The following is a 72,089-nucleotide window of genomic DNA, read 5'->3' as shown; positions in this document are numbered from 1 at the left end:
ATACTTTCTTGTAACGAGAGCATTGCACGCCACACGTTATAAACCGCCAGACCAATACCTTGATGAACATGCCCCTATTTGTGACGTGTTTGATGTCTCGAGTGTTTTCTTGGAAAACATGTAGCACTTCGCTACGTGCGGCAAGTCAAAGTCAAGGGACTTACCGCAGGAAAATAGCATGTAATGATATTAGGATCGTTTTGGCTGGTCGCCTAAAACTTGCCACAGGGTTGTCAGTTCGGTGGCGAACTTCGATGGCTGAGATCGTATCTCATGATGGAGGGTAGTCGTTGATTATAGTTATCTTGTGTTGGTGCCTGATGATGGCGCGGTGGAGTTTTGGTATACGCCAGTGGAAATGTGGCATGGATGGAATGACTCGTGCATGCCAGTGGCACGGTGGTGCAAGTGGCGCCTAGCGTAGCCATGGCCACTAGATTTAGGCAGCTGGTTTCCTGAAATTTTCCACAAGTCTGTCAGTTCGGTGGCGAACTTGGATGGCAGGGATTGCATCTCATGAGGAAGGATGACCATTGATTATGGAGGCATCTTGTTGTATAGCGGAGTGGCGACATTGGAATAGTGGCATGCTAGTAGTCGTGGCATAGCGGCATGCCAGTGGCGTTGCGTCATGGCCACGCCTGTGGCGTTGTAGCATGGCCAAGGCTAGGGTTTGGCGCCGTGGTGTTGGACCCACATGTGGCAACATTTTACCTGTTGCCACATCAATCCCACTGCTCTGGGAAACGTTATTTGGCTTTGGTTGGCGTAACAAATTTTCCCAAATTAGGTTTTGGCATGTCGAAACCCTAATTAGAGCGTGTGGCATGCAACATGGCGATACTTTTGTGTAAATGGCGCCATGGATATGCCAAAGGAACTATGGCAAGGCCATAGTATGGAAACGGCCATAGGAGTAGGGAGTGTCGTGGGTGGCTATGACGTGGCGCCAACCATAGGGCTTCCTGGGTCCCACATGGCTCGTGCCATAATGTGGGGTCGAAGTGGCATAATTTTTGCCATGACTGGAAATTAAGGATTTGGTTAATGCATGGCGTTCTTTTGACCAGAAAACCCTAATCTTAAGCTTTACATGGCGTTCGCCACGAACAGGAGCTCAGTTAGCATATAGGCCGCTATTTATGGCAGGTTGCCACGAAGTGCATGACAAGAAGTGGCATGTTGGCATGTTACCGCGGCAAAGTGGCATGTTGGCATGTTACCGCGGCAGAGTGGCATGTTGGCATGCTGATCAATATGTTGTTGTGGCAGGGTGCGTCTTGCCAGTTAGTATGGTGGCGCGGCAGGGTGCGTCTTGCCAGTTAGTATGGTGGCGCGGCAGGGTGCGTTTGTCCTTTAATGTATGGTGGCAAGTTTGGAGCGACTTGATTGGACAAGAAAAGGGGGTCGGCCAAGCATAAGGCGCGGCTACACTTCTGGTGAGAGTGTGACGGCTTTAGAGCGACCTGATTGGTCGATTAAAAGAGGGTCGGCCAAGCATGGGCGTGGCTAGACTTATGGAGAGAGTGTGGCGGCTTTAGAGCGACCTGATTGGTCGATGGGAAGTGGAGCCGGCAAGTATGGGACCAGCCACAACTTATGTGCGCGTGGCAAATTTAAAGCGACCTGATTGGTCGAAGGAAATAGGGTTGGTTTAGGATGGGGCGTGGCCAACGGCAAGTGGCGCCAACTCGCATAAGGCATGTACACACCTCCCTTTGATGATGTGGCTCCCTATTTTTCTGATACTGGGTAGGGTTTTGCACCTACTAATCCATGACGGATTAATTTCCTAGTTTTCCTAGGCTTTCTTTCGTCAAGCAAGGTCTTGTATACTGCACGAGGCGCAAAACCCTAACTTCTGCAAGTTAGTTAAGGAAATTGGTTGAATTCTATGTGTTGACACATAGTTCTTTTAAGTTCATTGCTAGAGAGGACCATGCTTTTCTGATTGAATACCTTATGCGAATACCTTATCCTTGATATTTGGAAATTCGTGTTACTCTGCTGCGAGTGAACACAAATCGTCATGCCATATAAACATTAAGGGTTCATCCGGGGAACATAGCATAGAAGGCATTCAAAGGAACTTATATTAAGTGAATATAGGCAAGGCGTCGAAATTTACAGAACATCTGGGATGGTTGCTACATTCGCCAGTCTGGATAAATTTCATGTAGATATACTAAACGGATCAATAGATATGCCAGCGGAGAGGTTAGCACTCACGGATTTGTTTTCTTACAGAGTGACGTCACATCAGATGCAAGGTTTTACGATTTTAACCCTAAGCTAAAAACCACCATCAACACCAGGCGATTTTCACATGATCATCTTTTGACTTTCATCAAGAATAAAGATGAACTTGTTTAAAGCGAAATCTTACCAACACATATTTCGAGAAATATGGAAGCGAGTTAAACTCAGCTCGAAATGAGTCGTTGTTGGTGTATTATTCAACTTCTAACTTGAAGGCATAAATGAGTCGATCCCCCGTAGGTGTTTTATCCCAACTCATATGCCTGCGTCTTCTCTGTTTGATGATCCATCTACGAATATTTCCCACCTTCGTAGGTTCTGAGGTTCCAGCAAGTCCTCCGGGTCCTCCTTGTCTTCTTTCATTCCTGGGATATCATCCACCTCTGCTTCATCGCTGAGGGGAATTCTGCCAGAAAGTCTGATAGTACCTGCGATTTTTCAGCCTTCTTAGTTTCGAAAATTATCTGGAACTACTTGATCAACGCATTCCAGTTTGCTACTCTTCCTATCTTTTCCGTACTGTCGAGGATTTGACCTATCTGGGCCTTTGTTAAGACTCAGATGGTATGTGCGCCAAAATAGATCCTTAGCTTATGTGTTGCAATTACTAAGACGCATTTCATTTGCTCCACCTTGGTGTAGTTGCGCTACGCTGAATTAAGTGCATTGCTGATGTAATATATGGGATTTTCTTCTTGTCCTTGGAACCGTACTAGTATTGCGCTCAGAGCTAGTTGGTCGCTTCTAAGTAGAGAGTGAGCACCTCGCCTGTCTCCGGTTTTTGTAAGATAGGTACTAAGGCTAATTACTCCTTAACCTTATGGAAGGCGTGTTCGCATTCCGTAGTCCATATGAACCGACTTCCTTTCTTCAGTATATCGAAGAATGCTTTGCATTTTTTCTGATGATCTTTATATGAATATTCCCATTGAGGGTAAGATTCTATTTAGCTTTTGGACTCCTTTCAACATATTCGGAGATGGCATCTCCATTATTGCTCTGTCTCTTTCGGGATCTACTTTTATCCCCCTTTTAGTCACCAAGTATCCTAGGAATTTTCCTGAGATTACTCCAAACGTACATTTCTCTGGATTGACCTTCATGTGACAGCTTATCTTGGCTTCGAATATCTCCTTTAGGTCTAACAGATGATTTTTTGATTCCTTTCTTTTAACAAGCATGTCGTATATGTAACTTCCAATATCTTACCTATTCATTTCCTGAAAATTTTGTCTACTAATCGTTGGTATGTTGCCTCTGTGTTCTACAGTCCAAAAGGCATCCTCGTATAACAATACAAGCCGTGTGGAGTGAAAAACACACTATGATCCTGATCTTCCTCCGCGAGTACAATTTGGTTGTATCCGGAGTAACCATCCATGAAGGATAGCCTCTGGTGTCCTTCGATTGCATTGACTAATTGGTCAATGTTGGGAACCGGGTAGCTGTCCTTGGGGCATGCTTTGTTGAGGTTGTTGAAGTCGATGCAGATGCGCACACCTCCGTTCTTCTTAGGTACGATCACCATGTTGGATATCCATGTGGGATATTTGACTTCTCGTATGAATCCTGTTGCTAGGAGCTTCTGCAACTCCTTTTCTACCGCCTCCTGGTAGATGTCTGCTACTTTGCGGATGACGCTGTTTGAATGGTGCTGCTTCTAATTTGATTCGGATCTGGTATGAGACTAAGTCTGGATCAATTCCTGGCATATCTTTCATAGACCATGCGAAGATATCTGCGTATATTTTTAGTAACTTCTACAACTGCACCTCCTCGTCTTCCTCTAATAAAGTTCCGATGATGATCATCTTCGGGTCCTTCTCCGTTCCGATGTTGATGAAAAGATGAGGGTACCCAAATATACCACAATCTTTAGATTATCCACATATAAGTCCTCTTACCGAAAGTGATTGTCTATGGAAAAAGTCGAGAAAATACTACAAATCGGTATTCACACTTTGTGTAATCGTCTATGGATACGAGATCGATACAATACAACAATCAAAGTGTGATTACTTGATAATAGATTCGGACTTAAAAAACTCTATAGGATCACTATCAAGTAATACATAGTTAAAGTTTGTGTATTTTACTTTTAATTATAATTGCGGAAATATAAAAGTAAAAGACACAACAAGATTTTGTTAACGAGGAAACCGTTAATGCAGAATAACCCCGGGACCTAGTCCAGAATTCAATACTCTCATAATTAAGCCGCTATACAAAATCTAACAAACTTCGTATAGTTGGGACAAGAAACTAAACCTATAGTTTACCTAGTTTCTTCAGTATCCATGTGCTTCCGACATTCAATAAGTGCACACATGATGTGATTTGTAGATAGTGGTAAAAGTAGTTCGATTCTCAGACTTGTGAAGGATATTAATTAGACTTACATTCTAATATTAAAATAGAAAACTCACTAAAAATTATAGCAACCTCAATGAAAGATGATATCAATATTAAAAGAAACACTGAAGCTAAGATTCCACTATTTTCCAAGTTCAAAGTGATTAAACCAATACTTATATTTATGCAATTTTCTCGTTTAATTTGATTCTAAAATATTGCAACAAGTAGATTTTAGAAAGTAGTAATTGTAAATACCAAGTATGAAGCATCAAAAATCTTAAAACTAAGCATACTCCATCAAAATAGATCACAATTACTCAAATAAAAATCATATTCAATAATAGTTCAAGGAAAATAATCATATAATTATTGCAAATAAAAAGATAAAAATAGAATATACCACTTTTTGTTGGAAAGATAGCTTCCTCTATCGCCTCAGCAATGGGGTTTAGCTCCTCATATTAATCACTTGCTTAAAATATTGGTTTATGGTTCAAAAGTTGATTAAAAGGAAGGAAGACAATAAAACAGACAGTTTGCAACGCTGTATTGGCGCTACAAAGAAGCTGTTACAAACGACGAACTGTTACAGAGACCTGTTGGTTACTTTAGCAGTGTTACAAATTGATACGCCTAAGTGTTGAGATATTAAGACTGAAAAAGCGACTGTTTTGAATAGTGTTTGTTCTTCAGCTTCTTCTTCTTCTCCTACTGGTGTAACTCTCTCTGCAACTCGACTGATTCTTCTCTGTTGGGTTCTAATCTTCTCCTAAGGTTGTGTACCCTCTTCTGTGACTCCCTAGCCTCATATATATACACGTAAGGTCCCGTATAAAGCAAGTGAAGTTCCAAAAATAACTCTTTTCTTCGGCAGTAATACTCGGAATTTTCTTCTCTTCCAAATCTTCTTTACGTGGTTTGTGAGTTATAAAACTTCCTAAAACTGAAAGATACGAATCCCAGAGAGTAAATCCTTCGTTCACAGCACCAAACTTCCACAAATCTAACCAATGAAACTTCCACGAATAACCAGTGCCCTGTTTTATCCAAACCGAATATTGATGCCTATTTTTCGAATCTGTGCCACCTACAATCTCTGTTCTGACTCATCATGTACATCCAAACTCATCTCCACGTAATAAACCTCTCCAATACTTCACGGAATTTCAAAAAATCCGATAATATTTCCATCTCCTCTGTTCAGCCCTAACTCCACATAACGCCCTATATTTTCGAATTTAGAAGACCTACCAACCCTGTTTAGTCGTAACAGGGTGGTACCAATCCATTCCAGTGTCAAACACCGAGAAAAACTCAACAGAATTTAACCCAGCTCTTCCTAGGAAAATACGCAGCTTGTACACCAGATTCCCGCCAATCCTGATATTTGAACGATAAAGAACGATAGCCTCTAACCAGAGTGGGGGTGCCGATAGCACCTGCCTTGGGGTGTCCTGAGGGTGCCCCTTAGTAATTTGGGTACCACTTACCCATAGTGAGAGTCCGAATAGCAAGTGTCCTCCGGGCGCTTTTACCACTTTTTCGAGCCAATTTTTTCCAAAAATGTTTATTAGCCAAAAATACCTACAAATAAATAAAACACCATAATAAGTATAAAAATGAGCCCTAAAAATATATAGAATCGAGATAAATCGGACACAAAAATGTGTCTATCTTGCTAGTCCTCGAGCAAAAATAAAATAGAAATAAAATCCCAACTCACTGTCGCAGGCATCGTCGATTGCATTTAGCGTATGCAATAAGCCTTTAAACCCCTAGGTGTCCCTAGTGGTGGAGTGTTGTATCCGGAGGGCTTACCGGAGGTATACCCACAAAAACTTTATACTCCAGACCCTAGCTATCTACACAGAATCTTGGAAGGCACTAAAGAATCTCCTTGGTTGGCATACTTATTGACTACAGGAGGAAGTACCCTGATGCGAAATTCCAATTGTTGTACACGAGTTTGCACTCTAGCATACTAAAATTCATATATAAGTGACAGAGCTCTACTCAGATATTCGCACTATGGACATCAATATCCGGAGTCAAAACTAATCACATGGATAGATCAAGAAGATGGATATAGAGAAAAACATAGATGGTTTTGATGTTTACTAGGTGAACGGTTTTCATCTGTCTGAAGGCCTCCGCCAAAATGAACCTATCCTAATGGACTGAGATACTAGTCTGACTAATATCAACACACTGGCATATACAAGGGAACCAGTGATTGATAATCCTAACTCTAGGTCAACACAACTGGCATATACAAGGGTTCCAGTGGTCGACTTTATTGAATTTATTCCAGTTTCTGATGGTCTGGTCTCAATTTCTCTTTTTTTTTTTCTTTTTTTTTATATCTCAATCACTCTAATTCACCCTAGCATTGGTAACAACTTGAATCGTGAGCCCCACCTAATCACTTAGAGAAACATAGTTTAAAACAAAACAAAATAAAAACAGAAGTGAAAAGGACTCAACGAGATATGGTGAAACTATCATGTTATTTCTAACACCTGAGCTCTGTGCTTTTATGAATAGACTCTTTAGATGTTTCCATCTAGTCAGATTGGTTCCTCAACTCCTACAACCAAAATGCTTCCATCCACTTAGATTGGTTAGTGCCATCCTTAATAGGTAAATTTCTAGGCTCTGGAGTTTATTATTGCAACGAAAAGGTAACAAAAAGTTCTACCCCACCCCCAAACTTAAATCTAACATTGTCCTCAATGTTTCTAATTAAAGAACAGTACCAAAAATATAAGTAACATGAGGAAATAGTAAAGAGAGAAGTCGGAAAGATAGTACCTGGGTGAAGTGTAACCAAAAACCTACAAAAATATATACAACATACAAAATCGCCTCGATGGTCAATCAAGGTAAACAGGGTCCTCCAGAGGGACCTCCTCAACATCACCTGTAGGAAAAGGCTCTAAAAAGGGCTTCAATCGCTGACCGTTAACCTTCGAAGAACTACTACCATCTGGTGTCTCAATCTCAACAGCGCCATGAGGAAAAACAGTACGGACCACAAAAGGACCGGTCCACCGAGAGCGCAACTTCCCGGGGAATAGATGCAAACGAGTGTCATACAGAAGAACTTTTTGACCTGGAGAAAATGACTTTCGTAAAATATTCCTATCATGCACAAGTTTCATTTTGTTCTTATACTCCTTAGCACTATCGTATGCATCTCTACGAATCTCGTCCAACTCATTGAGCTGGAGCTTTCTTTGAGCTCCTGCCTTGTCAAGTGAAAAGTTTAAGTTCTTAATAGCCCAATAGGCTCGATGCTCTAACTCAACAGGCAGGTGACATGCCTTTCCAAACACTAAACGATAAGGTGACATTCCAATGGGTGTCTTAAACGCAGTACGGTAAGCCCATAAGGCATCAGTAAGCCTCGACGACCAGTCTTTCCTATTTGGATTAACTGTTTTCTCTAGAATACGTTTAATTTCCCTATTGGAAACCTCTACCTGACCACTAGTCTGAGGGTGATATGGGGTTGCTACTTTGTGGGTAATACCATATTGTTTCATTAAAAGAGCAAACGGTCTATTACAAAAGTGTGAACCTCCATCACTAATTATAGCTCGCGGCGTACCAAAACGTGTAAGTATATTCTCTTTCAAAAATGGACTACGACCCTGTGGTCATTCGTTTTACACGGAACCGCCTCAACCCACTTAGACACATAGTCTACAACGACAAGTATGTAAAGATAACCAAACGAAATAGGAAATGGACCCATAAAATCAATGCCCCACACATCAAAGACCTCAATCACTAAAATAGGGTTCAAAGGCATCATATTTCTACGGGAAATGGTTCCTAACTTCTGGCAACGCTCACAAGAAACACAATGACTATGGGAATCTTTAAACAACGAAGGCCAGTAAAATCCACACTGCAAAATCTTAGCAGCAGTCTTCTTAGCACTAAAATGACCCCCACATGCATGTTCATGACAAAAGGAGATAATACTAGACTGGTCACTCTCAGATACACATCTCCTAATAATCTGGTCCGGACAATACTTAAACAGATAAGGATCGTCCCAAAAGAAATGCTTAACCTCGGCTAAAAACCTAGAACGATCTTGCTTACCCCAATGTTGAGGCATTCGACCAGTAACAAGATAATTCACTATATTTGCATACCAAGGTGATTGGGAAACAGAGAACAATTGTTCATCAGGAAAACTATCCCTTATAGGAAGGGAATTATTAGGGGAACTAACAACTAGCCTAGACAAGTGGTCTGCTACTACATTTCTGCACCCTTTTTGTCTCTAATGTCTGGACAAAATTCTTGTAACAAAAGGATCCATCTAATCAATCTAGGTTTGGTATCCTTCTTAGACAAAAGGTATTTCAAAGCAGCATGATCTATAGATTACGATCTTAGAACCTAATAGGTAGGACTAAACTTATCCAAGGCAAACACGATGGCTAAATTCCTTCTCGGTAGTTGTGTAGTTCATTTGGGCATCATTCAGAGTTTTGCTAGCATAGTAAATCACATGAGTAATTTGTTTTCTCGTGACCTAGCACAACGCCTATAGCATAATCTGAAGCATCACACATAATTCAAAGGGTAGGTTCCAGTTAGGTGCCTGGACTATCGGGCAGTAGTGAGTAAAGTTTTAAGCTTCAAAAGCCTTAAACAAGCATCATCAAAGACAAACTTAACATCTTTTGCAAGCAAATTGCAAAGAGGTCTAGAAATCAAGCTAAAATCCTTAATGAATCGACGGTAAAAACCTGCATGCCCTAGGAATGACCTAATATCTTTTACGGTTTTTGGGACCTGTAAAGTCTTAATAAGGTCAACTTTGGCTTTGTCTACCTCTATACCCTTTGAAGAGACGATGTGCCCTAACAATTCCTGATTTAACCATGAAATGACATTTTTCCCAATTAAGCACTAAATTCTTTTCCTTACACCTAGTCAACACTAATGTCAAATGATGCAAGCACTCATCAAAAGATGAACCAAACACTGAAAAATCATCCATAAAGACCTCTAAAAACCGTTCTACCATGTCAGAAAATATGCTCATCATGCAACGCTGAAAAGTCGCAGGGGCATTACAAAGCCCGAAAGGCATGCGTCTATACGCAAAGGTACCAAAGGGACAGGTAAAAGTGGTTTTCTCTTGGTCTTCTGGGGCAATAACGATCTGATTATAACCGGAGTAGCCATCTAAAAAGCAAGTGACTATGTCCAGCTAATCTCTCTAGCATTTGGTCGATGAAGGGAAGGGGAAAGTGATCCTTCCTTGTGACCTTGTTCAATTTCCTATAGTCAATACACACACGCCATCCCGTGGTCACTCGGGTTGGGATTAATTCATTATTATCATTCTGGACTACAGTGATACCTGATTTCTTGGGGACAACCTGAACAGGGCTGACCCACTTACTGTCTGAAATTGGGTAAATAATACCCGCATCTAACAACTTAAGCACCTCTTTTCGAACTACCTCTTTCATGTTAGGGTTCAGTCGACGTTGCATCTCCCTAGAAGGTTTGGAGTCTTCCTCTAAATGAATCTGATGCATACACACAGTAGGACTTATACCCTTAATGTCTGTATAGTCCACCCTAAAGCTTCCTTATTGTCTTGAAGTACTTTACTACCTACTTTCCTGATCACTATCCAAATCGGAAGCTACAATCACAGGTAAAGTCTCAGATGGGCCTAAAAACACATACTTTAGAGTATCGGGTAGTGGTTTAAGGTCCAACTTTGGGGGCTCTTCTAAAGAAGGAATTAGGGTAGTCTCAGAAACTGGTAACGGTTCGAACCTAGCTTTCCATCTATCAGTGTCTAACACAGGGGTAGAATCTAATAGAGCATTCACTGTTCAATAGTGCTATCGTCGTCAAAATCTAAACCAAAATGGGATAGACAACTTTCTAATGGGTCTTCAGACAAAATGTTTGGTAATGACTCCTGAACTAAGGCTTCTATCATGTTCACCTCTTCAACACATGTGTCATCTAGCTCATAGGTAGCTTACTGACATTAAAAATGTTCATCTCCATAGTCATATTACCAAAAGATAAACTCATCACACCATTTCGACAGTTAATGATCGCATTAGACGTAGCTAAAAATGGGCGACCTAAAATCACAGGTATCTGGTTCTCTGGGTCAGGGACAGGTTGGGTATCTAGGACCACGAAATCCACTGGATAAATAAACTTGTCGACCTCAATAAGACATCCTCATAACACCTCGAGGAATTTTAACAGACCTATCAGCTAACTGCAGTGTTATCTGAGTAGGTTTCATTTCACCAAGTCCTAGCTGTAAGTATACATGGACGGAAGTAGTTCACACTGGCTCCTAAGTCAAGTAAAGCTTTTTCTACCCGGGTTACCTATTGTACAAGCAATGGTAGGGAACCTGGGTCTTTGTACTTTGGAGTTGTGTGTTTGAATGATTGAACTTACGTGACTAGCTAAAAAGGCTTTCTTATGGACGCTAAGTTTTCGCTTTCGCGTACACATATCCTTAAGGAACTTGGCATAAGCAGGAATTTGCCTAATTGCATCTAATAAAGGAAGGTTTATGGTAACTTGCTTAAAAACCTCCACTATGTCATTAAAGTTCGATTCCTTCTTTGTTGGTATTAATAGCTGAGGAAATGGGGCTCTAGGCATAAAATCAGATCTTTCAGGGACTGAGTTGGCATCATCAGAAATTTTATCAGTTTCCTTAGCTATTGGTCCTGAGGGGTGAACTACAGTATGTCCACTATCGGGCATGGTTACCTGATTGTCTACTATTCTACCACTCCTAAGGGTTCTAATAGCATTCAATTGATTCGATGGTTTTGTACATACTTCATGAACTCCTCTAGGATTGGGATTAGTCTGACTAGGGAACCTACCATTATCTCTCTCACTTAAGGTCTTAGCTATTTGGCCGACTTGAAGTTCTAACTTAGCAAGGCTCTGAGCATTAATTTGAAAATTCTACTTGGTTTCCTGTTGAAAACTAACATGGCTCTGTGCTAACATTTCCTGAGTTTTTGCTAACATCTTAAGAGATTCCTCTAAGCTAGTCGTTTTTTTTTCTGGGCCTGATGTATTCCTAGTGTGGCCAAAACCTGGGGGGGCATTAGAAATATTAGACTGACCCTGACTCTGGCCCTTAGACCATGAAAAGTTCGGATGGTTCCTCCAACCAGGATTATAGGTTTCTCAATATGGGTCAAACTTCTGACGATTATCAAACCTAGTGTTATTATATAGAGCATTGGCTTTCTCTTCATTATTCTGACCTTCCCAAAGAGGCTCTAATCTACCACTAGTGTTACCCACTTATAAAGCTTCTAACCTTTTCGCTATAGCAGCAATTTTGGCATCTGATTCATAGCTTCCTTCTACCCTATTAACGTTTCCTCTGCTAAGAAGAATTTTTTTCTGGGGTCCCCTACTACTTTCCCATTGTTGGGTCTTTTCGGCGACTTCATGCAAATATGTCATCGCGTCATCAACTGTTTGGTCTCAAATCCACCAGTACACATGGATTCTACTGTGGTTGTGGTGGGATAATTTAAACCCTCATAAAGGATCTGAACTAACCTAACCTTCTCTAAACCATGATGAGGACATTGGGATAATAAATCATTGAACCTTTCCAAATACCTATATAAAGTTTCTCCCTCATGTTGAGAAAACGTGCAGATTTGCGTCCTAATAGACGATGTTTTGTGCCTAGGGAAAACCTTGTTCAAAAAGGCAGATGTAAGTTGTTCATACCTTTTGATTGCCCCGGAAGCCAAACTATATAGCCACGATTTAGCTTTATCTTTCAGGAAAAAGGGGAATAACCTAAGTTTCAAAGCATCATCATCTAGGTTTCTAATCCTGAGGGTACTACAAATTTCCTCAAAGTCCCTAACATGGAAATAGGGGTTTTCATTTTCTTTCCCTAAAAAGATTGGGAGCAGCTGTAAGGTCGCAGGTTTAAGTTCATAAGTTGCTTCCGTCTCAGCTAACTTGATACATGAGGGACGAGTAGTCCTAGTTGGATTCAAGGAAGCTTTCAAAGTTGCCATTTCTGGTGCTATTAGAGCAACATGGATTCTCTCCTCAGTCAAAGGACGTTCAAAAACAGACTCTTCAAAAGTCGGACTCTCTAGATTAAGGTAATCGAGACGCTTCGAACTACTAGGTTTCTCTTTAACAAATATACACAGTGCGTCTCTTTTACGTTCAGGCATACAATAGAATTTTCTAAATTGGAAGGCTAGGCAAACACAGATCAAGACCGACTCAACCAAATCAAACCTATTGATTTTTAGCAAACAAAAAGCATGATGGCTCCACTTAGATTGTTTCTAGACCAACTTCTAATCCTTCGAACGGGAATTCGTTACAATTTAAGCAAACCCCTCTGGAATCAATCCGAGTTAACGTAAGTTGAATAGAGGCGAGGGAAGCTCGGTGGAGCTTTGATACCCAAGGCCTCACCGGTATTACAAGACGGCGCAGTCACGCATTCAATTTACAGAAACCGTCAAGAACTTCGAAGTATGCTTAAAAGAGTAACCAATATTTTTCGAATGACTTTCCTGTTAAGCTCGTTACCCTATCGGTCTCGTTCTAGTCAAAATTTAGGCTTAGGTTCGCGTAGGTTACGTGTTCCTAAAGCGGGCAAGAAGAGAACGGTGATGAAATCCGAACCCTTATCTTGTATGGACAGGCCTTGCCCTTTACTAGAAAAATAAATGTCTGTATTCAGTCCTCAACATATATGCATACGAAGGAGTCCAGTAACTCGCTGACAGGGGATTCGCAAGTGTTTAGAATATTACCTCCCGTTCCAGACGGGGGATGAATCAGTTTTAGTCGACTCGGGCCACTGACTCGGATGTCTAGTGTACGAACCCAAGGTGCAGAGACAATATCGTAATTGTCCTCCTTCTCTGCAAACATTTTATATTTAAAGTACCCTTCCGTAGGGTAATAAAAAAAATAATGTCCAAAAGTCCAAAAAGTAAAGAAAAATTACAAAAATAATAAACCCTAATACAAATTTTTTTTTCCTAAAAAAAAATAAACAAACCCTAAACTAAAATTGTCTTCTTTTCTGTTCTTTTTGCTTTAATCTTTAGCTCCAAGTCTTTATGAAATCACCAAACTCTTTGGCTCAATTTTCTTTATGATCCATAACCTGTAGACATAAGATAAATACCCAAAAACATAAAAAAAAAAATAAAAAAAAAATAATCTAAAACCCCTAAAAACAAGTCCGTGTCGGCGGCGCCAAAAATTGATGTGATTTGTAGATAGTGGTAAAAGTGGTTCGATTCTCAGACTTGTGAAGGATATTAATTAGACTTAAATTCTAATATTAAAATAAAAACTCACTAAAAATTATAGCAACCTCAATCAAAGATGATATCAATATTAAAAGAAACACTGAAGCTAAGACTCCACTATTTTCCAAGTTCAAAGTGATTAAACCAATACTTATATTTATGCAATTTTCTCGTTTAATTTGATTCTAAAATATTGCAACAAGTAGATTTTAGAAAGTAGTAATTGTAAATACCAAGTATGAAGCATCAAAAATCTTAAAACTAAGCATACTCCATCAAAATAGATCACAATTACTCAAATAAAAATCATATTCAATAATAGTTCAAGGAAAATAATCATATAATTATTGCAAATAAAAAGATAAAAATAGAATATACCACTTTTTGTTGGAAAGATAGCTTCCTCTATCGCCTCAGCAATGGAGTTTAGCTCCTCATATTAATCACTTGCTTAAAATATTGGTTTATGGTTCAAAAGTTGATTAAAAGGAAGGAAGACAATAAAACAGACAGTTTGCAACGCTGTATTGGCGCTACAAAGAAGCTGTTACAAACGACGAACTGTTACAGAGACCTGTTGGTTACTTTAGCAGTGTTACAAATTGATACGCCTAAGTGTTGAGATATTAAGACTGAAAAAATGACTGTTTTGAATGATGTTTGTTCTTCAACTTCTTCTTCTTCTCCTGCTGGTGTAACTCGCTCTGCAACTCGACTGATTCTTCTCTTTTGGGTTCTAAACTTCTCCTAAGGTTGCGTACCCTCTGCTGTGACTCCCTAGCCTCATATATATACACGGAAGGTCCCGTATAAAGCAAGTGAAGTCCCAAAAATAACTCTTTTCTTCGGCAGTAATACTCAGAATTTTCTTCTCTTCCAAATCTTCTTTACGCGGTTTGTGAGTTATAAAACTTCCTAAAACTGAAAGATACGAATCCCAGAGAGTAAATCCTTCGTTCACATCACCAAACTTCCACAAATATAACCAATGAAACTTCCACGAATAACCAGTGCCTTGTTTTATCCAAACCGAAGATTGATGCCTATTTTTCGAATCTGTGCCACCTACAATCTCTGTTCTGACTGATCATGTACATCCCAACTTATCTCCACGTAAGAAACCTCTCCAATACTTCACGGAATTTCAAAAAATCCGATAATATTTCCATCTCCTTTGTTCAGACCTAACTCCACATAACGCCCTATATTTTCGAATTTAGAAGACCTACCAACCCTGTTTAGTCGTAATAGGGTGGTACCAATCCATTCCAGGGTCAAACACTGAGAAAAACTCAACAAAATTTAATCCAGCTCTTCCCAGGAAAATACGCAGCTTGTACACCAGATTCCCGCCAATGCTGAGATTTGAACGATAAAGAAGGATAGCCCCTAACCAGAGTGGGGGTGCCGATAGCACCTGCCTTGGGGTGTCCTGAGGGTGCCCCTTAGTAATTTGGGTACCACTTATCCATAGTGAGAGTTCGAATAACAAGTGTCCTCTGGGCGCTTTTACCACTTTTTTGAGCCAATTTTTTTCAAAAATGTTTATTAGCCAAAAATACCTACAAATAAATAAAACACCATAATAAGTACAAAAATGATCCCTAACAATATATAGAATCGAGAAAAATCGGACACAAAAATGTGTCTATCAACGCACTGGAACAATTCTTTGGGATCGTATTCCAAACAGTAAAGGAACAACAAATCTGTTTGGTAACAACTCTCTTGATTCTTTCAGATGAAGATATCTCAAGTCATCTGCAAAGGCTCTCCCGTTTAACCAATAAACTCCTTTGCCTGGTCAAATCAATCTATCCAACAACTACCGAAGTAGCAGAGTTTAGATTTGCAATCAATCAATATAGAATCAAACAAGAAACTATAAGGTGATGCCGATCTTACACAACTAATCAATCGAATAAATCCGATTCTAGTTGGATCCCAGCCGATCAAGGTTTGTTCACACCCAAAGATATAGAAACCAAATCAGAAATCTTTTTTGTCTTCAAATCTTCTTTAATCTTCAATAAACACCTGCACAACACCACTTGAATCTCTTGTGATCAATCACGCATAGAACGGAGTCTGTTAACAATGGGATTATCATAAAACGTCTTTAGATCTACAAACATTTCTAAAGATCCCGTCGAAACATCGATCTAGTTTTGAGTGAATCTTATATCAGAATAGAAGATTCTCAAGAATAAACAAACTAGGTGCAATCAAAGTTCAACAACCGTTAGTCAATCAAATCAATCAAAAACTAAAATAAACTGCAATTATCTAGTTTCCCACCAATGGTACTCGTAGACCTTATTGATCCCACAGAAGTCTTTAAACGAGCGGTCGTAAGAGATGTCGCCTAATTAGGGTACTTTCCTCTTTGGATAGACGGCTCCACCAGAAACAACAAGAAGATGAAGTTTGCCTTGCTCTTAGGATAGCTTTCTCTAAATGAAAACTTGGGTATTTATAGACCAAGGATGTTTGGACACTAAGGAATTTCCAAACCGAATATTCTCAAGATATGCAATAAATGTCCAAATCGGTTTTCATAATTCCTGGAAATGCTTTTTCCAATATTTCCGAAATCTCACTAGAAAATCTCCAATTAGTAAATGCACATTACCGATTTTTATTTTCCAGAGATATGTATTTAATTTCTGGTAATGAAAAGCATATAAAATTAATAACCTTAATTAAAAGATTCTTAATTTATTTCGGTGCGGGATCTCCTTGAGTTATTAAGGAATATCTTTGAACAATAAAAAATAAGAGTTACTGATCATGTTCAAAGTATGTCGATGTCTTTTCTTTGTACATCCTCTTTCATATTTACAATCTTGGAATCAATTATACCACACTTCCAAACAAGTTTAGAATTGGTTCATCTGTATTCCAAGACAACTATGTGATTGATCAAATATCAAATCACCAATCATGGGTTTACAATTTTATCAAACACAAGGATCGGTTCTTCCTTAATATGGTTACTGGGACCGGTTACATCAGTTACCATGATCGGTTACATCAATCACCAGGACCGGTTACCATATTCTCATGGTATTACATGTGATCGGTTACACAAGTCACTAGGATCGGTTACACCAATTACTAGGACCGGTTGCGCCAATTACAAGGATCGATTACACAACTCTTTTGTAATCGGTCACACCAATTACTAGGATCGGTCACACCAATCACAAATATCGATCATACCATCTCAGGTGATTACTTAGGATAGGTTACACTAATAAAAGTCATACCAATACATAAGTCACGCACTGTGATTAGTTTTACCAAGGTACATAAAAAATTATGATCGTCTCTACTAACTCACACATATTGGTAATCCAAAGATATGCAATGAATAACAATACCAATAAGCCTAGCGATTTCCCTTTAGATTCATAAAACAAGTTCATGAATGTATTTCCTTTAAACAAATGTAAATATTGTTTCGTAGGACGAAATCTCCACCTTTACCAATACACATAATCACAATAGCATTCATACAATTATGTCGATGTCTTATATACTGAAAAAGCGGGGGTCTAACAACCTCACACAATATTTCGTTTAGCAATATGTATGGACTAACTCCAATATACTTTCAAGAGAATCAACTAGACAGTCAGACTCAATCTTAATAAAAAGTATATCAAAGAGTTATATCTCAATCTCTCAATTCAATACGCAATCAAACAAATAAGAATTTGCGAGCCTGATTGAATATAAGAGAAATAACTTGAACGGTACCAAAGACCAATGCTCAAGGATCAATCAATTTCAATCAACAACCAAAGGTTGGATTTACCAATTGATCGATTCAACGCACAACCTGTGATATTTCAATTATATAACAAAATATAATACGGAAAAGAAATAACACAGACACCAAAAGTTTTGTTAACGAGGAAACCGCAAATGCAGAAAAATCCTGGGACCTAGTCCAGATTTGAACACCACACTGTATTAAGCCGCTACAGATACTAGCCTACTACAAAGCTAACTTAGGTCTGGAATGTAGCTGAGCCCTAATGAATCTCACACTGATCAAGGTACAGTCGCGTTCCTTACGTCTCTGATCCCAGCAGAATACTACACACTTGATTCCCTTAGATGATCTCACCCACAACTAAGAGTTGCTACGACCCAAAGTCGAAGACTTGATAAACAAATCTGTATCACACAGAAAAGTCTATTGAATAGATTAATCTGTCTCCCACAGATATACCTACGAGTTTTTTTTCTTCGTGTTTTGATAAATCAAGGTGAACAGGAACCAATTGATAAGCCGGACTTATGTTCCCGGAGAAGAGCCTAGTATTATCAATCACCTCACAATAATCTTAATCGATTAACGAAACAAGATATTGTGGAATCACAAATGATGAGACGAAGGTGTTTGTGACTAATTTTCTATCTTGCATATCGGAGATATAAATCTCAAGCCAATATTACGATTGCACTCAATCACGATAGAAAACAACAAGATCAGATCACGCAACTACAGAGAAAATAGTTGGGTCTGGCTTCACAATCCCAATGAAGTCTTCAAGTCGTTAACCTACAGGGTTTCGTGAAAAACCTAAGGTTAAAGGAGAATCGACTCTAGATTATGCAACTAGTATCACATATGAGGTGTGGGGATTAGGTTTCCCAGTTGCTAGAGTTCTCCTTTATATAGATATCAAATCAGGGTTTGCAATCTAAGTTACCTTGGTAACAAAGCATTCAATATTCACCGATAGATGAAAACCTGATTAGATTCAAGCTAATATCTTGGAACCGTTAGATCGAACTTAGCTTGTTATACACAAATGAAATGCGCCTTCATTTAGGTTTGAGTAACCGTACCTAAACGTTTACACCTAGTCGGTTCAACAATAGTTAACCAATGGTTAGCCATATGAGAACTTTCATATCAACCTTATTCATCTTCACCATAATAAGTTCAAATGACTCAAATGAACTAGTTAGAGAGTTGTTCAATTGCTTAGATCTCATAGTAGTATACAAGACACAATCGAAGCAAAATCGATTTTGATTCACTCGACATGAACATTATAGCCACAATTTGCAAAGATTGCATTCCATATTATATAAATGTTTTAGTTCATGAACAAACCGATTTTTAGAAAGTAACCTGCTTAGGTATGCAAACGGGTATGCATACTTAAGTGACCGTATTGAGTTTGTTTTTACTTCAAAACTCCAGCATAAATTCACGGACGTGAAATATCCCCCAGTATGCGTACGGGTACGCATACTCACCCGGATTTACAACAACCGCCGGTATGCGTACGGGTACGCATACTTTAGGTTCTCGGTTTTGGACTTTTACACAAATGTGAGAACAAACTATGTTTATATCCAAACATGGTTACTTTCTCTAAACTCTCATTTCAATCATTGAAAATTTCTTAGAGGATGTTAAAATAGTTGTTGTTCACAAACTATTTTCATCAAAATGATTTTCAAGTTATTGAAATAACCAACATGACTTTCATCACGAGTAAAGATGAACTTGTCCAAAGAGAAATCTTACCAACACATATTTAAATAAATAGATAAGTGAGACAAACTCGGCTCGGAACAGCAAATCTATATAATTGAAGCCTATACAGCAATACGACTTTTGTCTCAAAATATGAGATAGAATAGATAGACTTTTGAGTGATAGATAAGTTCAAGTCTCCACATACCTTTTGTTGATGAAGTTCCACAAGTTCCCTTGAGTAGTTCTTCGTCTTCATTCGATGAACGTCGTGGAGTCTAAAGCTCAACTAGACTTGTTATCCTAATCCGAGACTTAGCTATAAGTAGACTAGAAATCAAAACTTATAGTTTTGGCAACTAAACTTGACAAACAAGCTTGAGATAGCAACGCTTGCGAGTTATACTGAGCAATGCTCTAACGATCTCCCCCTTTGTCAATTTTAATGACAAAACTATCAATACATATGGAATACAAAATAAATAAACTTTGTAGCTTCTCATACAAATGCTTGATCTCCTTGGTTCTTCAACATTACTCGTAATCTTCATAACTTCCAAGTACTCCAAGGATTCTAAATTTGTTCAACTCAGCATCATCGTTGTTGAAGATCCGTAGATATAACAATGAGAAAACAATAGCTCTCAATCATTGTTATACAATGTCATAGTATTATTACACAGCATCAAAGTTCAATTGTATCACAACTCCGACAACAATACTATGGTGATATGTATCACTCCCCCTTAGTCAATACTTCATCTCACATGAAAACCACTCCCCCTTAAATAATGATTCGAAAACTATATGTATTTGTAGTGTGAACTACACATTAATTCTCCCCCTTTTTGTCAATAAAATTGGCAAAGGTACGAAAATTAGTGGGATCCTAATGAAATTTCCATAGAAACACTTCATGACCAAAAGAAAAGCACATATCAACTTTTTTAGATGCAATCATATTTCCGAAACTAGATGCATTCATCAAGAAGTTTATAAAGATACAAGATAACCCCTATAATATTCCACAGTCGCACTCCCCACAAAGATTTGGCAATTAAGCTCAAGTTCAAATAAGAACTCTCCCCCGTAAAATGTCATTCCCGAAAGAACAACAAGAACGACCTTACTTTCACAAGAAAATAAGGATTTCTTTGGACATTAACAAATCACATGAAACATGAATTTGTGATTAACCACAAAAGAACCCGTGATTAATTAAATTAATCAATTAAATTAACCACAAAAGAACCCGTGATTAATTTAATCGGAAATGCTCACATAAGAGAACTTGCGGAGCCGCACAGTATTTACATAAAGATATGGATCAGGGAAGATCAATAATGCGGAATAAACAAAGATTTATTTTATTTTTTTATCACTATTTTCACAATGACATACAATAGACTTAATCTTTGTAACCAAGAGTTCATCCTTTCTTCCATCAATATTTGCATAATGACATAAAAGATTTAACTTTTGTTTGTCAAAAGTTCACTCAATGTTTTATCAATACTTGCATACTGACATATGAAAGACTTAACTTTTGACCATGTATGGGACAATCATAGTTCGCGGATGCAAACACACATATCCCATAACAAGTTGCAATATATAAAACAATAAAGATTAATACTGCAAAATCATCTTCTAAATAAACTTTGGAATTTAAATAAATAAATCTAAAAACATTGCAAGATGAAAATCGTTGGAAATAGCTATGTGTACTCACAATAATTGCTATTCTAAACCCTAGTTATACTTCTTAAAACACAATAATAAATTCTCATAAGAAGTTTCCTAGACATAAGAAAATCGACAAGCTAAGAAACAAAGAAAGACTCCTAAACCACCAAAACCGAAAACGAACTGAAATCAAATAACCTTTTTGGAATCCTCACGAGCCTTGAGATCTTTGAGCTTGTGATTGACAACATCCACTGCCTCTTCAGAGAAGATATCCTCATTGAGAAGTTCTTTAACATGTGTCTTCATGAGAACAAGGTCAGAATTAACCTTTTTCAACTCAGTTCTTAACACATCAAGACTCTTCATAGTATCAACGAGTTACATTTTTGCTTCCTCAAAGTATTTAAGAAAATCATGAACCACTTCAGCAGAGACCATATCCTCATTCTCAATATCCTGATGTGTATAGGAATTGTAGCATGAGGCATTAGGAGAATCATCTTCTACTAGGGTTCTGTTCTTCCTCCCTTTAGACTCGAAACCAAGACCTTTATCTAGAAAACCTCTTGCAAAATCACCAGAGCTAGAAGATGAAGACATTCTTGACAAAACACAGAACAACCCAGAGTATGCGTACGTGACTCAAAAGGTTTGGTATTTAAATGGTTTCTTAGGGAAGGTAACTTTTAGGATTTCCAAAATTGATTCGTGACAGTAACACGGGTACCTGTACGAACACAACTTGACCCAAAAACAAAACACACACACACAAAAGGTCATACATTTACGTCATGACAGAATTTCTGCTACGTGAATATTTTCACAAAATTTTGGCTCAATAAATTTTATATCTCCATAGAGAAACAAATTAGAGCGCAAGAGTAGCAAGCAACTTAGTTGCAACAAAAACTTCTTCGAAATAAAGGAAAAAAGAAAACAAAACGAAGAACATCTTCAGACACAACCAATACTTAAGCAAAGTTGTCTATTGATAGTAGTTTATCTATGGACGATAAGAAAACAGATCAACTAAACAGGAAGCAATTTTTCCAAAAGTATACCTGATTATTAACAAATCTTACTCAACAGGATTTTTATGAGTAAGTTCTCAACCCTTGTGATTAATTAGCACAAGAATGAGCCCTAAGCTCATTAAATGAACGATGTTCGCGGTTGAGTCTATTTTTACTTTCAAATATAGGAAAAAAATCCCTTTTGAAGTGAAAAATTATCATAAAACTTATTGTCATCAAAATACGAGACATAGTTTGAGTTCTTACTAGCAGAATTCTGACTAGAGGGAATTGACAACCTATTGACGATCTCTTTATATCCTTCAAATATCATGTTTAGGTTGTTTTTCATATCATCATTTTTGCTCCCTTCTCCTGATACTTTATCCATATCAAAAGCAAAATTATCTCCCTTTTTGTCAGAAGAGAATTCTTGAGCTCTTCTTGGACGATTTCTGTTAAGAAGTCTGTTATGCTTTTGAGCATTTGAGGAACACATCGAACTGACTTTCCTGGTAGAATATACAAGATAAGTACTGGAACCAATTAGTTTAGACATACAAATATCAGTTACACCTTTGAGAATTAAATCTAAGGTGTGTTGAAGTCGAACAATGGAATTGTTATTCAACCTAGAGTTTCTCTTTTGCTTAACATGCCCTTTTGGATCACAAAATAGACACACTTTCGGATCACAAGAGTGATTAGAGAGTGCAGACTTAACATCATCGTTTGGATATTTTTCCCTCCATGTGATGTGGAACTTCCTTGATTAGAGGAGTCTATGAGCACATCTTTTCCAATATGAAGAGATTCTGATTTTACTTCTGGAACTGGAACTCTTTCAATTGTGACAGAAGTAGATGGTATAGTAGACTTTTTGGAGCATCCTTGAATAGAGAGTTTACTCAACAAATGTTCAATTTTCAAAGCATCCTTTTTGTGGTTTGCCTCGAGTAAGATACCTGATGACCGAACTACATCGTTATCCTTGCAAGGAGCTTTTTCTTTAGAGTTACAATCTCTCACTATACCGAGAAGAACATTGACATTGTTTTTCAACCGATTAATTCTATCATCCTGGATTCTAACAAGATTTAGAATCAGTTTACTCTCTTCAGCTGATTCCCTTACATCAACTGAGTCAGACTCATTTGAAGGATAATCGGGGTAACACATGTCAGTGTCAGTCTGTTTCATAAGAATACTAGGTTCGTCTATATTTGAGATTGACAAATATTTCTCTTTAATAGACATTATAGAAACAGAACTTTTGTTTCTGGTGACGCGTTTTTCAGATACAGTTCATCCGTCCATAGAGTTACATCGCTATAAACACAGACTTATAAGGTCTTAAACGTGTTTGCCTGCTCTGATACCAATTGAAAAAGCGGGGGTCTAACAACCTCACCCAATATTTCTCTTAGCAATTTGTATGGACTAACTTAAATATACTTTCAAGAGAATCAACTTGACATTAAGACTCAATCTTAATAAAAAAGTATATCAAAGAGTTATATCTCAATCTCTCAATTCAATCCGCAATCAAACAAATAAGAATTTGCGAGCCTGATTGAATATAAGAGAAATAACATGAACGGTACCAAAGACCAATGCTCAAGGATCAATCAATTTCAATCAACAACCAAAGATTGGATTTACCAATTGATCGATTCAACGCACAAACCTGTGATATTTCAATTATATAACAAAATATAATGTGGAAAAGAAATAACACAGACACCAGAAGTTTTGTTAACGAGGAAACCGAAAATGCAAAAAAGCCCCGGGACTTAGTCCATATTTGAAAACCACACTATATTAAGCCACTACAGACACTAGACTATTACAAATCTAACTCCGGTCTGGAATGTAGTTGATCCCTAATAAATCTCACACTGATCAAGGTACATTCGCATTCCTTACGTCTCTGATCCCAGCAGGATACTGCGTACTTGATTCCTTTAGATGATCTCACCCACAACTAAGAGTTGCTATGACCCAAAGTCGAAGACTTGATAAACAAATATGTATCTCACAGAAAAGTCTATTGAATAGATAAATATGTCTCTCACAGATATACCTACGAGTTTTTGTTCCGTCTTTTGATAAATCAAGGTGAACAAGAACCAATTGATAACCCGGACTTATATTCCCGAAGAACAACCTAGTATTATCAATCACCTCACAATAATCTTAATCGATTAACGAAACAAGATATTGTGGAATCACAAACGATGAGACGAAGGTGTTTGTGACTACTTTTCTATCTTGCCTATCGGAGATATAAATCTCAAGCCAATCTTACGATTGTACTCAATCACGATAGAAAACAGCAAGATCATATCACACAACTGCAGAGAAAATAGTTGGGTCTGGCTTCACAATCCCAATGAAGTCTTCAAGTCGTTAAACTACAGGGTTTCGTGAAAAACCTGAGGTTAAAGGAGAATCAACTCTAGCTTATGCAACTAGTATCACATATGAGGTGTGGAGATTAGGTTTCCCAGTTGCTAGAGTTCTCCTTTATATAGATTTCAAATCAGGGTTTGCAATCTAATTTACCTTGGTAACAAAGCATTCAATATTCACCGTTAGATGAAAACTTGATTAGATTCAAGTTAATATCTTGCAACCGTTAGATCGAACTTAGCTTGTTATACATAAATGAAATGCACCTTAATTTAGGTTTGAGTAACCGTACCTAAACGTGTACACCTAGTCGGTTCAACAATAGTTAACCAATGGTTAGCCATATGATCACTTTCATATCAACCTTATTCATCTTCACCATAACTAGTTCAAATGACTCAAATGAACTAGTTAGAGAGTAGTTCAATTGCTTAGATCTCATAGTAGTGTACAAGACACAATCGAAGCAAAATTGATTCAAATGAACTGGTAAGAGAGTAGTTCAATTGCTTAGATCTCATAATAGTATACAAGACACAATTGAAGCAAAATCGATTTTGAATCAATCGAATCAATTCATGAACATTATAGCCACAGTTTGAAAAGATTGCATTAAAGAACTAAACCGATTTTAGAAAGTAACCTGCTTAGGTATGCAAACGGGTACGCATACTTAACTGACCGGATTGAGTTTTTTTTTACTTCCAAACTCAAGCAGAAATTCATGGACGTGAAACTTCCGCCAGTATACTCACCCGAATTACCAATAACCGCCGGTACGGGTACGTATACGTATACTTTAGGTTCCCGATTTTGGACTTTTACACAAATATGAAAATACCCTATGTTTATATCCAAACATGGTTACTTTTTCTAATATCTCATTTCAATCATTGAAACTTTCTTAGAGGATGTTCAAATAGTTGTTGTTCACAAACTATTTTCATAAAAGCGATTTTCAAGTTATTGAAATAATCAACATGACTTTCGTCACGAGTAAAGATGAACTTGGCCAAAGCGAAAGCTTACCAACACATATTTCGAGAAATAGATAAGCGAGATAAACTCGGATCGAAATAGAAAAGGTGTATAATTGAAGTCTATATAGCAATACGACTTTTGTCTCAAAATATGAGATATAATATATAGACTTTTGAGTGATAGATAAGTTCAAGTATCCACATACCTTTTGTTGATGAAGTTCCACAAGTTCCCTTGAGTAGATCTTCATCTTCATTCGATGAACGCCGTGGAGTCTAAAGCTCAACTACACTTTCTATCTTAATCTGGGATTTAGCTTAAGTAGACTAGAAATCAATACTTATAGTTTTGGCAACTAAACTTGACAAACAAGCTTGAGATAGCAACGCTTGCGAGTTTGACCGAGCAGTGCTCTAACAATCTCCCCTTTTGTCAATTTTAGTGACAAAACTATCAATACATATGGATTACAAAATAAATAAACTCTGTAGCTTCTCATCCAAATGCTTGATCTCCTTGGTTCTTCAACATTGCTCGAAATCTTTGTCACTTCCAAGTAATGCATTAATTCTGACGTGTTCAACTCAGCATCAATGTTGTTGAAGATCCGTAGCTATAACAATGAAAAAACATTTGCTCTCAATCATTGTTATACAGTGTCATAGTTTTATTACACAACATCAAAGTTCAATTGTATCACAACTTTGACAACAATACTATGGTGATACGTATCACTCCCCCTTAGTCAATATTTCATCTCACATGAAAACTACTCCCCCTTACATAATGATCCGTAAACCATATGCATTTGTAGTGTGAACTACACATTAATTCTCCCCCTTTTTGTCAATAAAAATTGGCAAAGGTACGAAAACTAGTGGGATCCTAATGAAATTCTCATGGGGATTCTTCATGACCAAACAAAAACAACATATCAACTTGTTTAGATGCAATCATATAGTCGAAACCAAATGCATTCATCAAGGAGTTAACAGAGATACAAGAAAACCACTACAATATTCCACGCCGCACTCGCCACAAAGATTTGGCAATTAAGCACAAGTTCAAATAAGAACTCTCCCCCATAAAATGTCATTCCTGAAAGAACAACAAGAGAGACCTTACTTTTACAAGAAAAGAAGGATTTCTTTGGACATTAATAAATCACATGAAACATGAATTTGTATCCAAAAAACTCGATTAAATTAACCACAAGAAAATACATGATTAATTTAATCGTAAATGCTCACATAAGAGAACTTATGGAGCCGCACAGTATTTACACAAATATGTGGATCAGGGAAAGACCAATATTGTGGAATATTCAAAGATTCATTCTATTTTTCATCAATATTTGAACAGAGACGTATAATAGACTTAATCTTTATAAACAAAAGTTCATCCTATCTTCCATCAATATTTGCATAATGACACAATAGGCTCAACTTTTGTTGTCAAAAGTTCATTCAATCTTTTATCAATATTTGCATAATGACATATGAAAGACTTAACTTTTGACAAATATGGGACAACCATAGTTCACGGACGCAAGCACACATATCCCATAACAATTTGCAATATATGAAACCATAAAGACTAATACTGCAAAATCTTCTTCCAAATAAACTTTAGAATTTAAATAAATAAATATAAAAACATTGCAAGATGAAAACCATTGGAAATAGCTATTTGTACTCACAATAATGGTTATTCCAAACCCTAGTTATCCTTCTTAAAACACAAGATAAATTCTCATAAGAATTTTCCTAGAAAAAATATATTCTCAGAGCATTTCACTTACTCTGAATGCTCTTCTCATATTCCCTATATTCATTAAGCTCATCTTCGATTAAATCAATCCTGGATTCAAGATTATCCATCTTTTCTTCAAGTCTTTTGGAGGAAGATTCAAGTTCACTCTTCAAAGCAAGAACTTGTTCCAAGACGAGATTCATGGTTAAAGACAGCTTATCAAAATGAGAGACAGAAGGATTCCCATCAAGAGAGGAATCATGTTTGTCGGAGCACATCTCATTCTTAGAAGAATCGAAATGAATATTCTTAGAGGGAAAAAGGACAATCCAGACATCACTTTCTTTGCTTGAAAGAATAGATGAGGACATGATAGAAGAGATAAATGAAATTCTCTCATCAGGGAGAAAGCTTCATCTTAAAAAGAAGGAAGATAGGGAATAAATTTCCAAAAAGACCTTTGACCAAAACCCTAACAGAATTTGGTTATCCCCAAGAAAAGGTCTTATTAGGAAAACCGTTCATGTACAGAATAGACTCTTGGCACGGTAAACAAAAATGTGCAACAAAACATAGAAACAAAAAAGGAAAACAACAGAGATATTTCATCACAACCCTCTTGAAGATTACAGTCTTAACCTTATTACAGATTGTAACTTCTCCAATCCAGAACATGATGGGGTGGTTTCTTATGAGGTGATGAAGTATTCATTGTTTCTTGTTTCTGATTTACCTTCATGGATGAAGGACCACGAAAAGCAACCTTTGTTTCCAGCCTAGTTCTGAATACCTTGTGTATCGATTTTCATAAACTATGAATGGCTTTGGAAATATCTTTTGAAGAAGGTTTCTTAGGAGATTTCCTTTTCTTCTTCTGAAAACATGGTTTATCAGAGGAGAAAATTTCTTGATCCTTAGTGCACACCGTTTCTAGAAGATCCTGATTTTCACACACGAGAGACGAACCATTTGGTATGTTCATGTGTTTTCATATATCACCCTCTTTGTCAGAGTGACTTGAGATAGTCTCAGGAATAACTTGCTGACAATTCTTAAAAGGGAATATCGAAGAAGTTCGACATTTCTTATTAGGATCACAATTGTGACAAACATCAATTTCTTATCTTAGATCAAGCAGTTGGCATTAAAGACTTTCAATCCTTTTAATCAAGGTTTCCTTTTCCAGTTGAAACTCTTTTGGAGAAGTAAGATTGTATATTATGGAATAATCAAAGCTGTTAGACGGACAAGTGTGATTCTCAGCAAGGTAGTTAAGAGAACTTTCACAGACATCTTCCTCAGGACAATAGTCAAGAGTTGCCATCCATGCTTTAGTTAACTCACTAACCTCTTCATCAGAATTTTTGAAGGTATCCTGGACACTTTTATAGCACTTGGAACAAGTTCCATTATCATAGTTTTTCTGAAATTTTTCATCCTTTTTATTGATTGTGAAAAAACGGGGGTCCCACACCCAATATTTCGTTTGGCAATCTGTATGGACTAAACCTCAATAATATTACGAGAGTGAAAACTCAATCAAAGAATAAAACTAAAGAGTTTATCTCTTTTTCTCAAATCAATCAGCAAATCAAACAGATAGAAATCTATGATCCTAATTGATGTGAGAAAAACTTGGACGGTACCAAAGACCAATATCCAAGATCAATCAAAATCCTATCCAAACAAACAAGGTCAGATTTATCAATAATGATTGATTAACGCACAAGCTGTGATATTTCAATTATAAAGATAAACAATATAATGCGGAAAAGAAATAACACAGACACCAGAAATTTTGTTGACGAGGAAACCGCAAATGCAGAAAAACCCCAGGACCTAGTCCAAAATAAACACACAATGATTATAAGATGTTACACCAATTTCCTACTACCTATTCAGACTAGATGCAATACCTGCTTCAGCTGTATTCGAGCACTTATAGAACTCCTAGCAGAACACCGATTCTCATAAATCTTCTAGAAGAACGTTAGTTCTTTAGAAGATGCACCAACACGATTGATACTTTTGATCTTTTTTTTTCACAAAACACCGATTCGATTTCCCTTTAGATGTGACTCAAGGTTTTGGAAATATTGTGTTTATTTGAGAAAAATAATTACTAGGTAAAAGTAATATCAAAACAAACTTGTAGATTAGGGTTTATTATACTCTTCAAAGAAGGAAGAGAAACCTAATTATTCTACAAAAAGAACAACTAGAATAAATCTAGAGATATCTTGTTTAAAACTTCTTAAGGATTTTTACGAGATACCTTAATCGAAGTTTTCTTTATAGCTTCCGATTTCGACTAACAAGTGTTGGTATACGATCGGAAACTGAAATTTATCAAAACCTAGGGTTTATTGATAGGTGTAGAATACACCGTATTTATTATCTATTGTTTATGCTTTCTTTGCTACTTTTTTTTGTAAATTATGTACTTTACGCGTGTTTTGAGTTATTAGGTATTCTGGAGTCGCACGGAGGAAAAGTAGAAGAAATAACCCAATTTGAGCAAAAAGGGAAAAATTGTCATTTCATGGGAGAACACTATCTTGAGCCCAGTCAAGGTTAAGGGGATGCAAACTCTGGGCAGCCCTTATCAAATATAAATGGGTGTAATCATCCACTCTAATGATTAACCTAGCCCTAAAACCGAGAAAGCCTCTGATTCCTCTCATTCATTTCTTTACACCTGAAATTAAGAAGTAGGGTAGAAAGAAAACAGCGGCTGCTTCTATTATTGCAGAGACCAAATCGAGAAAGAGATATAGAAATCAAGAAATTGAAAGGGAATTTAAGAGAAGGGAGATGCTTCTCAACAACAGATATCGAGACTCAATTGAAGTTGAGGTTTGGGTTTCGCTGTGAAGAACTCAGAGATCGAAGAAGAAGCTGTTGTTGGTATTGGTGAAGAAATTGATATGGGTACTAGATTCATATGAATCTACATTGCTGAACGATTTTGTATTCAATTGAATAATAGAAAAGATAATCTTGAGTACAGGTCACTGTTGAGTATATATACCGGATTCTCTCTTCCCTCGACATTAGACTCACACGTGCTCGGCACACACTGCACACTAACAAATGACACACTCACACTACTATTACCCTCCCTCAATCTCAAGTGGTCTGTAAAAGACAACATGATATTACACTAACAAATGACACACTCACACGCACACACCAGCACACACATTATGTATCTATAATAGACAGGAAGTAGGAAGAAGTATGAATTACAGTTGGTATAGATGTGTAGTTGGAGGAGGTAGTACTGATGAAGAAAGGTACTTGTCTGAACGAGAAGTATAAGAAGCAATTGGTGAATCAACCAACAAATCATCCAAGCATACACACAGGTCCATATATGGCGGGCTCAGGAACAATGGGAGGTCGATGCAGAAATGTCGATGCAGCAACTTTCTCTGTCGCAGGAGGTAGACCACTTAATTGTGCAGCAGTAGTTGATGTAGATAGATGAAGAGACTGTTGATGTAGCACTAGACATACATGTAGAATAAGAGAACACACCGGAAAGCTGCATTCGCAGAGCATAAGAAAGCAGTAGGACTAGTGAAAGTTGGTGGAGACTAGGATGTAGTTGTTGATGTAAAGGCATAAAAAGTGAACAATGGGGACAGCTTAGAAGTAATCATTAATTGCAGTAATGGTTGCAGTAGTTGGTGTAGATTAAATCAAATTGGTGCAACAACATTAACCATTGGTGTAGAAAGCAGTAGTTGGTGATGGAAAACCATACCAAGTGAGCAGTAGTTGAGAAGTAGGCAATATTGGATAAGTATGGAAGTAGAAGTAAGTAGTACTAGTAGAGAACACCATAGCATTACAGGAACATGAGCAGTAAAGGTATAGGGAAACACACACATCTCATGACAAAGCTCATACAAAATAATCTCAATAGAAGCACCTGCCAACTAATCTACCACTGAAAAAAACCAACTCCAATTACCATTCTCAGCTGTAATATTCAATTTTTCAAGCCAACAACAAGCATTAAAAGAATTCAATTTCTCCACTTATTTCAGTCTTTTATTCGCAGCATCATCTTAGCTGAACCTTGTCTTATTCAATGACAAACATGAAAGTAAAAGATAACTAAACCAGGCTACATCTGAATGGAATGTAGACTCATCAAAGAGAACTTCAATCTCTGATGCAGTACCAAACCAATTCCAAATCCACTCCTCACTCTCAGCTCCATCATTGAAACACACAAGATTTTCAACACGACGCAAGTGAGGACCGTCTTGAAGTAACAATTGAATTAGGAGTATGAATATGAGCAATTTAAGCACTATTTGTGCAGTAAAACTTCATCAACAATAATCTCAACCTTATACTGAATCTATTTAGTGGAACAACTTTAAGTTTTCATCTAACCATCAAAATTTATGGCAGAATCTAACATGCTCAGACTCAAATACCAACAGGAATCAAGAACAGTAAATCTTGATTAAAAAATTAGATGATAACTAATTATGATGAAAAAAAAATTATGACAAGGAATTGAACGTTGTTGAGGTAGTGAATCATAAATCGAACACATAAAATCAGATCTAAAGTAATCAAAAGATCAAATTCGAGATTACCAGCTTTGACCTAGTTTTCCCGACGAAGAAAAAAAATCAAATTCTAGATCTGAGAAGTATGCTTGATTCAATTTGAAGACGTAGCAGTGAAGCATCAGGATCAAATCTCACTCCACACCAATAACCACCAGTAACAAATCTTCATCTGAACTCCATGAATCTTCAGAGAAAACTCCTTTAACAACCAAGACATAGTCAATTGTTGCTTGAGATGCAGAAAAGAAACATCAAAACTGAGCGAATTTGTATTTTAAGAGGTAAACTCGGATCAAATTTCATCACAGAGATCAATTTCTGATGACAACTACCAGCATAGAAGAGGAAGAACAACAGCAGGAAAGATGAGTTAAAAAATTTAGGGTTGAATCAGAGGAAGATAGGATCGATACCCTCAGAAATTTATATTTCTGAGTCTGATACCATACTTCAATTCTTATTTCAAGGCAGTCATCAACAAGGTGTTGAAGAATTTTGTGTGTCTAATGATGTTTTTGATTTGAATTTCGTATTGGAGTTGTGCTGAATCAAAAGGTTTGAGTTCTCTTTATCTCGTTCTTGCTGCTTATAGAGTTTTATTTGAAGTTTTCATGAAGCTAGTATGGAGTTGTGATTACTGATGGTTCTTAGAGTGGAGTTTTATTTGATCCTGATACTAGTATTGCAACATTGTCAAGAGGATTAAGCATGATTTTGGAACTAAAATTCCGTTTTACGGTTTGAGCTCTTGGTTATTTCAATTGCCAGTTTGGTTGTTTTGGATTGGAATATCTTACCTCATAAACTGAAATTTGAGTCTCTGCTGGTAATCTCCAACTTTATCTTTAGATTACTTTAGTTTTAACCTCATGTGTTCAGCTTCTACATCACTAGCTCAAGAAAAGACATTTCCATTTTCAAAAGATGTTTTCATCATGACTAGATTTGTTGCAACTAGTTTTTTAATCAAGTCCTACTTGCTCTGATACCATACTAGATTCATATGAATCTACATTGCTGAACGATTTTGTATTCAATTGAATAATAGAAAAGATAACCTTGAGTACAGGTCACTGTTGAGTATATATATCGGATTCTCACTTCTCTCGACATTAGACTCACACGTTCTCGACACACACTGCACACTAACAAATGACACACTCACACTGCTATTAATGGGATTGAGTTAAGTTACAGCCAGGGTGGATTAGAATCGAAGTTATATGGAAGGTTATATGAAGAATACCAATTCAGAGAGGGGTTTTGAGTGACGCTGTGATGAAGAAGAAATTTGGGATCTGTTGTTGCCGATGATGTTAGTGTTGAAAATAATTGAGTTGCTGCTGCTCTCTGAGTTCGAATGAGAAGATGTAGAGATGGGTTTCTGGAAATGATCGAGAACTAAAAGAAGGAACTGATGGTGCAGGGATTGATAATGAATATGAATTCTGGTGGTGAGCTGCTGTTGTGAGTTGTGAAGAAGATAAAGAATGGAATTGTTGGTGATGGCAGTGACAATGAATTATCAATTGCAGAAAGGGTTTGTGAATGAGCACTGGAGGTCACAAGATGATGTTGCAGGAACAATGAGCTGAAATGAATAGATGTATGTTAGGATTATTACAGAATGTGAAGAAAAATGGCCTGAGATTTGGCCTGAGATTCGACCAGAAACAAAGGATACTCTGCTGAAATTTTGGTCTGGTGAGTCAACTCAGAGAACCGATCCAAGCAGCAATTCAGACCAGTAAGCTCAGTAAGACTGACTGAGAAGCTGACTCAAGATGGCTGACTACTTTCCTTGACTTCACTGACTAACAGTTTGACCGGTTTGACTGTTAACTTTAACGAGAACCGTGACGGAATATTCCATCGGCGGAGAAGTATATTTAGTGACCGGCTGTGACTTTTTAGGCCGGATTCCGGTGATACCAGTGATATTCCGGCGATCCAAAATAACATAATTTTGTGTGGGTATTTCTTATGGGTATGAAGACGTAAACTTGGAATTGGATGAAGAATTGGGCTTGGATTTGGAAAGAAGGTGGAAGGAGTTGAGAAAAACTTGGATTTGGAAGTTGAGCTATCATGGGAAAGAGAGTCTATTCCTAAGAGGATTGCAAGCAAAGTGAAGCCTATAAATAGAGAAGTTCTCTATTTTTCTCTACACACTTTTTTACACACTTATACTTCTACACCTCTACACACACAACACTTTGATTTCTGTTCTATTTCTTTTCTTTATTCTTTGTGAACTCCAAACTATGTGTGACTAATTTTGTTATTGATTGGGGATGAATTCCTAGTTCTTGACATGATTTGAGTTTTGTTTTAAATCTACTTTCAAGTTTTCACATGATTATTCGTTTGTTTTTGCAGAATGTTTATGCTTGATTGACAGATCTTTTAGGTGGCCAACTAAATTGATATGTTAATTGATCTAAAGATAGTGAAAGTTAGGGGATAAGTAATTGTTTATTGACTCTTTACATAAGAGAAAACATGAGACCTTGCGGAGGGATTCCGTGAAGCAATTGTGTTTGAAAACAACGTTATCAAGTAGACCTTGATCTAAGAGTCTAACTACTAATATCAACCTAATAAATTCATAAATCTTAATGTGTTTAACTAAATTATATCTGGAGTGATCTAATACTAGGTGGTTTGGTAAATAGAATCTGGTAGTCAAGAACTTCCGTGTCCGGTGACATAAGGAATTTAGGGGTTAACACTGATCTCGCTGTTATACCTACGGTTGGTGATAATCTGTGACTAATAACATGTGGATGAAAAACATAACTTGAATCATTGTTTTGCAATGAAGAAGGATTCCTTGATCTATTCTCTCTTATTGATTTCAACTTACACATTTGATTACTTTACTTACTTTCTTTTTGCAAACTTAAAACAAGAAAATCCCCCTTTTTGTGACAATTAAACAACTAAAAACTCTTGCTCCTCATATGAATGAACTTGACTACACTATACATAATTTATGATCAACAACTCTTGAATGGTTTTATATCAGAAAAGAAAACCTTAGAATAAACAAGAGGTGAAAATCCTAGATTACAAGTTGTATAATCAATCACGAAGATTAAATCCAACTCGGATTTGTGATCCCCAATACAGAGACTTTTATCTGACTCTTGTTCATGAAAAACAGAAGACATGGAAAACAACCTTATGAAGCTTACACCAATTTTCCAAAGGGTATGAAAAACATGTAGCACTCACGAACCCTTTATTTCTAGTGAAAGTTAACTTGAAAGCCAAGCAAAGCTATTTTCCTTTTTCAAGACTCTCCTAATTTTGACAGTCTTTCTTAAGTTACAACTCTTTCCAAAATAATTAAATTTTGGAAGTTTATCAAACATTGTATTTTATGTGAATAAATGAAAATTTATCTTAGGAAGGAATCACAAACACTTTAATATGGTAATGAAATATGTTTGGAGTAATAACTATCTTTCCTAGATAAGGAAACATCAAAAACTTGACCAAAAATGACTTCTAATCACGTAATTGGGCTCAAGTCTGTGAATCGTTACAAACGGTGCGTGGATTGTTTCATAATAACGAATTGTAACAATTACAACAACACTTATAATTGTTACTTTAATAAATCACTCATAACTTCATCGTTATAACTCGGAATTGAGTGATTATTGGCTCGTTGAATTCGTAAGATCATTCACTATAACATGAGATCCTTTCTAGGGATAAAGGTTATTGTCACCAAAGTAGTGAATCAAATAACCTCAAGTAAATATACATAAATGTACATTTACCGTCATAGGAATTTTTCCATAGAGTGAGCATTTATTTCGATAGATTAGAGAGGTAGAATTGAACAAGAATCCAAATGAAATCAGTTACCACATAACTTTGTTGATGACGTCCTTGTTGATGTCTTCTTGTAGTCTTCAAGCTTCATTCTTCAAGAATAGCTTCGATTATACTTCTTAGACTTAATCTAGTCTGAAACTATCTTCAGTATACTAAATCAAGAATGCATTTTGGAAACTAAAATTGACAACTAACTTGACATACCAACGCTAGTGGGTTCAACCGAGAAATACTCTAACAATCTCCCCCTTTTTCAATTTTAGTGACAAAACCATTTTCCATATGGATTGTACTTGTTAAAAGCATTACAGCTCCAAAATCCGACATGCTTAATTTCCTTGGTTCTTCAACTATGCGTGTGTTCATCCTGTACTTGTTGAAGATCCATCATAGTATTATTATACAACATCAAAGTTCAATTGTATCACAACTTTACAATAATACTATGGTGATGTGTATCACTCCCCCTTAGTCAATACTTCATCTCACAATGAACCCCCCCCCCCCCCCCCCCCCCCCCCACCCCACCCCCCCCCCCCCCCCCCCCCCCCCCCCCCCCCCCCCCTCTGTTTGTCAATAAAATTGGCAAAGGTACAAAAATTGTGGGATCATAATGAAACTCTCAAGGAGATTATTCATGACTAAAAGAGAACATATCAACTTTATTTTAGATGATATCACATAGTTGAAACTTAGTGACTTCATCAAGGAGTTTATTAGGATACAAGTTAAACCCTACGTGTTCCACAACCGCTTCTCCCCTCAAATATATAACAATTAAGCACAAGTTCATTTAAGAACTCTCCCCCATAGAATGTCATTCCCGAAAGAACAACAAGAGTGACCTTTCTCCAGAGAGAAGGATTTATATATTGGATTTTAGAAATCCCACTTGAAGATACGAGCTAAGGACCAATCATTGAAATTCTCTCATGAGATTGTGTTACTAAAAAATAGAACTATCTCCATGGTAATAATACACAATATGTAATAATGAAGATCAAGTATTGTGATCATCTTTTCTAAGATACAAACTTGTATTCACAAGAATTAATATGCTTAGAAGAAAGAATAACCTTTTCCATAAGGATTTACACCAATAATGGTTACCATAAGTGTATGAAAAAGTTTCTTTGACAATAAAAACCAACATCCAATGGCTTTGAGTATTGCTTCTAACCTGTTGTACTTGAGAATTTCAATCCCAAATCAAGTTAGGTAATTAAGAATCATACACATGGTATTGAGCCATATTCATCTTAACCATAACTAGTTCAAATGACTCAAATGAAACTAGTTCTAGAGTTGTTCAATTGTTTATATTATCATATAAGTATACAAGACACAATTGAATCAAAATCGATTTTGATTCACTCGAATCAATTCATGAACATTATAGCCACGGTTTGCAAAAGATTGCATTCCTTATTACTCTAATGTATTTTTTTTTGCTTAACGAAGAATTATATTAATTACCAAAGGTGATACAAAATTTTTTACAAAAGGAAACTAAAAAGCTCAGAATACAACTAGAGACAAAACAAAAAACAAGCTAATAAAATGGCTTTAACAAAATTTGTAGTAAGGTTGGTTTGGTATCTCCATTGGATTTAAGAAATGAGGCCTTGACTCATAAATTCTTCTTTCACCTCTTGAAATATTAGCTCCTTTATTTGATAGATCATCAGCAGAGAAATTAGTCTCCCCGTAACCATATATGAAGCACCAAGTTTTAAGTCTTGCACAAATTTTTTCCCATCTTTTTATGGCAAACCATGAAATTTTGTTACTCTGAAATGCACTGATTGCAGCTGATGAATCAGTTCTTAATAATACCTCTTCATGTCCTTTGCTTAATGCCCATTCTCCTGCATTCAGAACTGCTAGTATCTTTGCATAATAGTTAGTTGAAACACCCAACCCACCTGAAACAGCTACCAAGAATTCTCCTGAGCTTGTTCCACTAATAAATCCATAGCCTGAGATACCTGGATTTCCTTTTGATGCACCATCACAGTACATCAGAATCTTGTTTGGAGGAGGAAGTTGAAGAAAATTTCTTTAACTCTAGTACCTTTTACTTTTCTGCATTTTAGCCCCAGAGCTTTCAAAACTTGTAAATCATAAGAGCAATTCCACATTGGTTCTTTCATTCTAACCTCACATTCGTGAACTTTAAAATCTTCTTCTTAATTTGATCTAGAGAGAAACCCTCTTCCTCATATAGCAATTTGTTTCTTGTAAACCATAACTCTCTCATTGTAATGAAAGGTGCAGCTCTCCAAACTTCTTTAATGGCAGGGCTCTTATTCTTTGCCATTTTCAGGCTCTCTTCAAATGATTTAGGATTGATAAAATTAAACATGTTTCCTAGCCATTTCCAAATGATTTCACTGAAGTTACAAAACCAGAGTAAGTGTTCTTTATTCTCTTCTTCCTTTTTGTAGAAACAACATCTTGAAGCCAATTGAACTTTTCTTTTCTTGAGGATTTCATCTGTGGCACATATTCCCCTAAATAATTTCCATATGTTACTTGATATATTATGATGAATAGATGGGTGCCATACCTGAGTTGTCCACTGCATTTTTGGAAATTTCTCTCTTGTTGCTTCCACAGCAGAAGCCACAGTGAATTCACCTGAAGTTGTATGTGTCCATATTCTTCTATCTTCTCCTCATCCTAATATAGGTAATTCATTTATTTCAATCATCTCCATCATTTCACCTGGAATTACTCATTTTCCTTCAAGGATAAGATCAGCTACCTTCATGTTTGGGAATTGTTGGACATAAGAATGATTATGAAAAATATCTTCTAATGCCCTGTCTTGTATCCATTTATCCTTCCACACAGATATATTTTCACCATTTCCAACCAACTATCTTGTACCTTCCTGTACATCTTCTGTCACCCATTTTATTCCTTGCCATACTGATGATTTCTTGTAGTATGAAATCCATTTACCCTTTTTATTCTGAAATTTAGCTTGAAAGAACTTTGACATTTCCTCTGTCCCATGTTGAATCTTCCAAAATAGGTTCATAATAAGAGCTTTATTAACCAATTCCAATCTTCATAATAAGATCTTTATGAACTTTTCTTTTCTTGAGGTTTTCATCTGTGGCACATATTCCCCTAAATAATTTCCATATGTTACTTGATATATTAGGATGAATAGATGGGTGCCATACCTGAGTTGTCCACTGCATTTTTGGAAATTTCTCTCTTATTGCTTCCACAGCAGAAGCCACAGTGAATTCACCTGAAATTTTATGTGTCCATATTCTTCTATCTTCTCCTCATCCTAATACAGGTAATTCATTTATTTCAATCATCTCCATCATTTCACCTGGAATTACCCATTTTCCTTCAAGAATAAGATCAGCTACCTTCATGTTTGGGAATTATTGGACATAAGAATGATTATGAAAAATATCTTCTAATGCCCTGTCTTGTATCCTTTATCCTTCCACATAGATATATTTTCACCATTTCCAACCAACTATCTTGTACCTTCCTGTACATCTTCTGTCACCCATTTTATTCCTTGCCATATTGATGATTTCTTGTAGTATGAAATCTATTCACCCTTTTTATTCTGAAATTTAGCTTGAAAGAACTTTGACATTTCCTCTGTCCCATGTTGAATCTTCCAAAATAGCTTCATAATAAGAGATTTATTAACCACTTCCAATCTTCTTATTCCAAGTCCACCCTCACTAAGAGGAGAACACACTTTATTCCATTTTAATGTTACTTGTTTCCTTTGAGAAGGATCACCAGTCCATAAGAAGTTTCTAATGATCCTCTCACATTCTTTTATTACTCTTTTTGGCCATCTATACACTGACATATTATATATGGGTAGAATGCTCAATACAAATTTTATTAGGATAAGTCTTTCTTGAAAGAAGAGCAACTTACCCTTCCACCCTGCTAGTCTATCTTGCGTCATCTCAACTCCATCCCATACATGATATGATTTTACTCCACCAGAAAATAATTGAACTCCCAAATACTTATCTGGAAATTATGCCAAAGGGATTCCACATTCTTTTGAAATTTGAAGCTTCCTCCTGTCACTAATACCTCAAATAAAGCACTTACTTTTTTCCATACTGATTCTTTGTCCTGAGGAGTCTTGGTAGATTTTAAGTAATTCCATAAGTTTTTTAACATTTCTTCTTTCCCCATTACAAAACAGAAAAATATCATCTGCAAAAAGAATGTGAGATGGTTTGATTCCATTTTTATTTACCATTTCCTTCAGAAGACTAACTAGGAAACAAATAAATTATCGTTCCTTCAAACTAAATAGATTGTTAGTGAATCTGGCGATCAACTCGGTCTTCAAATCGTTTCATTAATTTCTCGATCTTCTCAGATTCTGGTACGAAAACAATAAATTAAGGTGAGTTCTTCAGGTTGGTTCAATGATTGGTGATACTATAAACTCGGATTAGTTGTATTTTAATCGGAAAAAGATGACGGATATGGGATCTGTTTCTGGTATGAATCGAAAAACTTTTGAAAGCAAATTTAGTGAAACTGCAAAGATTATTTCAGATCTCCCTGAGTCTGGTACTCATGGAAATTTACCATCACTGTTTATTCCTGATGATATAATTGATGAGTGGAAGTTTAGTTTGATTGGTAGATTGGATCTTGTGACTTTAAAATTTAAAATTGCTGAATCAATACTTAGAAGACAATGGAGGTTAAAGGGGAATGTTCAGCTTATTCCTCTAGGAAAAGGATACTTCATAATCAAATTAGAGAAAGAAGAGGATAGGCTCTATATTTGGTCTGGCAATTGGATGGTGAGGAACAAAATATCACTCTTAAGAATTGGGAGCCAAATTTTAACCCAGCAGCTCAAAAATCGACTTCAGCTTTTGTCTGGGTTAATTTTCCTGGTCTTAGTATCGAATATTGGAAGGAAAAAATTATTTTACAAATGGCAAAGACTTTAGGAAGGCCAATCAAGGTTGATGAAACTACACTGAAGAAGGAAGCAGGATTTTATGCACGTGTATTTGTTGAGATAGACTTAACAAAATCAATTCCAAGTAAGATATGGGTTGAGTCTAAGTATGGAGGTTTTGAACAAGTTATACAGATTCCCAATCTACCTAAGTTCTGTAATCATTGTCAAGTTATTGGTCATCATGTTGCAGAGTGTAGAAGTAAGAGAAAGGAACAAGAAATCCCCCCAGAAGCTACTACAACTAAGACTGTCAAGCAGATTTGGAAAAAAGTTGAGTCAAAGAAGAAGCATACTCCATTTAAAACTGGATTTTATATTTGTTTTAGTACTCCTTCAAAGAAAAACTCATTGGATAAAATAGATGAAAACTTACTGGATAGTGATGAGGAAGTGGATGCAATAATACCTCATATATCTACTGATGAAGCTTCTACAAGTGCTAATAATTCAGGAAGATTTCAGGTTCTACAAGATATGAATGAAGATTTGTTTAATTCACATGTAGTATTTCCAGTACTGAATGTGGAGCAAACTTTACAGTCAGCTGCAAATGCTCCTTCAATAAATGAATCTTTTCATGTTATACCCCCTGTGAAAAAGAAGTTGTACATGTTGAAGTTCCAAAAATTAAGCAGAAAGAAAAACATATTAGCATTATCAAGACAAGAAATCAAACTTCAGGTTTAGTGGATAGTGAACATCAAATTGGGAAACTGAGGGGGAATTATCCTTCTCAAAATCAACCCAAACAATGGAGATTTCCTTCTGGAATATCAGAGGCCATAGAAGAGCTATGGCCAAAAGGCCAAAGATAAACTAAGAAGTTTGGTGCATAATTTTAATCCATCTTTAGTGATTCTAGCAGAACCAAAAGTACAATACTCTGAGGATTTTTGTAGGAAATTAAGACTAAAAGGAATGCATTATGAAGCTATTCACAACTCAACAGATTCAAGGAAAATAAATTTATGGATTTTATGGAGTTCTTATATTCAAAAACCATCTATTATATCAATTAATGATCAATCAATAACTGTGGAGGTGGGGGGTGCACTAATCACTGGAATTCATGCAAACTTATTAACAGTTCATAGAAGAAAATTATAGTGTGAGATGGAAGAGGTTAGTTCTTTAAATAAACCATGACTTGCAATTGGTGACTTTAATTCAGTTCTCAAAGAGGAAGAGAAAAAGGGATGTTTAGGGCCATTATGAATATCAATGATAGAATTCAATAACTGCCTACACAGTTGTGGATTAATCCAAGCTCCTCACTCTGGTTTGGAATTCTCTTGGTGCAACAATGGAGCTGGAAAAAATGAATAGTATGTAATTTGGACAGAGCAATATACAATGATAAATGGATTGACATGTATCCAAGTTGGGCATATAAAGTAGGTGCAAGATGGGTATCTGATCATAGTACTTTATTTTGGGGGAATAACTCAATCCCAAAGCCAACAAATGTTCCATTCAGAGCACTCAAGGTGTGGAAGAATCATTCTGGTTTCCTACCATTTATTAAAGATTCATGGAGTAAAGCAGTAAAAGGTAATCCTATATATATTTTCATGTTCAAGGTTAAGAGACTGAAAAATGATATTAAGGAATGGAATTGGTCAGTTTTTGGGAATGTTAATAAAAATATGAAGACTGCAGAAGAGGAAATATTGAACTATACCGTTGCATCAGACCAAGAACCAGAAAATACTATACTCTTAAATAAGTTGGTAACTACAAGAGGGAAGTTGGAAGTTCTTTCTCAACAACAAAAAGACATCATTCAACAAAAATCAAGAGTAATGTGGCTTAAAGATGGAGCTTCAAATACTAAATTCTTCCATGTTAATATGAAAGTAAGGCAAGATCATAACATGGTAGTAGAGTTAGAAGATGATGATGGAAACATAATAACTTCACAGAGAGATATTGCTTCAAATATTGTTGCCCATTTTGAAGAAAAGTTCAAATTCCAAGAGATGGAGATAAATCATCAATTTTTGGATGTAATTCCAAAAGTATTAAGTACTAAAGATAATAAAATGCTAGAATCAACTCCTTCTAAGGAAGAAATTAAAACAAATATTTTTGATCTCAATCCAGAGAGTGCACCAGGACCAGATGGATTTGCAGGGTGGATTTATAGATATGCTTGGGAAATTATTGGTAAAGATCTCACAGATGCAATTCAATACTGCTGGATAAGAAGTTTTATACCTGAGGGACTAAATGCAAATTTCCTTAAGATGATACCAAAAACCAACAATGCAAAAAAGGCAAAGCAATATAGACCTATTGGATTAATGAATTTCAGCTTCAAGATTTTTACAAAAAATTGGGCTACAAGGATGGGGAGCATAATTCATAAAATGGTTTCACCACAACAAGGAGTTAATATAAAAGGAAGAACAATACAAGAACAAATTGTTTTAGATTCTGAAATGGTTAATGAGTTGGATATCAAAAGAAGAGGGGGTAATTTTGGGTTAAAAATAGACATTACACAAGCCTATGATTCTCTCAGATGGAACTTTCTATTCCAAGTCATGAGAAAGTTTGGAGTATCAGGTACAACAATTTACTGGCTTCAAGAACTTCTCAATTCAGCAAGAATATCAATATTAGTAAATGGTGGTCCTGAAGGTTACTTCAAAATAGGGAGAGGTTTGAGACAGGGTGATCCCCTGTCTCCTCTTATTTTTGTTATTGCAGAAGATGCTCTTAGTAGAAAGATAACAAGTGAAATACAAAAAGGTTCTCTGAAGGAAATGGTAAATAGAAATGGAATCAAGCCATCTCACATTCTTTTTACAGATGATGTTTTTCTGTTTTGTAATGGGGAAAGAAGAAATGTTAAAAAACTTATGGAATTACTTAAAATCTACCAAGACTCCTCAGGACAAAGAATCAGTATGGAAAAAAGTAGGTGCTTTATTGGAGGTACCAATGACAGGAGGAAGCTTCAAATTTCAGAAGAATATGGAATCCCTTTGGCAGAATTTCCAAATAAGTATTTGGGAGTTCAATTATTTTCTGGTGGAGTGAAATCATATCATGTATGGAATGGAGTTGAGATGATGCAAGATAGACTAGCAGGGTGGAAGGGTAAGTTGCTCTCCTTTCAAGAAAGACTGATCCTAATAAAATTTGTATTAATCAGTCTACCTATATATAATATGTCAGTGTAGAGATGGCCAAAAAGAGTAATAAAAGAATGTGAGAGGAACATTAGAAACTTGTTATGGACTGGTGATCCTTCTCAAAGGAAACAAGTAACATTAAAATGGAATAAAGTGTGTTCTCCTGTTAGTGAGGGTGGACTTGGAATAAGAAGATTGAAAGTGGTTAATAAAGCTCTTATTATGAAGCTATTTTGGAAGATTCAACATGGTACAAAGGAAATGTCAAAGTTCTTTCAAGCTAAATTTCAGAATAAAAAGGGTGAATGGATTTCATACTACAAGAAATCATCAATATGGCAAGGAATAAAATGGGTGATAGAAGATGTACAGGAAGGTACAATATGGTTGGTTGGAAATGGTGAAAATATATATGTGTGGAAGGATAAATGGATACAAGACAGAGCATTAGAAGATAATTTTCATAATCATTCTTATGTCCAACAATTCCCAAACATGAAGGTAGCTGATCTTATTCTTGAAGGAGAATGGGTAATTCCAGGTGAAATGATGGAGATGATTGAAACAAATGAATTACCTGTATTAGGAGGAGGAGAAGATAGAAGAATATGGACACATATAATTTCAGGTGAATTCACTGTGGCTTCTGCTGTGGAAGCAATAAGAGAGAAATTTCCAAAAATGCAGTGGACAACTCAGGTATGGCACCCATCTATTCATCCTAATATATCAAGTAACATATGGAAATTAGTTAGGGGAATATGTTCCACAGATGAAAACCTCAAGAAAATAAAAGTTCAATTGGCTTCAAGATGTTGTTTCTGCAAAAAGGAAGAAGAGAATAAAGAACACTTACTATGGTTTTGTAACTTCAGTGAAATCATTTGGAAATGGCTAGGAAACATGTTTAATTTCATCAATCCTAAATCATTTGAAGAGAGCCTGAAAATGGCAAAGAATAAGAGCCCTGCCATTAAAGAAGTTTGGAGAGCTGCATCTTTCATTACAATGAGAGAGTTATGGTTTACAAGAAAAAAATTGCTATATGAGGAAGAGGGTTTCTCTCTAGATCAAATTAATAAGAAGTTTTTAAAGTTCACAATGGAATGTGAGGTTAGAGTGAAAGAACCAATGTGGAATTGCTCTTATGATTTACAAGTTTTGAAAGATTTGGGGCTAAAATGCAGAAAAGTAAAAGGTACTAGAGTTAAAGAAATTTTCTTTCAACTTCCTCTTCCAAACAAAATTCTGATATGCTGTGATGGTGCATCAAAATGAAATCCAGGTATCTCAGGCTATGGATTTATTGGTAGAACAAGCTCAGGAGAATTCTTGGTAGCTGTTTCAGGTGGGTTGGGTGTTTCGACTGACTATTATGCAAAGATACTAGCAGTTCTGAATGCAGGAGAATGGGCATTAAGCAAAGGCCATGAAGAGGTATTATTCAGAACTGATTCATCAGCTGCAATCAGTGCATTTCAGAGCAACAAAATTCCATGGTTTTCCATAAAAGATGGGAGAAAATCTGTGCAAGACTTAAAACTTGGTGCTTCATACATGTTTACGAGGAGACTAATTTCTCTGCTGATGATCTATCAAAGAAAGGAGCTAATCTTTCAAGAGGTGAAAGAAGAATTTATGAGTCAAGGCCTCAGTTCTCAAATCCAATGGAGATACCAAACCAACCTTACTACAAAATTTGTTAAATCCATTTTATTAGCTTGTTTTTTGTTTTGTCTCTAGTTGTATTCTGCGCTTTTTAGTTTCCTTTTGTAAAATTTTTTTTATCACCTTTGGTAATTAATATAATTCTTTGTTAAGCAAAAAAAAAAAAGCATAGGAGTACTTTAGATTTGAGAGATCAATCTGTACAATTCTGTCCTAAACCAAGAAATGGTCATTCTAGTCTTGCTTCGGTCACAAAATGAAGGAGAAGGGTTGATCTTAGGGAGGGAAGCAAAAAAGGTGTTGAGATCAGAATAATGGACTACGAAAATGTGGTTGTTTTATGACTTATATAAGAATGTATAACCCACTTACAGAATGTAAGCTATAGGTTCTTGGTGTTATCTGGATACTTGCGTTAATGAACCCTCTTTAGATTGAATATCTATTTATACAAGTCATAATCGAACACTCTGATCTCATAGGAAGTTGAAGAAATGGAGTAATGGAAAAGTGGAGATCGTGCAAAATAGTGAAAACCACGTCCCTATTATGAAGGGAACACTGGTCGATTTTGCTCCCACTACTTCTCTCCACTAACTATCCGCCTTTCCTGAAACTTTCTCATAATGGGCACGTTGCACGACGCACGCTATAAACTGCCAAACCAATACTATGATGAACATCCCCCAGTTTGTGACATGTTTGATGTCTCGAGTATTTTGTAGAAAATATGTAGCAAGTTGCTGAGTGGGTCTTGCCTGTAAGACCTAATTATTTCGACCAATCACGCGCAAGCTAGGCGACGGGCAATTATATGTGTCAAGTCAAGTCGTGAGACTTGCCGCAAAAAAATAGCATACAATGTTTTTAGGTTAAATAATTAAGTTATTTGTGAAATCGATATTCATAAAATATAGCTTGTATTCGATGCTCGTAAAGCATCGCTTTTAAGCATGCAACTCAAAATAATCGATGCTCATGAAGCATCGTTGTTCAGAACCTGCCTTAGTTAGTCGCGGAATTCACGGTCTTAAAACAGGCGTGACCGACCATCTTTGGGCAGCTTCCAGAAGCCATCCCTGTACCTTAGAGATGAGATGGTCGTCCCTCATAGGAGAAGGATGGCTGGTAGCCATTTCGACCTCCCATTGGTCGGCCCAAATTTGATTTAAGCCGGTTAAATCATCTAGCCAAGTTGGATGGTTGAGATGATTTGCGGTAGTTATTGATAGTGTTATTTAAAGATTTTGTAGGCAGCGTGACTAGCCTACTTTGGCCAATAATTCGGAGCGCAACACACAAGATAGAAGTGGTGTGGTTGGTCGAAGTCAACGACGGGCCGCCGGTGATCATAACGACACCTCATTGGTCGGCCCAAATTAGATCTAAGCCGTTCAATCCGGCTGGCCAAGTTGGATGGCCATGATGAGTTTAAGTCTTCCTTGGGCGGTATGGCTTAATTAAGACCCTTTTCAAGTGGCTCGACTAGCCTACTTTGGCTAGCAATTGCGGATGCTTCCTGCGTGCTAGGAGGGTTGTGATTGGCTAAAATAACAGAGGGCCGGTCGGTGAACATCTTGGAGTTCGTTTGGTCGCGCTAGGAGAAGGATAAGCTTGATAAATTGGCGGGCCAAGTCGTACGGCCGTGATCGTTTTGAGACTAACATGGGCAGTCTAGATTTAATTTCTTAAGAAATTAATCGCGTCGCCCAGCCAATTTTCACCTTTAATTAAAAGTATAGGATGCGACTTTGGAGCGATTTGATTGGCTAATGAGAAAGAGGAGCCGGCACACCACAATATAGGGCATGGCCGGTCGGCCAGGGGAGGCGCCCGCTAGGGAAAACCGACCGGCCAAGCGGCGCGGCCGCGCCCCTTTTTGCTGCTGCCTTTATTTATCACAGTTTCCTTTTATTTCTTGTTTTCCAACTTTTGGTAGGATTCTTCTCCTACTAGTTCCATGATGGATCAATTTCCTAGTTTTCCTAGGTTTGTCTCGACCAATAGGGATCGAGATATTGCACAGACCGCAAAAAACCTAATTTTTGTAAATTGATAAAATTGGTTTGAAAAAATTGAATTTTGCGAGATGACATAAAATTAATCAATTTTCGTGAATTTTGTGCGTTGATACAAAATCACTAGTTTTTATCTCGAAGAGCAGCACAGCTTGCGTTTCTCTGATTGGGTACTTTCATGCACATCTTAATCTTGAAACTTCGGAAAACTCATGCTGCTCAGATGAGAACGAACATTAGTTGTCATATCATGTCAATATCTGGGAACATAGCATAGTGAAAATACTCAGCAAGCCATGCATAAGTAATAATGCAGGTGGGAGATTAATAAAATTTACAGTATACCTGGGATTTTTGCAACCAACACTATTCTAAATAAATTTCATATATATAAGTATACCGAGTTTCTCAACACATATGTAAGTAAAGAGGTAGGCACTCATATATATTAAATGGCTCTATTTCTTTGCAGAACGATATCACATTAAATATATGGTTTTACGATTTTAGCCATGAACTAAAAGCCACCGTCAACATTAAGTCCACTGCTTAGTACGTAACAGTGAGATTGTTGCGGGGTAAGCACTAGATGGTGACAGACGAAAATGGAATTATCGAGAAATGGCAGACGGGTGTTACCGTAGAAATTGCAGTCGACCCGGCGGAAGAAGACCAATTAAGAACTAACCTGGAAGCAGTGGATGATTTTGAATCCGAGTTTGGCATGGATACCCCCAAATCCGTACGTGGGCAAAAGAAATCTTCTCCTTCCCGGATTTGGAGAATCCGTTTTGTGACGCCCCATCCTAAATACCTGTTTAACTAGAAGGATTAAAACCTAATTGAAGCATCAGAATCTAGATTATCGATCTAAAGAACCATCTTCACACAAAGTGCTAACAAACAAACCCAAACTCTCTGATACAATATATTTGAAAGTCTCTCATGTTATATGAATATCTAAATGTGTTGTTTTACAGAATAAAAAAATAATACATAAAATAAAAGATACACGACAACACCAGATACGGTAAAGCACTAAGATACAAAAACGGATATCATCTCGCGCTCCTTTCTCTCTGATTAATGAAAACTGAAGTCGGAACGAGTGAACACATTATCCCTGAAGGGTGCTCAATGAAAACATGTAACTCTCAAGTAATCACTAACATGCTTCACAGTTCTACATGAATATAAGTTGAAAGAAACAAGACGAAACTAATCTAGTTCAGTAATTTATGCATCATGAAGCAAGTGTCACTCTAATATCAGCAAAATCATTAGAGAAGACGACGCGAGAGCAACCCTAATGAATAATAATAACATCGTCCACACAGAGTTCCCATAGAAACCATGATTCAGAATATTACCATCAAGATCAGAAATTTAGACAAACAAGTATAATATGCACACGAGTGATTTCCCTCAAATAAAATAGTATATATAATATTCAAACGGATGACTTACCGCTCTACTAGGTACTATTGCCGACGGATGACTTACCTCCCTACTATCTTAATAAGCAATAATATCCAAACAGATAACTTACCACCCTACTAAATGAAATAGTTATAGTAATGGTCAAACGGATGACTTACCGCCCTACTAATACTATTTCCGACGGATGACTTATCGCCATATTTAACTTAGCTAAGAGCCGCGCGGAAACACAGACACTCTTCGCGGTGAAATCATACAACGCATATTACACACACACAGTTACATTCAAAGCAACATCGTTTGCAATTAGAATATACACTCGTACAATTATTAAAGTACATCATGCTCGCAAGGAAAATAAACTCAGTGATTACAAGAAGGTTACGAGAGTTCCCACCTGTTTTGATGACAATCCACGCCTACCTTGAAATCCACAATCAACAGGTTCATCTTTTGAATCGGTCGTTGTTAATATTGACCAACTGTTAATCATACAAGCTTTCTAAGAAATTATCCAAAAGGCTCATACAAGGCTCATAACGTAAAATCATACAAGTCTCTAGTTATAGGCTAAGTGACTATCTAATGGTTCTAAGCCCATTTATGGTTCTACATCTCTTTCATTATATATATTAATCATATCCAAGAGTTTACTAATCCAATTAGTGATTTTATAGTTCATTTGATTTTTCTAATGAATATCTACAACTTTGTAGAAGGAATCAAAGTCTAATTCGGACCACAAGAGGTCCAAAACGTAAATTATAGGAAAACTAGTCTTAAGCCCAGGTCCATTAAACTAGCCCAATAACCCAAGGTCCAGTCCATCTGAGTTAACAGTCAACGTCTAAGTCCAGGTCAAGTAAATGGACAACTCAAAGGGTTAACTCGGTCAACGAGTCAACATGAATCAGTTTAGGTCAACTCAGTCAATAAGACTGATTCAGGTATTTCATATTCATAAAAACCCAGTCAAACAACTGAGTCAGAGAAGCTAATATCATTCAGACATCTGATTGAACAGAAAGGATACTGGCCTAAGCCATTGCACATGCCAAACACTTTGCTGCACCATCATGGTGCAACAACATCACACATAAACAAAATATTCTTAAACTCTGAGAAACCATTTCTACCTGACAAAGTTTCATTTCAACTTTACTTCAATTCTAAATAAACTTCAAAATAGGATTACAAACATAAACTCAGGTTACCTGTAATAGCAGTTGCAAGCCTGCACTACAAGCACTAACTAATCCTACAATACCCGTTAACAACCCTTTCTTCACTTTATCGTCAATTCAAACACACATACACCCTTCTCGACAACTTCCAGTTCTTAAAGCTCAATCCCTGCATCATATACTATCAGCCCCAAGTTCAATTCATCTATATTTCAACATGACTGCGGCTCTCCCCATTATCTTCATTAGATACAGTACAAATGTAACTCCATTCAATAACTAACAAATCCCTGTAACTGAATAACAGCTACAGAATCATCACCTGCATCTCCATCTTAGCACCAACAATACTTTTTTTTTTGCTAAATCATATAAATTTTACTACTCAAAATTGGAGAAACTCAAATGTAAAAAGAAGTCTTGACATACCAAGACTATCTTACTGAAAAGCCAAAAGTAACTAAAAGAAATTATAGAATTTATCTTCCTAACTTATTTTCAAGTAAGTCTAAAGTAATGAGAATTTTCTTGTTCTATTATTCCCAAAAAGATTGGCCTTCCATCATATAGAATCACTTCTCCTCTTTTCAGATTTGTCCCTTTCTTAGCTAAATCAGCTGAGAAGTTCACTTCCCTGTAAGAATTTCTAAAGGTCATGATGCTTAAAAAATTAATCACCTTGCTCCATCTGTTTTTGACTATCCAGGGAATTTTTCCTCTTGAAAATGCCATTATGACTTCCATAGAGTCCAAACTGAAGCACGAATTCTTGAGATGTTTACTCGCTTCCCATTCTCCTGCTGCAACTAGTGTCATTACTTCTGCAATGTAGTTTGTAGTGATTCCTAAACCTCCACTCCCTGCACCCAAACATGAACCATCACTTTTCCTGGCAATAAATCCAATACCTGCAGCTCGTGTATTACCTTTTGTTGCACCATTACATCAGATTAAAGTTTTATCTATTTGAGGAAATCTAAAGAATACTTGTTTCACAAAAGAGTTTTTGGTTGTGATCCCCTTAATCCCAAAGCTTACTATAATATTCAAGTCATACTAACAGTTCTTCAAAGTGTCATTAACTCTCATGCCACATTCCTTTGTGAAGCTTAGTATCTTGTGCTTGAACTTTTCAGTATTTGGATTAGTATTCTCATATATTCTCAAGTTTCTTGTCATCCATAACTCCACCATTACTGAGAAAGCACTGATATACCATATCTTTCTTATGGCAGAACTATGTTTCTTAACACATATAATAACTTCATCAAATTTGGCGGGAATATTAGACTGAACATACCTGCAAGCCATTTCCAAATCTCCAGACTGAATGAACACTCCCATAGGATGTGCTCCATGTTGTCTTGTCCATTACCACATAAATAGCACTTGGAGACTGTATTGAAACCCTTTTTCCTGACATTTTCTTCAGTTGCACATGCTCCTCTTAGCACTTGATGTGTATGGATGTATGTAAGGGCTCCACACATACTTAGCCCAACTGATTTACTGGTATTTCTCTCTTATCTGATGCACAGAATTAACAACTGAAAACTTGCCATTTAAGTCAGCCTCCCATATTCTTTTGTCACTCCCAGACCCAATAACTGGTAAGTCAGTTAGCTCAATAAATTGCAGCATTTCATCAGATATATGCCATTCTCCATTTACAATCAGATCACTTAATTTTAAATTCTTGTGTTGTTGTATAAATGGATCATTTTGATGTTGATCAATCAAAGCATTTTCTTTTATCCACTTGTCTTGCCAAACTGAGATGTTTCTTCCATTCCTCACCAACCATCTACTTCCTTCATTAAGATCATTCATCACCCATTTAAGTCCAGGCCATATGGAAGATTTTTTGTATCCAGTAATCCAGTCACATCATTGTTTTTGTATTTTTCCCTCATGAATCTGGTCCATTCCTCATCTTCAGTTTCAATTTTCCAAAGCAGTTTTAACAACAAAGCTTTTTTTACCACTTCTAACCTTCTAAGACCAAGACCTCCTTCAGCAAATGGTGCATTTACTTCCTCCCATTTTACAGTTATCAATTTCTTCATAGATGGATCACCAGTCCATAAAAAATTTCTGATTATCCTTTCACATTCTTTAATCACAGATTTTGGCCATTTGTAGACAAAAATGTTGTATATTGGAAAGCTGCATAGCACAAATTTAACTAAGATTAATCCATCATAGAATGCAAGTAGTTTACCAATCCAACCAGCAAGTTGTTTTTGTAGCATTTACACTATCCCCCAAACTTGAGTTGTTTTAACTCTTCCAGGAAATAATATTACACCCAAATATTTGTCAGGAAATTCTGAAAGCTCAATTTGTAATCTTTCTGCAATGATTAATCTTCCTTGTTCAGTTTCTCCACCAACAAAGCATTTGATTTTTGCTCTGTTAACTATTTGTCTATATGTAGCTTGATACTTCATTAGTAATCCCATCAAGTTGTCTAATGTTCTTTTGTGCCCATTGCAGAATATAAATATGTCATCTGCAAACATCAAGTGAGATGGCTGACATCCATTTCTATTAACCATTGTTTGGATTAAACCCTCTTGAATCATTTTAGTTAAGTTTCTGCTCAATACTTCTTCAGCTATCACAAAGGGAATGGGAGATAGTGGATCTCCTTGTCTGAGCCCTCTTCCTCCTTCAAAGAAACCAAATGGCCCTCCATTTATAATCACTAAAATCCTTGCAGATTCAAAGATTATCTTCATCCAATTAATTCCCACTTGAGAGAATCCAAAGTGATTTAGTGTTTCGAAAATGAATTCCCAGCTCATTGAATTAAAAGCTTGAGTAATGTACAACTTTAAACCTACATTTCCACCTCTTCTTTTGGTATTTAATTCATTTACAAGATCTGATGCAAGCACAATCTTCTCCCGAATGTTTCTCCCTTTTATGAAAGTACCTTGATGACTAGATATTACCTTATGCAGAACTGAGTGTGGTCTTGTTGTGATTATTCTTGTTGTGATTATTCTTGTGATGATTTTAAAACAAAAATTAGATAAACCAATTGGCCTGAATTGATCAGTTCTCCTAGCACCAAGTATTTTAGGTAGCAAAAACATAAAGTTGGAGTTCATCCCTTTTGGTATAAATCTGCATCTCCAACAGTATTGTACTGCATTGATTAAATACTTGCATATAATTTCCCATGAGAATCTTTAGAAACTACCTGGAAATCCATCAGGACCAGGAGAGCTGTTTGGATCCATAGAAAAAATAGCATCTTCAATCTCTTGTGCTGAGGGCAGAGCATCCATTAGTGCATTATCTTCTTCAATTATTACCTTGGGAATGGAGTTAAAAAAAACTTTCTTCATAACTTACATCCTGATGTTCAAATTTCTTCTGAAAATGATTCACTAACAAATTTGCAATTTGATTTTGTTCAACAATTATATTGCCATTTGAGTCTTCAAGTTCTGCAATGTTATTATGAGCATTTCTAACCTTCATTGAAGTATGAAAAAAACCTGTGTTTGCACCACCTCTTTCACCCATTTTCTTCTTGACTTTGATCTTAGTAATTCACTGTATTGTTGAGATGCCAATTCATGTTTTCCTCTTGCAGTTACTAGATTGTTGAGTAGAGTTACATTCTCTGGTTGACCATCTGAGAGCAATGTAGCTTTTAAAACTTCATCTTCAGTTTCTTTGACTTTGATTCTAGTGTCCAAAAACCTCCCAGTTCCGTTGTTTTACCCTTATTTTGAACCTCTTAAGCTTACTCGTAAAATTAAAAGCAGGATTCCCCATACATTCTTATTCCCATGATTGTTTTATAAGTTACAGAAATTCTGGATGATAAGTCCATATTGGTTGATATCTAAAAGGTATTTTTTGAGGTTTTGAAATTTCAATTGTACCTCCCAGCAAAGGGTCGTGATCTGAAACTCCTCTTACTCCCACTTTATAGCTCCAGGTAGCATACAAATCCAACCATTTAGTATTAAAAAAGGCTTTATCAAGATCACATAATATTCTCTTTTTACCCACCCTGTTATTGCACCATGAAAACTGAATTCCATATCTTGAAGCTTGTAGAAGCCCACAATAGTCTAAACAATTGTTAAAATTTTTGTCATTGATGCTCTTAGAGGGCTCCTTCCACCTACTTTGTCATCACAACTTAAAACTGTATTAAAATCTCCAAGTACTAACCATGGAAGTTGTAGTGCATTAATCTTCATCAATTCTTCCCGTAGTTCTCTCCTGTCCACTGTTAAGCATGCAGCATGAATACCAGTAACAAGGACATATCCAACTCTGACAGTAATGGCTTTTTTTGTGCTTGAAATAATTGATGGAGTTGATAATGAAGAGTGCCATAATAACCAACTTTTCCCTTTCTCAGTGTCACTTGAATTATGTATTAGCATTTGACTCATACCAGGCAATCTTAATTTTTTAACAAAATTTCTCTTTGCTCTTATTTTAGGCTTTTCTAACCAAATTAATGAAGGATTAAAATGCTTGACTAAAGATCTCAGTTTATCTTTGGCCCTGATTCTTTTAAGGCCTCTGATATTCCAGAACATTACCCTCATTAAGAAGAATTGTTTTGAGAAGAATAAGACCTCTCATTCCTTTGTTTTTAACTAAAATTCTTCCAGTGGGTTTTCTTGTAGTAATAAGAGATATACCTTTAGGTTGAGTCCCTGTATTAACTCCTTTAACAAGTTTACCAGCAGAAGTACTTTTTGCTCCATGTTTGGGAGACTTCATATATTCATTAGAAATTTTCTCCTCAGCTACATCTACCAGTGCTTGACATTTGCTTACAGAATCAAATGACTCTATGTCACCAAAGTTTAAATGAGTATTAATTTGTGAAATGTTTGCAGGAGTAACTTGTAGACTTTTCTCATTTAATAGAGAAGGAATACTGTTAGAGACTTTAACCAGGTTCTCTTTGGAAAGTGAAGGAAATTCTTCAGTAGATTCAATTCTTCCAGAAAAATAATTAGTACTTGTGCTACCATACTCGGTTACAGATTCAATTCATTTCTCAGCTGGAGTAATGACAACATCAACTATCTCATCATCAGTAAGGTCTTCATTCACAACTTCTTTTGGTATTTGAGATTTTGGAGATTGACAGATATCAAAACCAATATGATGCTGCTTCTTCTCCTTCATTCTCCAAAATTTTCTATGCACTACTGTAGGAATTGTCTCAGAATTATCATTCTCTACATTTTCCTTTCTCATTACTCTGCATTTAGTTACTAAATCCCCCACCACCTTGCAATGACTGCAGAAACCTGATATTTTGGGAATTTGTATCTCTTGATCAAAACATCCATATTTGGACTTTACAAGAACATGATGGGGTACAATATGAGCTAAGTCAACTTCAACCAGCACACTAGCATAATATTATATTTCACGTTTGAGAGTTGTGTCGTCTACCTTGATAGCCCTTCCAATGGCATCACCTAGTGACATAAGTATGCTTTCTTTCCAGTATTCGATTCCTAAACCAGGGAAATTAACCCAAACAAAAGCAGTTGTTGATTTTTGATTAGCAGGGTTAAAATTTGGTTCCCAAAGTCTAAGTTTAAGAATTTGAGCTTCTACTTTCCAAAACCCATTCCATATATACTTCATATCAACTTCATGTTCTAGCTTAATAATAAAAAGGCCTTTTCCAAGAGGAATCAATTGAATTTTACCTGATATTTTCCATTATTTTCTCAATGATTCTTCAGCAGCAGCAAATTTCAACTTGACAAAATCGAGTCTCCCAATTAGACTGAATTTCCATTTATCTAAACTATTATCAATATCTTCATCTGGTATATATAAAGAAGGGATCTCTGTGGAAATTACATTCTCAACTCTTTTCTCATTTGGTTCAGATGAGAAGAAACTAAAATAATGTTGTTCATCCTGGATCCAGTTTCCATATCAATGAAAAAACTCTAAACTCAATGAAAATGATCGAAAAATTTAGTAATAATCCTTGTTCAGACTACGATTATGAATTAAATCAACACCAATCATTGAAATCAAACTTGAAATCACCTGAATTGATGAAGAGAGAGATCGAAAATTAGATGCAGAAAGAGAAAAAAAATCACAGAGTTGATCACCCGATTTGCAGCGCACAACTCAGCCCGATTTCCAAAACTTGTAATCTCAAAACCAACAGTACTTCTAACTTCACATCCTTGCAATTCTAATTCATTAGACTCAATCCAATACAACCAGATTATCCATTCTTAACTTAACAACATAATCCTTTTACCCTCTCATTCCTTATAGTTCACCTGTAACTCAAATTAACCACAAACTTTATATCTCCATCATAACTATCTCAACTTTGGGTTCATTACGATTCACACAACTTCAATATAAGAATCAAATAACTTTACTATATTCACTGAGAAGAACAATTACCTAAAATTTGTGCTACTCAGGCAATTGGATTCAGTTTCTTTTTCACTTGACTCAGTCCAGCAACTTGCCTCAAGATTAACAATAACCCCTCAATCCCCATCATCATTTTTGATTCCCAGTAACTCTAGAAAAAAATATCAATCTTCTATTTTCTAATTAAATCAAACCAAACATGAATTCAATACCCTAAACCATCAACTTCATCCTTCAATTCTTCCTTGAATTTCTAATTCGATACCCTAATTCACTGATTTCCAAAATACTCAATTAACTCTTGAGTTTCATATTAATTCTCACCAACCCAATCTTTAGTTATAGTAAAAACCCTTAAATCCATATTTGAATTCTCTATTCTTCTTTATTTTTGAACTCAAACTAAGAACCCTAATTTCCATTTCATCACAGAAACCCTTGCTCTTCAATTTATCATTAAAACAGCTTTACAAAATCAATTAAACACCAACCCTTTCCTCAATCAGCTAAACCCAATCTTTAATTCTTCTTATACATTATCAATTAATTCGAACTTTAATTCAATTCTCTAAGAAACCCTAACTTGGTTGTCTGATTCATCTTTTCTTCTTCAACAACAAAAACCTAGACTCCTTCATCATCTAAACAACTCCATCACCGAGTTACTTCACTCAAAATTCACTCTCGACTCTTAAATCTCTCGTAGGAGTAGGACAGGAGAAGAAGAAGAAGAAGAAGAAGAAGAAAACTGAATAAGAAATAAGAAGAATGTAAAAGAATCGGGTGAAGATAAGACCCAATAGAATTACTAGGATACCCAACCATTTGGATAAGGGCAAACATGACGGTATGATTGCAAAAAAGACTATTTTTCCCTTCTCACTATTCCGATGATTTCATCTTCATCCGGTATCCGATTGACACGTTCGTGTAGTCCATTTCGCATAACTTTTCGAGACCTATTCAATGATACTAGTTTCGTATCTATATATTTTTTAGGTTAATTTCCAATAATTAAAATCTACATTAGTTAATCGAGTCATTAACTTGTTCAATAATACACGAGTTAATTTCCGGCATTGAAGCTCCATATTTCTTCATCCAAGTAACTTCGACCATTAGTGACTATGTCGAATTTTGATAAGAACTTGCATGCAGGGCTCCTATCTTTTAAAGTATGAAGTAGTGACTCTTTTCCTAACTTGTTCATGTAGTTTCTCAGAAGTAAATAGTAACGTAAGAAAATTTTGTTTGGATAAGAGGTCACCTGGAGATATTTCAGCTGCCAAGCCAAGAAGTATCAATGACTCTAAAGATATTCCGCACATAGATGATGCATTATTCACAGTGCCTTATATAACTACCATGACTCATCCCAGCCATGTAATAACTCTCCTTACTGATTCAAAGAATGAAGAAGTTGTTCCGTGAATTTCTCCAGAACGTGTAATAAGGTTCTGTCTCCAGAAGAATGAGTATTCAGCTTCTCCTATTGATTTTAAAATATATCCTAATCCATTGCGCTCTTATGATGGGGGGATGAGATATATGTTCGATAATGATCATGTTAAGGAAAATCTGAACAAAGCACAAATCGCTGAAGCTGTCAAGGCATCTGCAACTCTTCATATTAGAAAACACGTTCCAGGCTTGATTACTTTCATTTCTCGATGGTGCACCCCTACCCATACAACCATATGCAGATGGGGCGAAATGACTATTACTTTAGAGAGTGTGGTTGTTCTGCTGAGCCTCCCAGTTGTAGGAAATCTTGACTTCAGCTTATCCGACGAAGAAGATATATTGTACGCTGCTTTAATCAAAAAGATAGGAGAATATGACCCGAAGGAAAATCTTGAAAAATGCTTCTACACCTGGTGGGCATCTGAATGGTATCATATGGAACCGAAACCGGGTCAGGTATTGAACGACACACTCAGTGTTGCTGTATTTTTGTGTTTGTGGATGTATAGAGATGTTTTTGATGACGGTTCTGGTACAAAGGTAATAAGACCGAAGCTTGCTCCACTGTCCATTAAGCTGGCGCAGGGTGTGGTACTGCCTATAGGTGGCTTGTTTCTTGGTTCCTTGTATTCCCATCTGGATTCTCTAGCAGCAGACATGTATGCTTCCAATGGATATATGAATATATAATCATACATTCACATTGCATTTCTCCAAGCATGTTTATGGGAGCACTTCGAGGGTTATGCTCCTAATCCTTCAGCTTCATTCTCTAGCATATATGGAGGTGTCGGAATACTTCGTTGGTTGAATAGGCGTCCAAAACCTTGCCTAAGACTTATTGATTTCTTTGATAATGCGTATTAGAGCATTGCTCGGTCGAACTCGCATGGTTGCTATCTCAAGCATGTTAGTGATCAAAACAATAAGTCTTGATTTCTAGTCTATTATAGCTAAGTCTCGTACTAGGATAGAAAGTGTAGTTGAGCTCAAGGACTTCATGGCGATTCATCATAAAAGTAGAAGAAGAACTACTCAAGGAACGGTGGAACTTCTCGACAAAAAGGTATGTGAAGACTTGAACTTATCTATCACTCAAAAGTATATCTACTCTATCTCCTACTCTTTGAGACAAGAAGTCGTATGCTATATATATAGACTTTGATTATATACATTTGGTATTTCGAGATGAGTATACCTCGCCTATCTATATCTCGAAATATGAGTTGGTAATCTTTTCGCTTCGATCAAGTTTATCTTTACCTAGTGACGAACGTCATGATATGTTTCAATCACTTTGAAAATTGCTTTGACGAGAAATAGTGTAACAACTATATAACGTCCTCTAAGAATATTTCAATGATTGAAATGAAAGTTTAGATTACATAACCAATGGTGGACATAAGCATTGTTGTGGAAACACATTTATGTATAAGTCCTATTCCTTGAACCAAAGTTTGCGAACTTTGTTGATCAAGAGAACCGGAAGAACGACGTGAGACAAGTTCGCGAACTGCCGAAGTTCTCAAACCCGAGAATTTCTGCTGGAGTTGACAAACTACTTGCGTGAAACTATGTCCGCGAACTGGCGAAGTTCTCATACCCGAGATTTTCTGCTGGAGTTTGTAAACTCTGCCCGGTAACTTAGGTCCGCGAACCTAGTCTGCGAACTTGAGAAGTTTATATATCTGAAGATGATTTTTGAACTTAAACTTAAAAAGCCTAAGGAATGAAGTTTTCAAACCGTGGATATAAAAGTTCATGAACCGGTTCAAGTGAATCAAATTATCTTTGCTTCAATTGTGTCTTGTGTAGTACATGAGATTTCCTTGCAATTGAACAACTCTCTAACTAGTTCATTTGAAGTCATTTGAACTAGTTATGGTGAAGAAGAACATGGTTGATATGAAATGCTCATATGGCTAACCATTTGGTTAACTATTGTTGAACCAACAAGTGCATACGTCTGGGTACGGTTAACAAACCTAGAAGCGTGCATTGTCAAGTTTGTGTAACAAGCTAAGTTTTCGATCTAACGGTTGAGAAATATTAGCTTGAATCTAAATCAGGTTTTCATCTAACGGTGGATATTGATTTCTTTGTTACCAAGGTAACTTAATTACAAACCCTGATTTGAAAGACTGTATAAGGGGAACTCTAGTATCTGTGCAAAACTAATCCCCGCACCTTACGTGTGATACTAGTTTGCGTGCTAGAGTCGATTCTCCTTTAACCTTTGGTTTTCTTCTTCTAAAACCAGGTTAACGACTTAAAGACTTCATTGGGATTGTGAAGCCAGAATGATACTACTTTTATCGTAGTTGTGTGATCTGATCTTGCATCTTCTATCGTACGAGTACAATCAGATTGATTGGCTTGAGATTGATATCTATGATAGGAAAGATATAAAAAGTAATCACAAACATCTTCGTCTCATTTTTTGTGATTCCGCAACATCTTGTTTCGCTACCATACGATTAAGATTGTTGTGAGGTGATTGATAACTCTAGGTTGTTCTTTGAGAATATAAGACCGGATTATCAATTGGTTCATGTTCACCTTGATTATTATCAAAAGACGGAACAAAACCTTTTAGGGTTTATCTGTGGGAGATAGATTGATCCTTTGATAGACTTGTTTGTGTAAGACAGATTTGTTTATCGTCAAGTCTTCGAATTTGGGTCGTAGAAACTCTTAGTTGTGGGTGAGATCAGCTAAGGGAATCAAGTGTGCAGTATCCTGCTGGGATCATAGGAGTAGGGAGTACAATTGTACCTTGGACCAGTGGGAGACTCATTGGGGTTCAACTACAGTCCAGTCCGAAGTTAGCTTGGAGTAGGCTAGTGTTTGTAGCGTTTTAATACAGTGTGTGTTCAATCTGGACTAGGTCCCGGGGTTTTTCTGCATTTGCGGTTTCCTCGTTAACAAAATTTCTGGTGACTGTGTTATTTCTATTTTCGCATTATATTTTTTATATAATTGAAATAATACAGGTTGTGCGTTTGAATCAATCAATTGGAAATCCGACCTTCAGTTGTTGATTGATATTGATTGATCCTTGGATATTGGTCTTTGGTACCATCCAAATTATTCCTTGTATTTTATTAGAACTTGCAGTTCTTGCTTGAGTAAATCAAATCAAGAAGAGAGATATAAACTCGTTGATATACTTTGAATTGATTGAGTCTTTTTGATTATCTTAAAAGTATATTCGAGTTTGTCCATACAGATTGCTAAGCGAAATATTGGGTGGTGTTGTTAGACCCCCGCTTTTTCAATATAAGACCGGATTATCGATTGGTTCCTGTTCACCTTGATTATTATCAAAAAACGGAACAAAACTTTTAGGATTTATCTGTGGAGACTGATTGATCCTTTGATAGACTTGTTTGTGGGAGACATATTTGTTTATTTTCAAAGCCTGCGGTTTTGGGGTCGTAGCAACTCTTAGTTGTGGGTGAGATCAGCTAAGGGAATCAAGTGCGTAGTATCCTGCTGGGATCAGAGGCGTAGGAGCATAACTGTACCTTGGATCAGTGGGAGATTGATTGGGGTTTAACTATAGTCCAGTCCGAAGTTAGATTGGAGTAGGCTAGAGTCTGTAGCGGCTTAATACAGTGTGTGTTCAATCTGGACTAGGTCCCGGGGTTTTTCTGCATTTGCGGTTTCCTCGTTAACAAAATTCTGGTGTCTGTGTTATTTCTATTTCCGCATTATATTGTTTATCTTTATAATTGAAATAATACAGGTTGTGTGTTGTAGATCATCAATTAGAATATCCAACCTTTGGTTGGTGATTTAAATTGATTGATCCTTGGATATTGGTCTTTGGTACCATCCAAGTTATTCCTTGTGTTTGATTAAAGACTCACTGATTTCTATTAGCTCGAGTAAATCAAAACAAGAGAGAGATATTAACTCCTTGAGATACTTTTACCTAAATTGAGTCTGACTGTCTAGTTGATTCTCTAGAAAGTAATTTGGAGTTAGTCCATACATATTGCTAAGCGAAGAATTTGGTGGTGTTGTTAGACCCCCGCTTTTTCAGGTATCAAAAACCAATATCCAAGTGTCAATCAATTTAAGCAACAACCCAAAGGTAGGATTCACAATTGATTGAACTTATTACAAACTGTGATATTTCAATTATATAAACAAATATAATGCGGAAAAGAAATAACACAGATACCAGAAATTTTGTTAACGAGGAAACCGCAAATGCAAAAAAACCCTGGGACCTAGTCCAGAATAAACACACACTGATTATAAGTTGTTACACCAATTTCCTACTACCTATTCAGACTAGATGTAATACCTGCTTCAACACTAATAAAACTCCTAGCACAACACCGATTGTCTTTAGGAATTCTTCTCGTAAATCTTCATTCTTCATCCTTAAGAGTAGTTCTTCTTAGACCTAATCTAGTCTGAAACTATATTTAGTATACTAAATCAAGAATGCATTTTGGCAACAAAAATTGACAACTAACTTGACATACCAACGCTAGTAGGTTCAACCGAGCAATGCTCTAATACTTATATACAAAGATAGTTATATATTTTAAACTCTCATTTCAATCATTGAAACATTCTTAAAGGATGTTATATAGAGGTCATTCACACTCCATTTTTCATCAAATCGATTTTCAAGAGATTGAAACAATCAACATGACTTTCGTCACTTGTAAAGATGAACTTGGCCAAAGAGAAAGCTTACCAACACATATTTCGAGAAATAGATAAGCGAGATAAACTCGGCTCGAAATAGCAATTGTGTATAATCGAAGTCTATATAAAAATACGAATTTTGTCTCAAGATAGGAGATAAAGTAGATAGACTTTTAAGTGATAGATAAGTTCAAGTCTCCACATACCTTTTAGTCGATGAAGTTCCACCAGTTCCTTGAGTAGTTCTTCGTCTTTGCATGATGAACGTTGTGGAGTCTAGAGCTCAATTACACTTTATATCCTAGTCTGAGACTTAGCTATAAGTAGACTAGAAATCAAGACTTATATTTTTGGCAACTAAACTTGACAAACAAGCTTGAGATATCAACGCTTGCGAGTTCGACTGAGCAGCGCTCTAACAATATCTCCCTTTATCAATTTTAGTGACAAAACTATCAATACATATGGAATACAAAACAAATAAACTTTGCAGCTTCTCTTCCACATGCATGATCTCCTTGGTTCTTCAACGTTACTCGAAATCTTCGTCACTTCCAAGTACTCCAATGATTCCAAAGATATTCAATGCATCATCATCGTTATTGAAGATCCGTAGACATAACAATGAGAAAACAAAAACTCTTAACCATTTTTACACAGTGTTATAGTATCATTACACAACATCAAAGTTCAATTGTATCACAACTTCGACAACAATACTATGGTGATATGTATCACTCCCCCTTAGTCAATACTCCCTCTCACATGGAAACCACTCCCCCTTACATAATGATCCGAAAACCATATGTATTTTTAGTGTGAACTACACATTAATTCTCCCCCTTTTTGTCAATAAAATTGGCAAAGGTACGAAAACTAGTGGGATCCTAATGAAATTTACATAGAGACATTCCATGACCAAAACAAAGCACATATCAACTTTTTAGATGCAATCATATAGCCGAAACTAAATGCATTCATCAATGAGTTTATAAAGATACAAGATAACCCCTACAATATTCCACAACCGCACTCCCCACGAAGATTTGGCAATTAAGCACAAGTTCAATTAAGAACTCTCCCCCATAAAATTTCATTCCCGAAAGAACAACAAGAGCGACCTTACTTTCACAAGAAAAGAACAATTTCTTTGGACAACAACAAATCACATAAGAGTATGAATTTGTATCCAAAATACTCAATTAAATTAATCACAAGAGAACCCATGATTAATTTAATCGGAAATGCTCAACATAAAAGAACTTATGGAGCCGCACAATATATACATAAAATATGGATCAGGGAAGATCAATACTATGGAACAAACAAAGATTCATTCTATCTTTCATCACCATTTGCACAATGACATATAATAGACTTAATCTTTGTAAACAAAAGTTCATCCATTCTTTCATCAATGTTTGGACAATGACATAAAAGGCTTAACTTTTGTTTGTCAAAAGTTCATTCAATCTTTTACCAATACTTGCATATCGACATACGACAGACTTCACTTTTGACCAAGTATGGGACAATCATAGTTCACGGACGCAAACACACATATCCCATAGCAATTTGCAATATATAAAACCATAAAGATTAATACTGCAAAAATCATCTTCCAAGCAAACTTTAGAATTTAAAAAAATAAATCTAAAAAACATTGAAGATGAAAAACGTTGGACATAGCTATGTGTAATCACAATAATGGCTATTCCAAACTCTAGTTATTCTTCCTAAAAACACAAGAATAAAATTCTCATAAGAAAATTTCCTAGACATAATCAAAACAACTCTTAGAGAACATGACTAAAAAAAAGAAACATTAAAGATAGCCAGCAACCAGAGATTGAACATGGACGAGCTCATCAGTTGATTTTGTCAGTTCGTTTTTCAGAAATTCAAGATTCCTTGTTGCAATTCCAAGTTGTTCACGTACGACCTCAAAATCTCTAAGAAGATTTCCTACCAGCTGCGATGGAATCTGAACTGATAGTTTATTTTCATGATCAACAACATGATAGCAGCTTATGAAAACAAGGATTTCGTGAAACTCGATAGTCTTTCCCTTCTCAACATTTTCTTCCTTGTTGCATCCATCCATTGTGCACACAGAAATCAGGTCAACCTTTTGACGTTACGGAACGTGTATGTACCAGAACGGAGCATGATATATATACGAGTATTTCATAGGAAACCCTAGAGATACTCGCATACGTTCCGTGTGGGTCAGGTGTACGTGCACTTATGGTTACAACCTTGGTACGAAACCAAGAGAATAATGGAGCTAAATTTAGAAAAAATCTTGAAAAACTCAAGAATCATTCTAAACAAGGATGATATCCTTATGTCAAAGGAACATAAGAGAATTGTTGAAAATCATGGTAATCAACAAAGAATTATTCTCAAGAGTGAACGATAAAAAAAAAACATTACACACTAATACAAAAAGACCCTTTTGCCACGCCAAATTGGCGTGTCCATAGGGGTTTTGACACGCCGATTTGGTTTGGATTTTGCGTGGCTTCAGCTTACGTGGTTTTAGGTAGCTTACAGCCACGCCTGCCTTGCGTGTGTATTTTTGCATGAAATAGACACGCCAGAGCCATATAGGCGTTGCTATATAGTGTCCAAAAAACTTAAGTACTGGTACTCTATAGACACACGATCTATTGTTTTGGCGTGGCTATTTGGTTCACTATAGACACGCAAATTGCTTTTGGCGTGGCTATTTGGTTCACTTTAGACACGCAAATTGCTTTTTAGCGTAGCCATTGGTTATCCGATAGACACTCCATATAGGTGTAGCCGGTTATATGTTATGTTTTAGCCACTCTAATTTCACTTACCTTCATCCACGTGGCTGTATTAGGACCGTTGAATACCATCCACATGTAACGTTGTGAGCCGTTCATTGGATATCCTATATACACGCCCCATATAGCGTGGCTATATGTGATATTTAGCCACGCCAATTTACAATTACCTTGATCCACGTGGCCGTATTAGGAATCGTTGGATCTCATTTAAGATGATGCAATATTGACCGTTAAATTATATGCATCCTTCACCGTCCACATGTAACGTTGTGAGCCGTTCATTGGATATCCTATAGACACGCCCCATAGAGCGTGGCTATACATGATGTTTAGCCACGCCAATTTCCAATTACCTTGATTCACGTGGCCGTATTAGGAATCGTTGGATCTCATTTAAGATGATGCAATATTGACCGTTAAATTATATGCATCCTTCACCGTCCACATGTAACGTTGTGAGCCGTTCATTGAAGAACCTATAGACACGCCATATAGTGTGGCTAAATATGATATTTTACCACGCCAATTTACAATTACCTTAATCCACGTAGCTGTATTAGGAACCATTGGATCTCGTTTAAGATGATGCAATATTGGCCGTTCAGATGTAACGTTGACCGTCCACATGTGACGTTGGGAGCCGTTCATCGGAGAACCTATAGACACGCCATATAGCGTGGCTTTATGTGATATTTAGCCATGCCAATTTATATCTGCTTAATGTGTTTATGTTATGTTTAGCCACGCCAATTAATATCGAAGCGTATGTATTACGCGTGTGACGCCTCTAAGCCGTTCAGATATGACGCATCTAAACCATCCACCTGGCACTATCCAAATTCTCTTATACTTTATAAATTGTGGTTAAATATGAAATTCATATATGCCAAAAATTCATATTATTATTAATAACACAGTAAAAAATGTTGAGCTTTGGTCTAACATTTGCAAAAGAAAATATTAAAGAGCATTTATCCAAAAATCATCAGTTTTTCTTCAACTTTTTTGATGGTGGTGTCTCTTCAAGCAATTGATCAGGTTGTGACATTCTCGACACGGCAAACCTTGTCATCCTCTGTTTCCCATCTGGAAGTTGGTATGCCTGATCTACACTTTGTACATATAACTTTCTCTGCGCCTTTTTAATCTTCTTTGGAAGCTTGTCAGAGGCTGCATGACCCCCGAATGTGGATTGACTGCTAGGTGATCCTCATTCAGTTTATCTTCTGCAAGGCTGCTTGTTGTTCTTAGGTCACTATCCAATTTCTTCTCAGAATCTAAAACTGGTTCTGGTTGCTTATGAGGTTTTCCATGCTGTGGAGTTTCCTGCAGCAAGAGATTAAATGTATTTTGTATATATATACTAAATCCAAGGAGAATTCGTCTGTCATGTGAATTCTCAACAAGAGACAGACAAAAGTCATTTTTCCAACAATGTAATAAAGCCAACTTCACTGAAGGCCGCGGCATTTTCACAGTTGACGCCCATAATAAAATCCCTAACCAAATATCAATTTTCTAATTTACACTGGCATTCATGTTCCATTTAGATGTTAATATATTTCTATCTCGTACTTATTCTTTAATCAAACTGAATACATGATTTATGTAAAACAATTTATATACTTGATTAACAAAGCAAAAGAGCTAAGAAACTAACCTTGTCATCAGAGATGGAACAGTTATTTTTCGGCCATGCCACAAAACCATCTTTAGCTTCCCCTAATAACTTAAACTCACCACTTGGTTCGGTTAACACGAACAATGGAACTATAAGCTCCTGAATATTGACAACATAACAGATTTTAAGAAGATCTTGTCCATGTATTTTATGGTTAGGAAGCGTAGGTAAAATACTGCCTGTAGAAACGACGTTTCCCCTAGATCCATTCCAAAAGTCGTATTTTGATTTCTGCGGAGATACGGCATATGAACATCATATAAAAAGAAGATGCTAGAATTAGCAATATAGATTTACGAAGAAAAAAAAATAAAAAAATAAACTCCATTAGATGTCTTAGCCATAGGTTCTGCCGTAGATGTGCACGACTTCTCTAGAGATATTGTAGGATTTCGTTGGGAATTACTAGTAGAGTTCTTCATAAGATTAGGAGACTGCTTCTTAGATCCATCAGAAGGGTTACTACGTGCAGGAGACTTCCGAAGAGAAGTAGTTGGTTGTGAATTACTGGTAGGGTTCTGCATAAAATTAAAAGAGTTATTAGTTACTTTTGAAAGTTACACATATTTCTATTATTCTAGGTTCTCTAATTTACACTTGGATCGGTGATTCATATAATTGATAGACTGGTTTATATATATTCGACTTACAAATCAAACAAGCCAAGCAACTAACCTTCTTAGAAGGCTCGGTAAGCTTAACAACATACTTTGTCCGATGAAACGCTTTTCCAAGAGTTTGTCCTAATGTTTCCATACCATCAAATCGTACGGGTAGACAGAAATTCGGTTTTATTACTTCCTCAATCAGGATTTTGTGGAAATCAACCTCCACCCCATCCTTTCCATGTAATTGTTGTTTTCCTGCTAACAGAAAAGCTCTACCTCTAGCAAGGACATTCGCCTTAGACTGGTCAAAAAGGTAGCACCTTTTACCCTGCGGAAATATATGGCATATGAACATCTTCAAGCGAAAACTTCAAAGTAAATTTGATATTTAAAATGCATGTAAAAATAAAACAGATACCGGATGAACTACTGCAGTTTTCGTGATTTGAGATTTCCCTTAATTAGATGTAGCTTTTGATGTTACATCCATAGTATGTTTCCCCGAATTTTGTTGAGTTACCTGCAGCAGTAGAATAATATTCAAATATACCAAATTCTACCGTGAATGCGAAGACACTGATGAATTGAATAGGTAAAAAATATACAAGGTTCTCCAAAATACACCTAGCGTCCATGATTCATATAGTTGATAGCATATTTCAGACTCATATGGTCTTAAGATCATTAACTAGTTTAAAACAATACCTTCAGAACTTTTCAGATATTGCGATACGAGATCGGCTTCCGTTGAGTAGATCCGGTGATTTCACAGCCTCGGAATGTGTTTGGTTGACTTACCTACATCAGAAAATAGAAATGAAAGCTTTACCTTCTTTCTGCAATGAAACCATTTAAGCACAATGCACAACTGACTCACAATCAAATAGCTAACCAGATATCTCGTTTAATAAGGTTCTCTAAAATATACACTAACGTCCATGATTCATATAGCTGATAACATATTCCTCTCTTATATCAAACAAGATATATATATATATATTTAACTGGTTTGTGTAAAACATATCCAATGAGTTATTAAGGCAAACAAGCATAGAAACCAACCTTTTGGTCCAAGATGGTTTGATTTGCTGGACAACTAATTTCAGCATCACCAACATCTTTTAAAGTTTTTATCCGAGAAGATGTGCCAAATGGTAATTTGATGGTTTCATTTAGTACTTCAGTAACCAGGAAGGTATAGCATGTAACCTTACCCGTCATTCCTGACTTCATTTTATAAGATACCTTCTTTGAAGAAAGCTCTACCAATTGAAACAATGTTGTCCTTTTCTCCAAACCAAAGTTTGCATCCTATGCCCTGCAGAAACACAAGGCGCATGAGAGATAGTAAATGGAAGATTAAAAATTTAAATGTGTTGGAAAACCATACATCAATGGTAACTTTTTCAGATGCCACATTCTGAGATTCCCCGGTGGATGGAGGAGAAATAAACTTCTTTTTTGATACTAAAGACGTCGAGGATCAGTGAGAATGGTCGGTGTTTTAGTACAAGGAGAGTCCCGCTTCGCGGACCCTTTGATGCTTTCAAATGACTTCTGCGGACCGGATTTTCCATGTTTTTTTGGTAGTTGCTTAACTGATTCTGGACCTATGTTATTCTTAGATCGATTGGAGGCGTTGCTAGGTCCTGCATCCTGTGACTGTAGTTGAACACATTGTTTGAAAAAATCAAATATTGTCCCATTTAAAAAAAAAAATTAAACAATCTAATCAAAACTCAGTTCACTTACCTCTCATCCAGACTTACTGATACTGTTGCCCACAATTTTCTCAATGTCGTGACCTTCAGATAACAAGTTATCTGTTAATCTCTGATACGTATTTTTAGTAGACTCTAATTCTTTCTCCTTAGCTTTCAGCTTTTCATGCAGTTCATCATTCTCTTTCGAGTGTCTTGGTTTTCTTCCATTTGGAAAGTAAAGGTTTGCCGTCACTCCAAAGCTATCCCCCTTGACACGTCCACCCTTATCCGGGCCGATCACAACTGTTAGGGCATCCTCGTTCTGACCAACCGTTAGAGTTCCCTCTCGAATCATCTTCAGTTTCTCTTCCTGCTCAAATAATGTGTTAAATTCTGATTTAAACCTTGCGCACTTACTTTAGTTAAAAACATAAGGACTGTAAAGTTTCTGTTTTCTCACAACTTCAGTTGTCTTCTCCCTGACAAATTCTTCTTGTACAATTCCGTGTTTGTTTTTACGTGATTTTGCTCACATGAAGCACCGGTCTTCAAGATCTTCTTCGACAACCTTTCCCTCTTTGACCTGGTAGTTACCAGAAGCAAGTAAGGACTTACATACGCACATATATTAACTGTGTAAAACAGAAAACCTATTCCAAAGCATCTAATGTGACAAAATTACAGATTGGTGTAAGAGGACACATCCCTATACCGTTATAAGTTTCTGCATATATGAGACACGCAACACGACATACAAAACAAAAGTATCTGATATGCCCGGTTTTACTGTGCAGTGTATAATAAATAAGAAAACAGACTTACTAATTTTAGTTTTAATCCCGAGTATCCTCCTCGTCCCGTCCGATGTGGGAACTTGGATTGTGATATTGCCTCTTTTCCCTTCTCCGAATTTTTCTTGCAGAGGAAATGAAAATAATTTCATTAGTATGCTGGGATAGACAATAAGAACGAAACACAAATTAGAAAAAGCAATGTGTATTCCATACCTTAAATATAGGCGATTTTAGTGCATAATTAAGGTAATTGTCCCAGTCTTCTTGGTCCATCACCGTTTCGTTTGGGGAAAGTTTTTAGTTTGTCTGGTCTTTCCAGGAAGGGTTTTACATGATTCTTGTACAGTTTCCTTCTGAAGTCTCGCAGCTGAACAGGTAGACGCTTCATGACCACTCGCTTATAATCATGGGGCACCTCATAATGAAGCTGCAATAACAACTAATGTATGTTCATCACTGACTCATAGTTAGACAACAAAAACGACGAAGTGATAACCGCATATGCATACCAGAATTTTCTCCCACATATTTTGTTTTGTTGTTGCAGGGACTTCCTTCCAACATAAATGTTTTACGCCAACCATATCACAAGCCAAATAGCCTAGGTAACTACTGAATTCAGTTCTATGGCCACCAATAGGCCGGACCATTTTGTCAAATTCAATATCCCTTCTTTTGGCTTCTTTTTTCGAGAAGTATTTATGCAACTTCAACATTCTTGTCATTCCCCTCTCTTTTCTGATCTCTTATGTAGAGTCTTCTTGTTGTGGCTGCTTTTCTGCTTCTGGAGCATTTTCCAATTCTTTTCTTCTAACACTTCGAAAGCATCATTTTCAGAATCGTCTGACTCTGGAAATAACCGAGGCAACATATGAAACCATGTGATGTTTAAGTAGAAACAAGTAAGTACAAAATTTCGAACATTACCTGTTAATTCTTCAAATTTATCAGTGGAGACCATATCTTCACCATCATCGTCATCTGATTATATAATGTCATCATGACTCTCATCTAACTCCATCGTTTCTTCATCAGAATCCCCCTCATCATCCCACTGGTCCTCCTCTGGGGACACGTTGTAATCATCATCTTCTCTCATGACAAAAGTTGTGTAGGTACGTGCATCTCAGTTAGGAATTTGAGCTTATTTTGGAAAATATTAGCCAAACCTAACAGGATAGGCAACATGTGTTACACCTATTTTCTATTATATGAAAAGAAAACAAACATGAACTCATTGATGCACGTAACTTGAGGCTAAAACATCACTGCAACACACAAAATCTCCTCATGATTATTGTAAATAATTGTTGTAACAAAATGAAATCACATATCATCGTACAACCCGTGATTGTCATTAACTTGTTATTTGATACAGCCGAATAAAAACCCTAATCATGCTTTAACTAGTAAACCTATAAGATCTAACATCTGATTCCATGAGATCAAACAAAAAATATTTCCAGCAACAAAGATTGAGTTTAAAGAGGTAGATTCCTTGTAAAGATTAGAGATAGTAATAGAATAAAAACCCTAATCATACTTTAACTAGTAAACCTATAAGAAGTAATAGAATAAAAACCCTAATCATGCTTTAACTAGTACACCTATAAGATCTAACATCTGATTCCATGAGATCGAAGAAAAAATCTAACATCAATTTAATATTCATTCGATAATGGGTTGTAGAAATAATACCAACTACAAAGATCGAGTCTGAAGAGGTAGGTACCTTGTAAAGATTAG

General features: G+C 36.5%; 2 protein-coding genes and 1 pseudogene across 2 annotated transcripts; 2 read left to right on the top strand and 1 right to left on the bottom strand.

Annotated features, from left to right (window-relative positions):
* The first annotated feature begins 12,231 nt into the window (after window positions 1-12,231).
* LOC113276825 lies at window positions 12,232-12,331 on the top strand (annotated as a pseudogene).
* Window positions 12,332-37,321: 24,990 nt separating this feature from the next.
* On the bottom strand, window positions 37,322-37,777 carry LOC113272762 (14.7 kDa ribonuclease H-like protein). The gene has a single exon (XM_026522559.1). The coding sequence runs from the start codon at window positions 37,775-37,777 to the stop codon at window positions 37,322-37,324; it is 456 nt and encodes a 151-aa protein (XP_026378344.1).
* Window positions 37,778-42,115: 4,338 nt separating this feature from the next.
* On the top strand, window positions 42,116-51,165 carry LOC113272761. Its single transcript, XM_026522558.1, has 4 exons — window positions 42,116-43,801; window positions 43,934-45,083; window positions 45,171-45,322; window positions 51,028-51,165. Exons 1-4 carry the CDS (start codon window positions 42,116-42,118, stop codon window positions 51,163-51,165), a joined length of 3,126 nt encoding a protein of 1,041 aa, XP_026378343.1.
* Window positions 51,166-72,089: the final 20,924 nt, after the last annotated feature.

Source organism: Papaver somniferum, chromosome 4 (assembly GCF_003573695.1).
Source record: "Papaver somniferum cultivar HN1 chromosome 4, ASM357369v1, whole genome shotgun sequence".
NCBI classification, from domain to species: Eukaryota; Viridiplantae; Streptophyta; class Magnoliopsida; order Ranunculales; family Papaveraceae; genus Papaver; species Papaver somniferum.
This window is presented reverse-complemented; position numbering and strand designations above follow the sequence as displayed.

Coding starts and splice junctions, on each gene's coding strand:
- LOC113272762 (XM_026522559.1), bottom strand. CDS start 37,777: ATGTACTGTGATGGTGCATCAAAAGGAAATCCAGGTATCTCAGGCTAT.
- LOC113272761 (XM_026522558.1), top strand. CDS start 42,116: ATGTATCCAAGTTGGGCATATAAAGTAGGTGCAAGATGGGTATCTGAT. Junction 43,802..43,933: donor GTGGAGTGAAATCATATCAT/GTATGGAATGGA, acceptor ATGTCAGTGTAG/AGATGGCCAAAAAGAGTAAT. Junction 45,323..51,027: donor TAAGCAAAGGCCATGAAGAG/GTATTATTCAGA, acceptor TCTGCAATGTAG/TTTGTAGTGATTCCTAAACC.